The 72,089-nt window shown below is 35.3% G+C and overlaps 3 protein-coding genes and 1 pseudogene across 9 annotated transcripts in view; 2 read left to right on the top strand and 2 right to left on the bottom strand.

Annotated features, from left to right (window-relative positions):
• The first annotated feature begins 26,353 nt into the window (after window positions 1–26,353).
• On the top strand, window positions 26,354–34,148 carry LOC104114184 (uncharacterized). Of its 3 annotated transcripts, none has more exons than XM_070187443.1 (9): window positions 26,354–26,749; window positions 28,237–28,401; window positions 28,561–28,670; window positions 29,193–29,283; window positions 29,353–29,556; window positions 29,656–29,912; window positions 31,602–31,692; window positions 31,805–32,021; window positions 33,642–34,148. In XM_070187443.1, the coding sequence occupies exons 1-9, from the start codon at window positions 26,537–26,539 to the stop codon at window positions 33,845–33,847; spliced, it is 1,554 nt and encodes a 517-aa protein (XP_070043544.1). In that variant the 5' UTR covers window positions 26,354–26,536; the 3' UTR covers window positions 33,848–34,148. The 3 variants fall into 3 exon arrangements, with proteins under 3 accessions (XP_070043544.1, XP_018632492.1, XP_009622856.1); XM_009624561.4 differs by having other exon boundaries at window positions 26,356–26,749; window positions 28,237–28,386; window positions 28,573–28,670; XM_018776976.3 differs by lacking the exon at window positions 28,237–28,401 and having other exon boundaries at window positions 28,573–28,670.
• Window positions 34,149–34,474: 326 nt separating this feature from the next.
• LOC104114181 (methyl jasmonate esterase 1-like) lies at window positions 34,475–37,560 on the top strand (annotated as a pseudogene).
• Window positions 37,561–52,350: 14,790 nt separating this feature from the next.
• LOC104114179 (cleavage stimulation factor subunit 77) lies at window positions 52,351–69,300 on the bottom strand. 5 transcript variants are annotated; one of them, XM_009624557.4, is made up of 24 exons: window positions 69,181–69,300; window positions 68,930–68,958; window positions 68,732–68,839; window positions 68,573–68,635; window positions 66,942–67,051; window positions 66,360–66,460; window positions 65,396–65,457; window positions 65,127–65,267; window positions 61,812–61,940; window positions 61,479–61,525; window positions 60,897–60,960; window positions 59,484–59,604; window positions 59,318–59,376; window positions 59,169–59,237; window positions 57,444–57,584; window positions 57,090–57,154; window positions 56,652–56,748; window positions 55,898–55,957; window positions 55,359–55,511; window positions 55,129–55,195; window positions 54,944–55,045; window positions 54,352–54,507; window positions 53,314–53,502; window positions 52,351–53,018 (listed from the first exon to the last, which is right to left on the bottom strand). In XM_009624557.4, the coding sequence occupies exons 3-24, from the start codon at window positions 68,783–68,785 to the stop codon at window positions 52,840–52,842; spliced, it is 2,229 nt and encodes a 742-aa protein (XP_009622852.1). In that variant the 5' UTR covers window positions 68,786–68,839; window positions 68,930–68,958; window positions 69,181–69,300; the 3' UTR covers window positions 52,351–52,839. The 5 variants fall into 5 exon arrangements, with proteins under 5 accessions (XP_009622852.1, XP_009622854.1, XP_009622851.1 ...); XM_009624559.4 differs by having other exon boundaries at window positions 65,396–65,451; window positions 69,095–69,281; XM_009624556.4 differs by having other exon boundaries at window positions 69,095–69,280.
• A 1,340-nt stretch (window positions 69,301–70,640) lies between these two features.
• LOC104114185 (uncharacterized) overlaps window positions 70,641–72,089 on the bottom strand; it is a 15,217-nt gene continuing 13,768 nt past the window's right edge. Inside the window, exons 2-4 of the mRNA XM_070186392.1 lie at window positions 71,333–71,618; window positions 71,105–71,248; window positions 70,641–71,034 (exon numbers count right to left, since the gene is read on the bottom strand). Coding sequence (XP_070042493.1) covers window positions 70,768–71,034; window positions 71,105–71,248; window positions 71,333–71,618 — 697 coding nt within the window. The 3' untranslated portion in view covers window positions 70,641–70,767. The remainder of the gene's footprint in view (window positions 71,035–71,104; window positions 71,249–71,332; window positions 71,619–72,089) is intronic.

The raw sequence follows: 72,089 nt of genomic DNA, 5'->3' as shown, positions 1-72,089 counted from the left end.
CCTAGGTGTTTGCCTAATGGGATAAAGACGTTAATACTTGTTTTGTTGATTTGGGTGTATTATAGCTCTCAACTCTATATTACCCACTCAATACCTCTCGGTCAGAGAGTGGTTTTGCCCAATTTGACTTTCTCAAGACCAAATGGGTATCACCTTGTGCTTCAGAACACTCCTTTTTGAGTCGGATTCAATACTTTTGGACTAAAACAAAAGCTAAAAAGCGCTAATAAGCAGTCAAAATCCCCACTTATCAACTCCCCCAAACTTAAGTCTTTGCTTGTCCTCAAGCAAATAAATTAGTTCCCACCTCCAAAAGTTAAGGGTCATTTCAGCGAGTCAAAGGTGAGCCATCCACATATCGGTTGGGACCAACAATTACCCACACTACTCATGTATTATCAACAAGGTGACAAGTTAAACATTCATGCACATATAATTCTAATGTGATATTTGAGTTTCAAGAATTGACTTTACTCATCAAGGACTCTTGCTCTATCATGTAGGTCATGGTGGACTCCAAACTCTTCCTCCTCTACTTTCCAGTTGCCTAGTTCACTTAAGAAATTTAGAACTCAATCCAAAGATTTATGAAAGGTTCACTCATCTCTCTCAAGAGAATGTCGCAAGTACGGCTTCAAGTACCATAGGCTTGCCCCTCATGTAGATCGCCACTAATGTAAGCACACTCGGCTTGAAATCAAGTAGGACTTCTTTCGGGATGTAATGAAGGCTTTTGGATTAGGGTTGGATACAATATGGGTGAGTGGTTACAACTTTCCTTAAGCACTCTATTTTTCATTTCTCGGCTCACACTTTGTCAATTCTTTGGGTCACTTTCTTTTCCTTGGGGGACTAAAGAGACTTAACATCACTCTTTTTTTATCTTTATATTTTTTTTCTTTGATTTCTCCATGTTTGGGATCATTACCTCTCTCTGAATTCCTTCAACTCTTCCACTTATTTATTTTTTTTGTATTTTTCTTTTTGTTCTTTTCTTTTCTTGCCTTTCTATCTCATTATTTTTTTCTCTTTTTGTGCCTTGATACCTTTTTCAATTTCTTCGTCTCTCCCCCAAACTTACGTTTTTAGCCATTTGTTACACAAGTGTGTTAAGGAAAGCTCAGGTGCTAAGAGAGGGTCACGACAAAACGGGTAAAAGCTTATAACATGGTTATCAAATGAGAAAGGCTAGAGGCTCAAAGGGGTTGACTAGGGATAATGACATTGGTTGGTAATAGAAAACTCAAACGGGCCAATGAGGGCCTACAATCACTTTTCAAACCAAACAAACTTAGGATTTCGTCTTGAAACATATTCGGTGCAAGTTCTAGACCCTTCACACGGATACTTGGACTAGCAACAATTCATCTCACCCCTCACGCAATCGGATTGTTAAAGAGGATAGAGTCGAGGTCCCACAATGACCACATTCAAGTTTAAAAATTACTATAGTCCAATTAAACCACTCGATGATTGCCAAAGTCAACACAAGAGTCACAAAGTCACTAACTAGAGCTATTTCTTTCAGAAATATTGTTTCTAACCATAAGCACGTAGTTAAGTGTGTTGGTACCAATTGAAGTATGTTTGACTCTTCGAGCATGACTTAATTAGGTTTTTTTATTTATTACTAATACTATTATTACCTAAACACAAAAAACGGACCCATTCCCTTAAGAAGGTTGTCACGCCATCCATCGTTGGGATGAGTCACCCGGTTCACGCAATAACTACCTTTGGAAAGAACCGTGGTATTAAGAAAATCAAAGGCTTATTATCTACTAAAACATAAAAAAACGCTACTAAATCAAACTAAGAACTAACAAAGAAACAAAAATAAAGAAGCTATTAAACAAAAACTGTTGAGTACATATAATGAGAGAAAGAGAGAGAATATATACACAATAAGAAAAAAGGAAATAATATCAAGTTATTACAGACCAAATGTCTCATAATGTACCAAATATGATCAATAAACTCCACCCTCCCCCTCCCCTTCCCCCTCCCCCCGAATAAATATAAGCATTGTCCTCAATACTTTAAAAAATAAGAGTAAAAGAGGGAAAAAAGTGAAGAAAACTCCTTATGGCTCCTTAGACATCTCTGTATCCCCAGCAATGTCACCTCCCTCAGTCTCATCCAACTGAATCTCATCATCCTCAACTATGGGTGTGGATGGGTTGGTGAACATCTGACGCACTGCCTCGTCAGTGTCGGTAGCAAAGTCTGGATCCTCAAACTGGCCAGCTGGTGCCACTGGTGCTGCTGGTGCTATAGGATCCGGGCCTGAATGGTGGGTCAATCAGCATGACAAAGGGGAGATCTCCGGCTGCAGCAAGCTTGGTCACCTGTCTCCAGAGCTTGTCTACTGACTTCTTGCTGGCCTGGGACTTTCTAATCTTCTTTACTTCCTTTCCTAGCTCTTCGATCACTGACATGTGTTGTACCAAGGTAGCGATAATGGTGTTCTGTTTCTCTAGGATCTTCTTCAATATCTCCTCAACTATCGGGGGAAACTGAGGTACCTGAGCAGTAGACTGTGCTGCAACAGTACTAGATAAGTCAGACAGCTTTGCAGTTGCTGTCTGCATCCAGTTGTTGAGGCTCACCAATGTCTGGGAGACTCACAGCGCAGAAAGTGGGGTAGTAGGCATGGGCACCGGCTTCAAAACCGAAGTGGAAGCTGTGGCAGGAGCTGCAGAAAGGGTTGTGGATGATGGCGGAGGCATAGCTGCGACACTAGAGGAAGGCTCGATCGAAGTGGATGGAACAACAACTGCCTCAACAGCTACCATAGCTGGCTCATCAGACTGGCCCGTAGTGGTAGAAGGCTGAACTTTCTTCTTTGCATTGTTTGCATCAATCAGTGAATACCAAGTAAAAGGCTTCTTCGGCTTCACCTTTGTGTCATAATCCCTCGGCCCTACCCTTGCATCTGTGAGGTATTTTGTGATAGTGTTGGGATACGGATAGGATGAGTCATCTTGCCAAGCAATCACTGAGATGTTGGTTGACATCACGGCCGCCACATTGATAGGGTACCCCGCCATAATAGAAGCAACCAAGACTGCCCGAGGAATCGGAAGGTAAGTCTCATTCTGGCACGGGTCCAGTCTGCTGCAGACAAAGGTTTGCCACCCCTTCGCCTCAAAACTCAGCATGCTCCTATGGATAGGAAACCCAACGGAAATCTATGGTGGTGGTGGACCTGGTGCTACTAGAATCACCGCTAACCAAGGCCGGGTTGCATCTCCCATTTCAAACTTCTCCAAATATTCCTTGGGCTCAACATCTTCAAAACCTAAGTATGTGTTGAGTGTATGCTGATCAAATCTCACTTTGAGGTTACGCACTTTGGTGACCTTTATATCCTTTTTGATATGTGCCACATTGGCGTAGAATAGATACTCTTTGGCATCCATGACACTTTGGGTGAACCACATCCACCCCTTGTGTTCCTTGAACTGTCTCAACACTTCTGGGTTGTACCTCTCCAAATCTTTCAACTGAAACTGTCGCTCAAGAGTAAGCGACCTCACTGGCCACCATATACGAAAGCTGGTGAAGGCGGCCAAGCTGACAAAATGGTCCTCCCAGACTTTTTTCTTCTTCAACCTTTCAAGGCCGACAGTTGTAGCATCTCCCCCTCTGTCAACATCGGGGATATCTTGAACTGGTGTATCTTGTGCCTCAGGAACAGGTATAGTTGATGGCTCAGAAGCCTGACTAGAACTTTTTGATCCCTCGAAAGTGCTATGAGATGAGGACGACTTGTCCCTAAGTTGGTATCTCCCTTGCGGCCTTGACTATACAGTCGGTTGCTCTTGAACAGAGGCTGAATTTCCCTCTGATGCTTCCCTAGACGGGACATAAGAGCTCATCTCAGAGAGATCTGCACTTCTCCATCTACCGATTGTAGCTTTTTTTGTTATTGTCCTTTGTTGGCCGAGGGGTAAGGCACTCTTGCCTCGCCCCTAGAAGGTTCACTCCTCCCTTTAGAAGTGTCGCCTTTGCATCTAGATCGAACCATTATCTGTATCAAGCAAAGGTGATTGTTAGTTGAAATTCAATGTTCAGACGTACAAGGAGATATGCAAGTATACACCAAGAAACACAGTGAGGTTCACAGTTTAAACATACTTGCAGGATAAGGATTTGTGGTCCGCACAATTTTCTTTTGGCCACAGATGAGGCCTTGCAGACTACACAATTTTATTTTGCGGCCGCAAAAAGTGAAATACGGTCCGCACAATTTCATTTGCGGCCGCAATTCAGAAACCCATAATATGCCAACTCTCTGATGACATAGAAGTGGCTTATGTGTGGCCGCAACATGATTTCTGTGGTCCGCACAATTAGACATGCGGCCGCACATTTGAGTCACAAGGTGAAGACTCTATGATGACAGTAAAAGGGTTGTTCTACGACCGCAATAGGAATTTTGCGGTCCGCACATTTTACCTTACGGCCGCAGACCCCTCCTACACTAATAAAGCCCTAGAATCCATTTCTGCAGACCGCACAATTAGACCTGCGGTCGCAGAATTCAAAAACTTCGAAAAGTTCAGTTGGGTCATTCTAGGTTTTGCAATTTTTGTGCACATGTGCACAATTCGACATGGTAACATCATAGAGGCAAGAAAATGTTTTGACCCAGTCCCCAATGAGCATGTATTAGTTAACGCACTATAGATTTACCCCCACATGGATGTACAATTGAGTTCTACTGACAAATGGCCTAAAAATAATTAAACTAAAAATTAAAAAATTCTAACAACGAATTTAAGCATACCAAATGTGAATGAGTATAAGGAATGAGTGATCCAAATTGTTGGGCATGTGGACAAATGAAATCACTAAGAAATTTAATAGAGGACTATTTCTTTATGCTCAGAGAGTGAAAAAGCTTAAGAAATGCCCTAGTTCCTTTATTTATACCCTTTGGTCGGCTAAGGGGAAGAAGGCCAAGTGCGGCCGCACAATTTCAAGTGTTGTCCGCACTCTGTTACCTAGGTCTTCGGTTTTGATTATTCATCTGCGGTCCGCAAAATATTGTGAGCGGCCGTAGATTTCTTGTTGCGGCCGCAGATTTCCTTTTGCGGTCATACATCGACCTTTTTTTTCTGACAGACTAAACTTCAGAGAGTTTGCATTTTCACCCCTTCATTTGTGCGGTCCGCAAGATAGTTCTGCGACTGCAGTGCAATTTTGCTGCAACAACTACTAATGTGCGGTCCGTACAATTCAATTGCGGTCCGAAATTCTTGCAACACTTAGCCGGATTTTTGTCCACAATTCCTGTAAGTCACACTCAACCCTGTAGCACACTTCAAATCAAGTTAGCACAAAAATAACACCTAGCTACAAAAGGAAAAAAAACATGGGTTGCCTCCCAAGAAGCGCCTAATTTAACATCGCGACACAACGTAAAATACCATCAATTGAAATGAATGACCGCCACGACGTGGCTATCTCCAACTTTTCCCAAATAGTGTTTCACCTGGTGACCATTGACTCGGAATACTTCATTGTTTTTGTTCTTCAAGTCCAATGCATCAAAAGGTGTCACACCCACAATTTCAAAATGACCGCTCCATTTAGACTTTAGCTTCCCGGGAAACATTCTCATCCTTGAGTTAAACAACAATACAAGATAGCCCACCTTGAACTCTTTGTTCCGAATGTATTTGTCATGAAGATATTTTATCTTTTCTTTGTACAGGGACGAACTTGCATAAGCATGGTACCAGAACTCATCTAATTCATTCAAATGTGCAATCCTCAAGTTAGCGGCTACATCCCAATCAAGATTCAACTTCTTTGGAGCCCATATGGCCTTATGCTCTAGTTCCACAGGAAGATGACAAGCTTTTTCGAACACCAACCGGTATGGAGACATTCTGATAGGTGTTTTGTAAGCCGTCCGATAAGCCCATAGTGCATCATCAAGCTTCTTGGACCAATCCGGCCGATTAGCATTCATCGTTTTGGACAAAATACACTGTATCTGCCGGTTGGAGACTTCTGCTTGACCGCTAGCTTGTGGATGATAGGGAGTTATGACCTTATGAGTAACACCATACTTTCCAAGTAAAGTGTTGAAAGCCTCGTTGCAAAAATATGACCCCCCCCCCCCTCATCGCTTATAATAGCCCGTGGAGTACCAGACCTTGTGAAAATATTCTTCTTCAAGAACGTCACCACACTTCTCGCCTCATTGTTGGGTAGAGCAACGGCCTTAACCCATTTGGAAACATAATCAACCGCGACCAAGATGTAGGTATTTCCACAAGAACACACAAAAGGACCCATGAAGTCAATACCCCACATATCAAAAATATCAATCTTCAGAATGGTAGTGAGAGGCATTTCATTTTTCTTTGAGATTCCACCGGCCCGTTGACATTCATCATATCTTTTCACTAGCTCACTAGCATCCTTGTAAATAGTGGGCCAATAGAAACCGCAACTTAGCACTTTGCTGCCGTTCTTGCTCCACCATGATGACCACCATATGGTGAAGATTGATAAGCCCCAAGAATTTCACCTTGCTCTTTTTTCGGTACACATCTTCTAATCACCTCATCCGTACAAATCCGGAAAAGGTATGGTTCATCCCAATAATATTCTTGACAATCCCGTTTGAGCTTCTTCCTTTGGTTTGAAGAGAACTCATCCGAAATGATTTCACACACAAGGAAATTTGCTAGATCCGCGAACCATGGCACCTACTTCATTGAAATATCATAGAGTTGCTCATCGGGGAAGGAATCATTAATTTCAAGGCCATTATGCGGCCTCCCCTCCTCCTCCAAACGAGACAAGTGGTCCGCCACTTGGTTTTCACTCCCTTTTATATCTTGGATGTCAATATAAAACTCTTGCAACAAAAGCACCCATCTCATCAACCGAGTTTTGGAATCTTTCTTGCTCATAAGATAACAAAGTGCCGCATGATCCGTGTGAACAATGACCTTTGCACCCATCAAGTACAGGCGGAACTTCTCAATTCCAAACACAATGGCAAGGAGCTCTTTCTCTGTAATGCTGTAGTTAACTTGGGCACTATTCATGGTCTTACTAGCATAGTAGACCGGGTGAAAAATCTTGTTAATGTGTTGCCCCAAAACAGCCCCAACCGCTATATCACTTGCATCACACATGAGTTCAAAAGGGACACTCCAACTTGGAGCGGTGATGATGGGAGTAGTTGTCAACTTAAACTTTAACAATTCAAAAGATCTCATGCAATCATCATCGAAGTTGAACTTAGCATATTTCTCAAGAAGTTTGCACAACATGTTCACCACCTTAGAGAAATCTTTGATGAAACGCCGATAAAACCCCGAGTGACCTAAGAAACTCTGTACACCCTTCACTGAAGATGGAGGTGGAAGTTTAGAAATCACCTCAATATTTGCCTTGTCAACTTCAATTCCATTCTTTGAGATTTTGTGGCCAAGGACAATGCATTCCTCGACCATGAAATGACACTTCTCCCAATTGAGCACCAAACTTGTTTCTTCACATCTTGCCAACACTTTATCCAAATGTGCAAGACAATTATCAAAAGAATCTCCAACTACCAAGAAGTCATCCATGAACACTTCAAGGTAGTCCTCTGCCATATCCGTGAAGATAGCCATCATACACCTTTGAAAAGTCGTCGGTGCATTGCACAAACTGAATGGCATTCGCTTGAAGGCAAAAGTACTATAAGGACATGTAAAGGTTGTTTTTTCTTGATCCTCCGAAGCAATAAGAATTTGGTTGTAGCCCGAATACCCATAAAGAAAGCAATAGAAAGAACGGCTAGCCAATCTATGAAGTATTTGATCTAAGAAAGGAAGTGGAAAATGATCTTTCCTTATGACTTTGTTGAGCTTGCGATAGTCAATACACACAATCCATCCGGTCACTGTTCATATAGGAATCAACTCATTCTTGTCATTGGTGACCACCGTCATGCCCCCTTCTTTGGGTCACATTGAACCAGAGAAGTCCACGAACTATCGGAGATGGGGTAGATAACCCCGACATTCAACCACTTGATAATCTCTTTTTTGACAACTTATTGCATAGCCTCATTAAGTCTCCTTTTATGTTCAATAGATGATTTGACGCCTTCCTCCAAGTTGATCTTATGCATGCAAAATGCGGGGCTTATCCCCCGAATATCCGCCAATGTCTACCCAATAGCCTTCTTCCTCTTTTGTAGCACCGCCAATGTAGAATCTACCTGCACGGTAGTCAAACAAGAGGAAAGAATAACTCGTAAAGTAGAACAAGAGCCAAGAAATTCATACCGAAGATATGGAGGCAATGGCTTCAACTTCAAGGTAGGAGGCTCTTCAATTGAAGGCTTTGTAGGAGGAGTTGTCTTATTTTCAAGATCCAAAGATAATTTCCGGGGTGCATAATTGCACGACCCCATTCTTTGCAAAGATTTCACACATTTCATGAAGCCATCCATCTCGTCATCATCAAAGTTGAGCAAGATGGCCTCCCACATATCACCAACGTTGATCATAGCACTTGTGTAATCAACAATAACATTGGTCACCAAGTCCACAAAAGAGCACACCTCGTTGCTATTTGGTTGCCGCATGGACTTACACACATGGAAAATTACTTGTTCATCACCCACCCGGAAGGTGAGTTCTCCAGCTTCAACATCACAAAAAGCCTTCCCCGTAGCAAGGAAAGGTCTTCCAAGAATAATCGACACCTCATAATCAACTTCACAATCTAGAATGACAAAATCCGCCGGAAGAATGAATTTATCAGCACGAACCAAGACATATTCAATCACTCTCAAAGGTCTCTTCATAGTACGATCGGCCATTTGTAATCTCATAGAGGTGGGTCTTGGTTGCCCAATTTCCAAGGTCTTGAAAACCGAATAGGGCATCAAATTGATGACCACAAAGAGCTTTAGAAAACTCGGCACTTCCAATTGTACAAGGAATCGTGAAAACATTGGGATCCTCTAACATAGGAGGCATTGAATACATAATTGCACTCACTTGATGAGTGACTTTGATAGTTTCAAAATTCATTGACCGCTTCTTTGTTATGAGATCCTTCATAAACTTTGCATAACCGGACATTTGTTCCAAAGCTTCAACTAATGGCACATTCATTGAGAGACTCTTCATCATTTGAATGAACTTCTTTAATTGATTCTCGCCATTTTGCTTGGCAAGTATTTGAGGGTATGGAGGTGGAGGCTTAGGCAATGGTGCCTTAGCCTTTTGCACTACTGGCTCCGGTATGTTAATAATGTGATCCCTAGAAGGGTTTACCTCCTCTTGAGTCACTTCCACACTATCATCAATATCAATCTAAACTTCATCGGTTGATTGCACCATATTGCTCAGGACCTCTTATTCTTGTACCACTTGCTCATCATCCACAAGTTGCTTTTGACTTGAGATGGGTGCATTCCCACCTCTTCCACTTCTTGTAGTAACGGCCATGACATGCCCCGTGTTGTTTCCACCCTTTGAGTTTACTACCATTTCACTTGGTAGTGTCCCCTTAGGACGAGAATTTAGAGCTTGAGAGATTTTCCACATTTGAACTTCTAAGTTGCGGATCGATGTGTTATGTGAGGCAAGCTGGGCATCCGAATCGGCATTCTTTTCCATCATTTGTTTGAACATGTTCTCAATACATCCCATCTCATTGTTTGAAAAACTTGGACCATGGGAATGATAAGGAGGCGGGTTGCTCAGTTGTTGATACATCGGGGGCCTTTGAAAATCCGATCCCGATTGCCTTGATTATTGTTCCATCCGCCGTGATTGTTACCCCCCCCCCTAAATTTTCTGGATTATTGCCATTCCAATTTCCTTGATTGTTGTTGTTATGTCAATTCCCTTGATTGTTGTCACCACTCCAATTTCCTTGGTTGTTAGAATTCCAATTGCCTTAATTGCTTTGAGGTCGCCATTGTTGTTGGTTTGGGCCTTGGAAGTTGTTTTGTTGCCCTTGGAAGTTGTTCACATATTGCACCTCCTCTTCTTGTTCATTGTAAGAATCATCTTGATCAAAACCACTATCCTCTTGCACATAATTCTCCACTCGATATTGCACTTGTGGACCCTTGGTCCTTCTTTTGTTCACCATCATGTTCACTCCCTCCATGGTATTGACTTGCTTAGGATTTTGCACTTGTTGAAGTTGAGCCTTTTCTAATTGATTCATGGTGGTAGTCAATTCGGCAATGGCTTGTCCATAGTCATGCAACTCTTTGTGAAAGTGGATCACGTTCGGATCACCTTTTGGAACATTAGCCCGAGATTGCCACGCCGATGATGTTTCTGTCATTTCATCTAAAATCTTATACGCCTCCGTATAAGGTGTAGTCATGAAGTTTTCACCAGCAAGTTGATTCACTACACATTGGTTGGTTGTGTTAATCCCACGATAGAAAGTTTCTTGAATCACATTCTCCGTCATATCGTTATTGGGACATTCCTTAACCATTGTTCTATAACGTTCTCATATCTCGTGTAGTGGTTCATTTGACTCTTTCTTGAATGCCAAAATCTCATCCTGAAGTGTAGCCATGTGCCCCGGATAGAAGAACTTAGAAATAAACTTTTTTGCCAAATCATCCCAAGTGTCAATGGAATGGTTCGTCAAATATTTCAATCAATCTAAATCTTTCCCTCGTAAAGAGAAGGGAAAAAGCCTTAGCCTCAATGCATCCTCGGAGACATTTGTTTGTTTGCTCCCCCAACAAGTGTCCACAAACCTTTTCAAATATTTGTATGCATTTTGACTTGGAGCACCGGTGAAGAAACCTCGTTGCTCTAGCAAAGTGAGCATCACATTGGTGATTTGAAAGTTGCCCGCCCTAATACGGGGAGAGACTATTACACTAGCATATCTTTCATTGGGTAACACCCGGTGCGGAGCCGTTCGTGGTGGAGGTGGAGCGGGGACATTGTCATGAGACACTCGGCCTCTTCTATTGGCTTGAGGTTCAAGAGGAACCTTATCAACTTGGTCATTCTCGATGTCCATATCCCCCAAAGGCAAATTTTCGAGCTCATTGTTCGACATGGTTGTACCTATGATTTCTCAAACAAGTTAGTAACACGGAAGGAAAAGAAGTTATTCCAAAAACACACCCAAATATATAGCTAACACCGTTTTTAACTCCCCGGCAATGGCGCCAAAAATTGATCACGTCCAAAGCACATCTCAATAGAGATATGAAATTGTCGTATGCAATAATAAATACCCAACTAGGAGTCGGAGTCGAATCCACTGGGAGCTAGGATGGGAGTTAGGGGTATATATTTCAAATGAGCAATTGAATTATCTAGATTTCACTTTCACAACAAGGATTTGCTTTCTATTTCTACTGTTAATCTAATGATTGCAAGATAAAGAAAGTAGACTAGAGATAATTGGTTTTAAGGTTTTTTCAAATGGGTAAAAGGCCTAGGGTTGTGACCATAACCTAGGTGTTTGCCTAATGGGATAAAGACGTTAATGCTTGTTTTGTTGATTTAGGTGTATTATAGCTCTCAATTCTACATTACCCACTCAATTCCTCTCGGTAAGAGAGTGGTTTTGCCCAATTTGGCTTTCTCAAGACCAAATAGGTATCACCCAAAACAGTTGATAAGAGCTCAAGTCGGGTTATCACTATCTCTAGGTTGAACTCTTTAATTGGGTTAATCAATCTCTCAATTGACCCAATTCCTTATTAGCTAAGTTATCCTATACAAGGTCTCTCTTTCTCAATTAGAGACTAAGTCAAATAGGCATGAATTAATATTTGCAATCCTTAATTCTACAATTAAAGCATGAACTAAGCTAAATAATCAACACTCAATCATAAACAAACATTAAATTAGATACCCATAAGGTTTACACACTAGGGTTGGGTCACAACTCTAGTAAAAGTCTAGCTATCATAATGGGGTTTGAAGAAGATAAGGAAGAAAAACTAATTAAACTCATAATGGAAGCTTAAAATGATTAAATCTAATGTAAATACACCAAGTAATGTAAAACTTCCTAAAGTAGTAAAGAAAAACAGCTACAACAACTTCAGATGTTCTAAACTTGACCTAATTTTGTGAAACTCGTCTATTTATACAAGACTAAAAATCTCGGACAAAAATACCACTCGAGATGTTCTGCGGCCGCATATGTGTGTGCGTTCCGCAAATTTCTTCATCTGGTAGGAAGTGGAGTTCTGCGGCTGTACATTTCTGAACTGCGGTCGCGAGACAATCTTCTGCGGCCGCACATTTCTGGGTTGCGGCCGCAAGGCAACTCATTTGCGGCCGCACAATTCTTGTGCGGTACGCAATTCACAGAGGCTTCTAGACTTGGTCTTTTTGCATACTCTCTGATCTTCGACTCTTAGCCCAGTTTTGTGGCCGCACAATTCATGTGCGGTCCGCACTTTGCGCAAAGTTCTGCTAAACTTTCCCCTTTGGTTTGTGGTTGCAGATGGAATTCTGCGGTCCGCAATTTCTTCTACGGCCGCATAATTCCTTCTGCGGATTGCACATTTGTGCTTCTGCACCCTTTATTGCCTTGTGGTTCATAACACTCTTTTTTTAGTTGGATTTTATCTCGGGAGACCAAACTTCCAGCATACCTGCAGTTTTGCAAAATTTTATTAGTTTCGGAAACACAATTCAATATTTTTGGACTAAAACAAAAGTTAAAAGGCGTTAATAAGCAATCAAAATCCCCACTTATCAATTATCAAAATTAAGCTATTGGTAAGATGCAATTCTTTTGCTCCTATTTATACTGATCTCTTCGCTAGTCTCTTGCCAAATAAGTGGAAGGGAATATTATTGTAGGAAGAAAAAAAGGTGAGAAAAGGTCCAATAAAAAGAAATTTGACCTTAAATTTTGAGCTTTTCATATTTTAAAATTATTTTCTAAAGATAATGCTTTAGAAATTGATGAAGGCTCGAAAAAGATTGTCCGCTGACGGCAGACTAGTCATTTAGAAGTCTAATATTTTTGAGTTTTGTAAATGAAAATTGCATTTCTAATCTCTTTCACACAAATCAAATCCCTGTCAAAGAAGGCTACATGTTTTGGTTCACACAAATCTTAGGGCACGTGGAATACGCGTGAATCATGTCTTAATAAGTATAAATTTCTTTTAAATAATATTGGGTTATTATAAAATAAAAGTATATATTTCTAAAGATAGTCATGACTATTGGTTGTATATAACTAACACAATAATTGAAGAAATTACCTCAGAAGTCCTCAATCATCAATAATTCAACTTCACATTTGTTCCAGATTTGTAATTTTATAATTTTAATTTCACGATAAGAACCTCAAAAATCTAAATAATCTTGAAGGATGCAACTTACAATATATAAATAGGTAACTAATAATCTACGAACTTTAAATAAATACAAAATCAAAGTACAATAATAATAGTAAAAAAGATATTTAAAAAATAAAGCAAGCTAGTAAGAGAATCTACTATTGAAATCTAGCTAATGAACCCACTCATATTTAGCTAAATGTATCATGGATTAAAAATTAAAGATCTCATAAATTATCTTGTTATTTTTGTGTCTATTATTGATTTCTGTTCAACAATCCGCATAATTATAATAGTGCATTTAATATTTTTAAAAGTTAAAAGTATAATATTGAATAATTTTATTGATAAAGTAGTCTTGTATATTTTTAAAAAGTGAACTATCTATGTTATTGTTCAAGAACCCGTACCTCTTCTTTCTTAAATCTTTTATTTTTCCTTTATCTATTTTTTATCATTTATATATAGTTTAAGTGTAAGACATATACAAAGTGAAATCTAATAAAGCTATAATATTATAACTTTCTACATAGTTCAAATGAGAAACACATTAATAAGTAAATTTTAATTAATTTTAAACTCCTAAATATTTAAAAATTAATTAAATGACTATTAAATGAATTTAATTTTTATGATAAAGATCAAGTTTGAATAAAAGGAAAAAAGTTAGTTTTAAATTCTAGTCTTTCATTCTAGGTAAATATTGTTTCATTAATAGTATTTTATTGGATGGTAACATGTACTCACGTTTTCTTATTTAATCAATATGGAATAATGGCTAAAGCTAAAAATTAGGAGTTCTTATTTAGTTTAATAAGAAAATATTTAATAATCAAAATTTTAAGAGTTTTAGGTGTCCTAAATATTAGGAAAGTAACTTAAATTATAATTGTGTCCAATGTAAAATATATTTTTAGAGGGTAAAAAAGGCAAATGACATTTCGCTAAAGGCCTTTGTACTTTTAATATAGTATAAATTAATAAACACAAGCTGATCATCGCAGAGATTACACGACGTTGTATCTTTCCCCAAACAAGAATTCACTTAAATAGCCGTCTATCCAAGCGCTTAGATTTAAAATAGCCGGCATATATATATATATATATATATATATATATATATATATATATATATATATATATATATATATATATATATATACTAGTCTCTATGTTCGTGCGTTGCACGAGAAATATATACTGGTAGTAATGAACTTTTAATTGCATATTATTGAATATATACACAGGACAAAATTAGTTCCTTAAAATAATTTTTTTTTAAAATATATCATACAAACCAAGTCATGAATAATGTTTTGACAAATATAGGAGGACAAATTAAAACTAAACTTTCTGGAGTCACAAAGTTATGTGATTAAAGTTGTAAAATAACATAAAGAATGCACTATTATTTACTTTTTTTATGTGAAGTTATGATTTACTTTAGTTAAGCCTTAAGGTATATGAAGTCTAATATATATCTCAAGATAAAGATATATTGATAATGGAGAACGATCCACACGAGAAATCAGACGTTTGACTGCGAACATGAACATATAAATCTAATAGATTTATCTAGTAAAAGGCAAGGTTACATATAATAATTTTAACATAAAGGTTCTTTAAAGTCGCAGACATGCAAATTCCTATTGATCTGTGCCCTTATAGTATTCTCAAATCACAAATCAATAATTTCAGTAACATTGCATTCGAACTCTTGTTGCTTCTATGAAAAAACTTATCCGAGAGGAAGTTAAGAGTTTCATCTGTCTTATTGAATTTTTTGTTACATCTAAATTCTTAATCAAAGAACATATATAGCACGCAAACGCACCAAAAATACAGTTGATCATTGATTGTACAGACTACAGATCACTATGTATCCCAAATTAAAAGAATAAGAAAACAAATATCTATATTGATTCACAAACAATAGATCTATTTTTTCTTTATGTTTAAAACTAATTTCAACAAACATCTTAACTATTACTCTTCAGCAGACAAATAAACCATCAGAACTTTTGCGGAATCAACTTAGTTCATTAAAGAAAAACATGCAGGATCCAATTGTAAGGCATAAAGAAAAAAGTTTGTGTACATATGAATCTGCATAGTGTGAAGGTTGAAGAAATTAATAACTCTCTTGTGCTATACAATGTTCTGGATACAAAAATATTTTTTTTTCACTGCCTTCTTACCGTGTATTGTAGTTGTGTTAATACACCTTATTCTCTTTAATCAGAAGTTACATAGAGTTAGAACTACTATCCTGTTTAACTTCTAACTCATAGTATTTATTTCCTAAACATTCTCAAACTCGGTAACTGTACAATCTCGTATTAACAACTTTGGAGGATCCGCATATTTGCAGTTTAAATCAAAAAAGAATTCCACCATTAGGTAATTTACAATTTAATCCTTAAATTATACAAATATTTAAGGGTATAAAAGTCGATCAATATTTCAGGGATATTTTAGTCGTTCAACATTGTCACGACCCAAATATCTCACCACAAGCGTCGTGATGGCACTTAGTCTCTAAGACTAAGTAAGCCGATTATAATCATAATTCAAGTCATTTTTTTTATAAAGATATAATTTAATACACGTGTCGAAACCAAAAGTGAAAATAATTTTAAAAACCTCCCAAGACGTACTGAGCCACGAACTCTAATTGAATACATGAAATGATCGCAAGTATCGAATACTCAATATTGTTTGAATAATAAATAACAGTACAATAAAATGGAAAGACTCCAAGGAACTGCGACGACCAAGCAGCTCTACCTTGAATCCTTGCGATCCCACTCTAACTCTGTCCGAGTCCGATATCTCCAATACCTGGCTCTGCACAAAAATGTGCAGAAGTGTAGAATGAGTACACCACGGTCGGTACCCAGTAAGTATCAAGACTAACCTCAGTGGAGTAGAGACGAGGTACAGTCAAGACACTCACTAATCTAATAACATGTGCAATATGATATACAAAATAATAGAAAACAAATAGCAGTGATAGCAACACAAATCAACTAGTGATTTAAACAGCAAGGCAATAGGAATACCGTAAAATATTACTCAAATGAATAATAAACACAGGTACAACCAATTAATCAAGTTCTTTCAATATACATCTTTTATCTATAAATTTTTCAATAAAAGTCTCTAGAATATAATCATTTTCAATAAATATATTTCGAATATACTTCCTTCAAATAAATATCCTTCCATTATAATTCTTTCAAATAAATATCTTTCGAATATAATTCTTTCAAGTAAATATCTTTCAAATATAATTCTTTCAAGTAAATATCTTTCAAATATACTTCTTTCAAGTAATTATCTTTCTAATATAATTCTTTCAAATAAATATCCTTCTAATATAATTCTTTCAAGTAAATATCCTTCAAATATAATTCTTTCAAGTAAATATCCTTCAAATATAATTCTTTCAAATAAAAGTCACCTTGTGACACCTCATTTAACTTTCCTGGCGTGAGAAATATATTCAACGTATCACATCAAATGGCACGGCAATACCTTCGTGCACTTGTCTCATTCTCACCCAATACATATATCAAATCAATTGGCACGGTAACACCCTTCGTGCATTTATATCTTTCTCACCGTGCATACATATAACAGTACCAACTAGGTGGGAGAAATGCCAATAACAATAAAAGAAATAAAGTGGAGGCACACAGGAAGCAACAACGACTACAAGTCACATAGAAAACAAAGGTGCACAATAATATCTCAAGATAATGAATGTATACACAACAAAATGATATCACAATATAATGTATGTCTCTCATCCTCGCCTGCACGGCCCTTCGTGCCATGAATATATGATAATATAAAAATAATTGCACGGCATCACCCTTCGTGTTTTTACTCTCATCCTCACCTGATAATATAAATGAAATAGCACGGCATCACCCTTCGTGCTTTACACTCTCAAATGGCACGGCATCACCCTTCGTGCTTTACACTCTCAAATGGCATGTCATCACCCTTTGTGCTTTACACTATCCCTCGCATGATAATATAGTTCAAATGGCACGGCATCACCCTTCGTGCATTACACTCTTCCTTACCAAGCACATATATATCATTAACAAGCAAGTTAGGAAGCATAAATAACATCAAGGAGAGTGTTTAAACCACAACACAATACAATAATTCATATCACAATTTGCCACTAACCAAAATCAAATTCCAAATATGTAGCAGAATCAATAAATTCTTCAACAAATAGCCCAAGGCTCCACAAAACGTATATAAAACCTCAAAACAATCAACAGAGGTGAAAAATACTCAGTATAGGGCAATACCTTCATCAATCCAAATTCTTGATAATTATATTAACTCCTCAATTTAAACTTATTTAATAAATATTTGTAGATAAGGATTCCATCATGAATTTAATTCCAAGAAAAATATCAAATCAACAAACACACGTAATTCACATAAAATCCAAATGAAAATAACACCAAGTTATTATATAAAATACAAACTTGACAAATAAGGAATGAGGCGTGATAATTCAAGGATTTACTAATGCCAACAATTATCTAATTTAATACATAAGAATGCCTAAAACTTTAAACCAATAAAATTTGCACATATAAGCCCTAGTACGTACTCGTCACCTTGCGTACACGGCTTTCAAATCACACAATTTCCATATAAGACTCAATGCCTAAGGGGTAATTCCCCCACTCGAGGTTAGGCAAGATACTTACCTTATTGAAGTTATGCCGATATTCCAAAATCGCCTTCTTGCTTGAATTGACCTCCGGACAGCTCAAATCTATTCAAATTAATTGTACCACTTCATTAAAATTCATCGAAAATAATTTCGGATAATAAAATACCAACTTAAAATTTTATTCTAAAAAGTCACCGCAGGGCTCGCCCCTCGGAACCCGACAAAATTTTTACGAAATCCGAACACCTATTCCGATACGAGTTCAACCATACCAAAATTATCAAATTCCGATGACGGATCGCCCTTCAAATCTTAAATTAAAGTCTAGAGGATTTCTACTATTTTCAACCCAATTCACTAATTTAGTGATAAAAACAATACTAGATTCATGTAATTTAACCAAAATCAAGTTAGGAATTCTTACCCCCAATGTTTTCCTTGAAAAACTCTCGAAATGTCGCCTCACCCGAGCTTCCTTGGTCCAAAAATGGAAGAATGAGATGAATTTGGACTTTATTCTGCTGCCCAGGGATTTGTTCTTCGCGTTCGCGACCCTTCCCTCGCGTTCGCGATGAACAAATTCTCCTAACAACCATTTTTAAACTCTTCTCAGACATCCTCTAGTATAATGGTCATAACCTTTTATACAAAACTCCAAATGACAAATGGTTTAACTTTCTGGATACTAGACTCAAAGGACTATAACTTTTATTTGTTGCTCATTTCCTCATTCCTTATAGATTGCGAGATATAAGCTTCCAAAGTCAGCCCTGTGCAACAAAGATTTCCAAACTCTTTCCAGATAGCCTGTAGTGTATCCATCATAACTTTTAATATACAACTCCAAATAATAAATGGTTTATCTTTCTGATAACTAGACACAAAGAGCTACAACTTTCATTTTTGTATTATCTCCAAATTTCTTATAGATTGCGAGATATAGGCCTCCAAAGTCAGACTATTGCAACAAAGATTTCCTTCTTCACGAACGCGAGAGTCTCTTCGCGAACGCGAAGAACAAAATCCCAGAAGTCAAATCCTTCTTCGCGAACGCGAAGAACAATACCAGATATCAGGAAATCAACATCCAAAGTAGCCTAAAATGTTCCAAAATATACCCAAAACACACCCGAAACACACTCGAGGTCCTCGGGACCTCAACCAAACATACCAAAGCGTCCCATAACATCATACGAACTTACTCGAACCTTCAAATCACCTTCAACAACACCAAAAACACAAATTACACACGGATTCAAGCCTAATGAACTTAGAACTTTCCGAATTCCACAAATGACGTCGAAACCTCCCAAACCACATCCGAATGACCTCAAATTTTGCACACAAGTCAGAAATGGCACTACGAAGCTATTCCAATTTCCAGAATCAGATTTCGACCCCGATATCAAAAAGTCAACCCCCCTGTCAAACTTTTCAAAAATTTATCTTTCGGCATTTCAAGACTAATTCCACTACAGACCTTTAAATAATTTTTCGGACACGCTCCTAAGTCCATAATCGCCATACGGAGCTATTGACATCATCAAAATTCTATTCCGGAGCAGTTTGCTCAAAAGTCAACTCTCCGGTCCATTCTTTACATTTAAGCTTCTAAATAAGGATTGTTCTTTTAATTTAATTTCGAATCTTCAGTAATTCAACTCGACCACACCCGCGGGTCATAATACATATTGCAAAATTGCTCGAGACCTTAAGCCACTGAACGAGACGTTAATTCTTAAAACGACAAGTCGGGTCGTTACAAACATTTAGCATAAATTATTCGTGCTTTTATAATAATATAGATATATAAATAGCCCTAAAACACCAAAAAATGAGAAATTAGAAATGGCGAAGCAATGACTATTGTTCATTAGGTCGTTTCTGATGGGCCCACAAAATTTTAGGAAATTCGGAACACGGCGCACGAATTCATGAAGATGGCGTGGACATTAGCTCATGAAAAAATAAATCATCCTAAATTTCTGTTTTATGGCCCTAAAATGCCAAAAAATAAGGAACAATCATGGCAAAACGATCACCATTATTCATTAGATCGTTTCTGATGGGCACACAAAATTTTAAGCGATTCAGAGCTCATTGCCCACATTCATAAAGATGGTGCACACAAAAAATTAGAAATCGTCTTGAATTCCTTGCTCCGCCTCGGCCTGCATTACATCCCTCCACCTGGATACGTCCTACTCTGTTGTCGTCCCTACCTATAGATATTGTTTCAATGACTTATAGCATGTTTGGCCAAACTTCTAAAGTCACCTTATTTGAAAAGTGTTTTTCAAAAAAATACTTTTGGTGCGAAGCAATTTGTGTTTGACTAATTAATTTGGAAAGTATTTTTGAGCTGCAATTACTGATTGGCCAAACTTTTAAAAAGTACGTTTAAGTGTATTTTTTCAAAAGTAATTAAAAAAATACTTTTTGGGAAAATCTGCTTTTTTCTGCTTCTACTTCTGCTCAAAATTATTTTTTTCATTCTAAAAGTTTGGCCAAACACCTTAACTTTGAAAAGAAACACTTTTGGCAAAAACAAAAAAAAAGTTTGGTCAAAGAGGCTATTAGTGTCGGTTTTATATAACTCAAGAAAATTACATTTCTGTTATAAAAATATTATATTATGGATGTTCATTTAATACTCCGTTGTAAATAAGCTTTCTGAAGAAGCTTATCTATATGAGACTCCGCCGGAAATATGTTTATCTATTTAGTACTCTATTGGAAATAAGCCTCCTAAAGAAGCTTATCCTTTTGGTACTCCGTTATGGATAAATATTACCCATGGTAGAAGATTATCTATATCTGGCACAACAACTTAGAGTAGCAGCTTACAAGCAGCTTATACAACAGCTTCCTTTCTTCTATAAATAGAAGAGAATTCAGTTCATTATGTACATAAGTTTGAAGTTTGAGTAATATATCAGTTTCTCTCTATACTTGTCTTTACTTTACAGTCTTTATTTTATAACACGTTATCAGCACGAGACTCTGCCATCTCGTGAAAGTATCAGAGGTACGAACTTTTTTTTTCTAAATAATGTCAAATCTTTCTAAACTTGAGTTTGTAGCCCTAGATATATCGGGCAAAAACTACATGTCTTGGGTACTTGATGTCGAAAATCATCTAGATGCGATGGGTCTGGCAGACACCATCAAAGATAAAAATCAGGCATCAAACCAAGATCGTGCCAAAGCAATGATATTCCTACGCCATCACCTTGATGAGGGCCTGAAAATGGAATATCTTGTTGTTTAAGATCCCGTCATATTGTGGAATAATTTGAAAGATAGATATGACCACCTGAAGATGGTCGTTCTTCCACAGGCACGTTATGATTGGACTCATCTAAGGCTACAAGATTTTAAATCTATCAGTGAGTATAATTCTGCTTTGTTTAGAATTATTTCCCAATTGAAACTATGTGGTGACAATATTACTAATCATGATATATTGGAGAAAACTTTCACCACTTTTCATGCCGTGAATATGCTCCTGCAGCAGCAATATCGAGAGATGGGATTCAAAAAGTATTCTGAACTTATCTCACATCTTCTTGTAGCCGAGCAACATAATGGGCTATTAATGAAAAATCATGAAAGTCGACCTACCAGTTCTTGTCCGTTCTCTGAAGTGAATGAGATGAACTTCCATCAAGCTAAGCGTGGAAGAGGACGTGTCCCCAGTCGTGGTCATGGCCGTGGTTGGGGAGGAAACTCTAATCGTGGTAATAACAATGCACCAAAGAACCCTCCTCACCACCAGCAGTGGAAAAGGAAGGAACAAAATCATGAAGCGGTGCAAGCAGCAAAGCCAGAAATTGCATGCTATAGATGTGGAGGAAAAGGGCACTGGTCACGTACATGTCGTACGCCAAAGCACCTGGTTGAGCTGTATCAAGCCTCCCTGAAGAAGACAGAAAAATGTTGAAGCAAATTTTATTTCTGAAGATAATTTAGACTTCATGCATTTGGATGTAGCTGATTATTTTGCACTCCCAAAAGGAGAAACAAGTCATGTAATCGGTAGTGAATCTGTAGAAATATAAATATTTTAATTTTTGTTGTTTATAGTAGATAGTATAGTTATGTAATTGTTGTACATAAATAAAAGTTATGCTTTGAAAATGATATTTACTATCATATTTATTTTGTTTATGTCATTTTGAAGAATATGGATAATCCTCAAATTATGTTTGGATCAAAGACCAATCATGAAGATATTTGTGTAATTGATAGTGGAACAACCCATGCCATATTCAAAGATCAGAAATACTTTTCTTATTTGCATAAGGAAAAAGTAAATGTTTCAACAATTTCTGGTAATATAAGTTTGATTGAAGGCTCCTGAAGAGCTACTAACAAAACTTATTATCGACAATGCATTGTTCTCCTCCAAGTCCCGAAAAAACTTATTGAGTTTTATAGATATCCGCCGAAATGAGTACCATGTTGAGACAATAGATGAAATGAATGTGGAATATCTTTGTATTACAAAGAATATTTCTGGCCAGAAATACATTGTAGAAAAGTTACCAACTTTTATCTTCTGGCTTATACTATTCAACGATTAGTACAGTTGAAGCACACTCTATTGTAAACCAGAAGTTTACTGATTCAAATACTTTTGTGCTTTGGCATGGCCGTTTGGGCCATCCTGGATCAATAATGATGAGACGAATTACTGAAAATTCGAGTGGGCATCCATTAAAGAACATGAAGATTCTTACAAATGATGAATTTTCTTGTGATGCTTGTTATCAAGGCAAAATGATCACTAGACCATCACCAATGAAGGTTGGCATTGAGTCCCCTACCTTTTTAGAACGTATACATGGGGATATATGTGGACCTATTCACCCACCAAGTGGGCTGTTTAGATATTTTATGGTCCTAATAGATGCATCTTCAAGATTGTCTCATATGTGCCTACTATCATCTCGCAACCTGGCATTTGCAAAGTTATTAGCCCAAATAATTCGATTAAGGGCACAATTTCCAGATTATCCTATAAAAGCTATTCGCCTTGATAATGCTAGAGAATTCTCATCTCAAGCTTTTGATAATTAATGTCTATCAGTTGGAATAAAAGTTAAACATCTTGTAGCTTATGTTCATACTCAAAATGGCCTTGCAGAATCATTTATTAAACGGTTGCAATTGATAGCAAGACCACTACTTATGAAAACAAAATTGCCCACTACCGTTTGGGGTCATGCTATCTTGCACGCAACATCATTTATCTATCTCAGACCAACACATTATAATAAATATTCTCCGTCACAATTAGTTTTTGGTCATGAACCAAATATTACCCATCTACGAATTTTTGGATGTACTGTACATGTGCCAGTAGCACCACCACAACGCAGTAAGATGGGCCCCCAAAGAAGGTTAGGAATATATATTGGATTTGAATTACCCTCTATTATTCGCTATATTGAACCATTGACAGGAAATTTATTTACTGCTCGATTTACAGATTGTCGATTTGATGAAACAAATTTCCCACAATTAGGGGGAGAGAAAAAGGAAATCAATAGAGAAATTGTGTGAAAAATTTTATCATTATCTTACTTTGATCCACGTACCCCTATATGTAATCAGGAGGTCCAGAAGATCATCCATTTACAGAATATAGCAAATCAAATGCCAGACGCATTTACTGATTTGAAAAGGATAACTAAGTCGCATATCCCTGCAGAGAATATGCCTATCCGAATTGATGTCCCAGTAGGACCATCTACTAGCATGAGAGCAGGTGAACCTAAAGCACGCCTGAAGCATGGTAGACCTTTGGGTTCTAAGGATCGAAATCCTAGAACAAAAAAATCGACAAATGATCAAAACGATATTATGAAGGGATCTCCTGAAGAGACCCAAAATCTGATTAGTTCTAAGATTCCTGAAGAAATCAATGAACCCGAGACTCAAGTGAGTGAGGAACTTTTAATAAATTCTACTGGTGATGGGATTAATTTAAATCGATCTGAAATAGTGGTGGATAATATTTTTGCATATAATGTTGCACTTAACATTATGCAAGATAGTGAGAATCTTGAACCCCGATCTGTCGAAGAATGTCGACAAAGATCTAATTGGCCAAAATGGCAAGAGTCAATTCATTCGGAATTGAAGTCACTTGCTAAAAGAGGGGTCTTTGGACCAGTAGTCCAAACACCTGCTGGTATAAAGCCAGTTGGTCATAAATAGGTTTTTGTGTGAAAAAGGAATGATAAAAATGAAGTTGAAGGATACAAGGCTCGCCTTGTTGCACAAGGATTCTCACAACGACCTGAAGTCGATTATGAAGAAACATATTCACCAGTTATGGATGCCATAACATTTCGATATCTCATCAGTTTAGCCTTACGTGAAAGGCTTGAAATACATCTAATGGATGTGGTTACAACTTATCTGTACGGGTCACTTGATAATGAAATTTACATGAAAATCCCTGAAGGATTTAAAATGCCTGAAGCATATTCAAAATCTCGGGAAATGTACTCAATCAGATTACAAAGATCTTTGTACGGTTTAAAGCAATCTGGGCGCATGTGGTATAATCGCCTCAGTGAATATTTGCTGAAAGAGGGTTACATAAATGATGTTATTTGTTCCATGTATTTTTATAAAGAAAATGGCTTCAGAATTTGTTATACTTGTTGTTTATGTTGATGACATAAATCTTGTTGAAACTTCAGAAGAGCTCCAAAAGGCAATTGAATATCTTAAGAAAGAATTTGAGATGAAAGATCTTGGAAAGACAAAACTTTGTCTTGGTCTGCAAATTGAACATTTAGCAGACATGATCTTTATCCATCAATCTGCCTATACAAAAAGGGTCTTAAAACGCTTTTACATGGACAAAGCGCACCCATTGAGTACACCAATGGTTGTTCGATCACTTGAAGTGAATAAAGATTTGTTCCGACCTCCAGAAGAGAATGAGGAACTTCTTGGTCCCGAAGTACCCTATCTCAGTACAATTGGTGCACTAATATATTTTACTAATGCTACAAGGCCTTGCATATCTGTTAATTTACTAGCAAGATATAGTTCTTCTCCTACACGGAGATATTGGAACGTGATTAAGCATATATTGCGATATTTAAAGGGAACTCTTGATATGAGTTTGTTTTATGCTAACAAAGATAGTGCAGATCTTGTTTGTTATGCAGATGCAGGTTATTTATCTGATCCCCATAAAGCTAGATCTCAAACCAGGTACGTTTTTATATGTGGAGGTACTATCATATCATGGCGCTCCACAAAGCAATCTATTGTTGCTACTTCTTCAAATCATGCTGAAATAATAACTATTCATGAAGCAAGTAGGGAATGCATATGGTTGAGATCAATAATTTATTTTATTCGAGAAAAATATGGTTTGGAATGTGAGAAAAGACCCACAATTTTATACGAAGACAATGCTGCATGCATAGCCCAATTGAAGGGAGGATTTATAAAAGGAGATAGAACGAAGCACATTTCACCAAAATTATTCTACACACACGATCTTTAGAAAAATGGTGACATTGATGTGCAACAAATCCGTTCAAGTGACAATCCGGCAGATTTATTCACTAAATCTTTACCAACTTCAACTTTTGAGAAGATGATATACAAGATTGGAATGTGGAGACTTAAATATTTAAAACAAGGTTTTCATCAGGGGGAGTAAAATACGCGATGTACTCTTTTTTTCTTACTAAGGTTTTTTCCCACATGGTTTTCCTTATAAGGTTTTTAATGAGGCAGCTAGCAATGCGTATTACTAAATATGTGTACTCTTTTTCCTTCACTAAGATTTTTTTCCACGGGGTTTTTTCCTAGTAAGGTTTTAATGAGGCCCATTATCTTTTAATGAATATCCAATGGGGAGTGTTATAAATATATTATATTATGGACGTTCATTTAATAATCCATTGTAAATAAGCTTCCTGAAGAAGCTTATCCATATGAGACTCCGCCGGAAATATGTTTATCTATTTAGTACTCTATTGGAAATAAGCCTCCTAAAGAAACTTATCCTTTCGGCACTCCGTTATGGATAAATATTACCCATGGTAGAAGATTATCTATATCTGGCACAACAACTTAGAGTAGCAGCTTACAAGCAGGTTACACAGCAGCTTGCAGCAGCAGCTTCCTTTCTTCTATAATATGTACATAAGTTTGAAATTTGAATAATATATCAGTTTCTCTGTATACTTGTCCTTACTTTACGATCTTTATTTTATAACAATTTCTAATCTTTTTCCCAAAAATCCGTCAAAGAAGGTCAATACTTTGTCGTCTCATCATCGCACAGGGAAACACGATGTCGTCTGTTCCCCGAAATCTACAAAACTGAAAGCTCAACGTCTAACCACCGAACGTAGGAGCAATACGGCGTCGTGTTGTTACTATCAACCCTTCAAAGTTTCTGTTCCTTCATATCTAAGGGAGAACTAAAACAGTTCAAAATCTCTCTTAACGGAAAAATGGGGGACAAAACGACGAATCATGAAATAGTGGAAACGCCAGAAGAAGAAGCACCAATTTTGGCTGCTGATTCAACACCAGAGCCACCTGCTCTGCCGGGAGACGGCGGCGGTGGAGGAGGATGGGGCGGTGGCTGGGGATTTTCTGCGTTTTCTTATCTTACGGACCTTCAGAATGCTGCTACTGTTGCTGCTGAAGAGATCTCCCGCAATGTACTTCTCTTTTTTCTTTGCGTAAATAAATGTAGCTCATTATCTATTTTGTAGTATCATTTTTCTAAAGAAAAATGCAGCGTCGAATCAAATGTAATAGTAAGTTCATTTCATACATTTGCCTTTTTAAAGACAAATTCTTAGTATTGGAGTGGATGTAAATGATTCGTGTAGCTGACCTCGACTAGTTTGTGACTGAGGCGGAGTTGATTATGATTGATTGATTCATTGATGATTGGAAGCTGATGATATCACTCAACACCTGTGAATAAACTATGCATGGCAGTAATTTTTAATTTTTGGCAAAGCAAGTATTTAACTGATCTACTATCTGACTTAAGGATTTTATGTGTCTCTCCTTTTGAAATTGGCGTGGTTAATACTCCGTTTGTAGCGCATAGTACTCTTCTTTGCTTGTTAACGACATCCATCAGCGTGATTTTGTCCTCTGTAGGAATGAAAAGGCTTGAATAGAGTTGAATGGATATAGACGATTCATGTAGCAGACCCCAACTAATATGGAATTGACACAGTCGATAATTGATTGATTGATAAGTTATGCAATTTATGGACGTTTCTTGTTGCTGTTTGCTTAATAGTATGTTACTTGCGTTTTGTCATCTTATACCACACATTGAACTAACAATTTCTTCTTTTTTTTAATCATAGTTACAATTTTAAATAGCTACTATGACATCCTTCAGCTACGTCTGTCAGTAATGTAACTGTTGATATTAGGAATAGTTTGGTAAGCCATGTAGAAACTTGAGGAGAATAGTTATAATTGAATATTAATGGACCTCGGGTAACTTATTAGGTTATGTTAGCCCGTTCATCCTCCATCAATGGCACAGCTGCCTCTCAATGGCTGAAGTCTTCTTTTAGGCAAGATGCTCATTGTTTCAGATCTCGATTGGCAATGAAACAGTAATATCGGGAGGAAACTCGTTCAAGGGCGAGGCGGTTTTCCATGAAGGCAAAGATCCCTGTAAACTGATTAACTCTATACTAAGTGTTTTTGTTATATGATCAAAGCCACTGTCGAATGCACCGTAAATAAATATTAGAGATGCCTAATATTCAGATTTTGTTTGGTTGTCACATGTTAGCCAGTTCTAGGGTTTGAAAGAGGCTCATCTAAATGCTGCTGCTTGATCACAGTATTGTGGCGTAACTTCACTTTTAAGGTCCTTCCTAGGACTCGATTGCATCCATTGGAAATGCCATTTAAATTGAGTTAATTTTCCCTTTCTCACCTTCTGTTTTCTGTAGGAACTAGAGTTTTTCAATAAAATCCATCTCAAAAAAAGAGTTTTTCAATAAAATGAGTGATGCCTTTCAACTTAAGTAATGATCTTAAAATTCAGGCCCCATCAACATTTTCCTGTTATTATCCTTCTAGATTTTTTCCCCACAAGCTGGGGTTACTAGTTCTTTCGGCATTATGGAAGGAAAACACTCTTAAAGAGATGACCTTAAATTCCCAGGTGGCTCTATTAGTAGACACTGAATCCTCAGACAAGGACGATTCTGAAGAATCTACTGGTGAAGTGGAAAGTGGAGACGAGAGTGACAAGAGACGCAAGGCTGCTCTAGAAAAATTAGAGAAAGCTAGTGAAGATTCATTACTTGGCCAGGCAAGTAAGATGTTAGTTCAATTGATACACATTGAGATGTATTTTTTTTTCCAGGGTTTTATAAGCATGTGAGGCCCTTACATCCCATTTTCTGCCAGTTATAGAGAATTATCTTAATTGTAGAGGTAAATTTGCTTTATTTGTTTGGTATGGTCATGCTTTTAACCATGCTAGAGTAATTTGCAGGGTTTGAAAGTTATTGACCATTCAGTCGAGAATTTTGCTTCAGGAGCGTGGCAAGCATTAGGAAACGCAATCAAAGGAGGTTCAGATTTAGTCCACAAGTATGTCTACTGATATCTGAATTGTCAAATAATTGTGTCAGTCTTCAGTCTGCACTTCAGAAAGATCTACAAAGCTAGATTGGAGCAGCTTTTTAAAACTTGTTTAAAGAACTTATTCCTTACATCATGGGCTGTTTAAGAAGCAACGCTGTACAGTTGATTTTATGGAGGTTTCAGATGATTGGGGATTAAACTTTATTGACTTAAATGTTCTGATGTGCTATTGAATAACCGTAGCATGGTGTAAAATCATAAATTATGACACATGACTTAATGATTTGCCCCCATGCACACACATTCAAATATATACAGATATATTTATACGGAGACACACATTCACACCTATTTATGGACTTAGAAAAGCAGTTACAAATTCCATCAAGGAAAGCTGAAATTGAAGAACCTTTCCTGTAAGCAGGAGAACTGGTTACCCTGCAGCCGTGATCAGTTTTGGTTCATTACCTGGGTGTTCCATCATGTGGCACAGCTGAATTTGCTAAGCTAATGATCTTATAATTTCAGGCTTGAGAGTTCAGCTGTAAATATTGCAGAATCAATTCAGCATGGTGGTTTACCTGCCACAACCGGCTCTGTTGCACCATCCATACTAGAGGTTGGATCAAGATTTGATTCTTTTTTCCATGTCCTCACCTCTGTTATTTATATTTGAACTATTCTGCAGACTGGAAAAACTTTTACTGCTAAAGGAATGGAAGTGATTGAGCTGCTGGGGAAAGAAACTATGGATCTTCTGATATCAGAAACTGGTATTAATGTTGATAAGAGCTCCAAAGAAGCTAAAGGGAAAATAGATGAAGATCAGTATTTTGAGGAAGTAACATTTGATCGATGCTTCTATATTTATGGTGGTCCCGAGCAGTTGGAGGTCTCTTCCTACTAATACTAGTGGTTTTCTTTATGTTCGGAGGTCCCTTTTTATTTTTTATTTGAAAAGCCTATGTCTGATCATATGATTTGTTCACAGGAGCTGGAGGCGTTGTCCAACCATTACGTGATGCTGTTCAACCGGAAAAAAGCAAAACTTCCATCTGATCAAAGGTCTTCTTACGATGGAAAGCTTAAAGAGGTTCAGCAGATTTTTGACTTGAGTTCTGAAGTTGATGGAAGTGATATGGAGTCAGATAAAGGGAAGAAAGTTGATACTGGAACCTGGGACAGCACGGATGAGGTGAAGAATTTGCATGATTCCAGTGTGAGCAAGGCTGCAGAATTGGCAGCAGGGTAACATCGAGCTCTGATATGCTCCATCTGCTTTTCTTTTCTCTTCTATTTTCTTTGTTTGTGCCGGGGTGTCAGTGGTTTTAAGGGGCTACAAAGAGTCCCTCGATTGCTCAACAAGGAGCCAAGCGCTAAGGCTGCTGCACACTACAAAATTAACCCCAACAACAACAACAACAAAAAATCCAGTGTGATCCCACAAGTAGGGTCTGGGGAGGGTAGTGCATTCGCAGCCTTACCCCTACCTTGTGAAAGTAGAGAGACTGTTTCTGATGGACCCTATGCACGCTACAAAATTAACCCCCAAATAAAAAGTGACCTAAGTTCCCTATTACAACAGCAAAACCGGCTGCAGTTTAGAGAACAGGTCACAGATGCAGTGTACTAATGAATTTTTACATGCTTCGTTCATCATATATAATTGTTAAATTGCAACAGCGAGCCAAAAGACTTGAGCATCTATAGCTTTAAAATATGTACAGGTGTAGTTGAGAGTTGAGGGCTAGCTCACTTGGTGAGCTCCTTGCCTTCTACAGTTGAAGTGGAGGGTTCAAACCCCATCAGTAGCATAGCATCCCCTTTCCCCCCTTTTTAAAAAAAAATGTACTGGTGTAGTTTTGCCCTCTAAATAACTCTGCTTTCCTAATTTACAAATCACCCGTTGAGACAGCAACTAGAACTGTTTTCCCTATTTGCCTTACCTTTTTCCGGCACCAGCAGCCCATCCAGCTCCAAAACAAGCCTTCACTGTCCTTGGCTTCATCTATTTCATTCCAAACAAGCTCAGAATCCATAATTGCCCAACCACTCCTTGATTGCTCAAATTATTGATCAGTGCACCTCTTTTTAAGGGGGTCATAATCTTGTGACTGCACCTCTTATTTATGTGTTGATCAACTATGCGAGGCCATTAATGTGTTGATTGAGTATTCCAGCCTGTGGCCCTTTTACGCAAGGGCTTAGGATGATATTTTGACAAAAAATGAAGAAAGAATAACACTCACTTTTGGAGATTGGCAATTTTTGTTCTATTGGAATTGTTTTTGTGGTCTGACAAGGTTGGTACTACAATTAGCCCATTTGGAGATTACTTCTTCCACCAGAATAAGAATGTAGATATTAAGCACTTCTCAAGTTTTCTTATGTTCTTAGGAAGATCCAAATTTAGAGTTGTACCCTTACATTCTACATGGAACCTGTAATTTTGGCTTGCTCCTCAGGTATTTAAAGGGCATATTATAAAGTTTCCAATTAACTAGGAGCTCATTTAAATAAAAAATTTTGAACATTGTTAATGTAGTGAAAACCTTTTGAGTGGAGAGACATATAAGTCAGAGATCTTTTGAAAAATGTGTTTGACTTACATTCATGTAATGATGATTTATGTATGATCTTTTTAATTATACTGCTTGTATTTGGGGTTCTCCAACATTAATAAAACTATTTGCCTTATTTAAAAGAAAATAAAATTAGTTATGCCTCTCAGGTGTCCATGAAGGATGATACTAGTGCATTTTTGTAGTTTTGATGAAATGAATGAAAGGAGGAGTAATCTGATTGCGAAATTGGACAGCTTTTTGAATCCGAACACTGAGTTTTTGCATAATAATTAATGCTTGGTTACCTGAAAGTGTGCAACTAGTTGTAATAACTTGGTTAGTGGTGTTGATGTCTTGTTTAAATTCATTGCAGATTTGCAAATGTTTTGGCTGGACTAGCTCCCAATGACATGATTCAAAGGACAACTGGGAGACTGGATACCCTTCATTCAGAGGGTGTTCATGTATGTATATACACATTCAGTCTGTCTGCAATTTTATTATGAATGGATGAACAGTATCACCTTTTGAGCATGAATCTACTTGACTTGTAATTGATTGTCTTTTCCAAAACAGAGGCTTTCAGAACTGTGCTGTTTTGCTGTGACTCAACTTCTGATACTTGAGAAATCAATCATTTCCAATGCAAATAAAGTTGCGGACCAAGATGTCAAGGAGGAAACTGGGAAAATTGATTGGCCTGAGGATTCTATTGAAAGAGCAAATGTTATCCGAGCAAAGGCACACTCAATGACCAGATGTGTTAAAGCAGTTTCTTCCAGTTTTGTTACAGGTAAATTTGCGTCAAGTATGTCGTTCTACAATTTGCAAAATAAATTGGCAGTGTAGTAATAGACGGTTTACAGATTTGGTGTTCTCTCGAAAACAGATCAATTCATTTATTTCAATTGTACTAGTTCTCGAACACGTGCGTTGCACGTGTATTCCATGTTAATTAGTATAAATTAACAAAAAGCTAATAAGTTTTGGAATCTGCATTACTAACAATTATTATGTATATTGGATCTCTCAACCTTTTGAGGGAGAAAGGAATTCCATCCATAGAATAGAAATGAATTGCTTAGTATTTTTTTCTTTTTCTTTTTGATGTAAAGAATGCCTTGTAAATAATAGTGGCTCCATACTTGACATCATAGAATCCATGTAAGTTTTTGTTATCATAGAATCTCTGTAAGTTTTTGTTTTAGGGGGATTCTTATCTTTTATTTTTTCTTGGAGTATGTGTGTTCTCACTTCTAACTGCACAATCTTTGTGATGTTCTATTTATAAAATTGTAAGCATCATAGAAAAAGTAGATATTACTATAAACATTTACCATTAATGTATCACGTTATATAATTTTTTATACAGACAACAATTCAATTTTTATTTTTACACTAATCTTCTTCTCTTTGCAAAGTGTCCCACTTATTAGTTACTATTACAAATCACCACCACTCAAAGTAGCAGTATAACACAAAAGGCAACCAATCATTTTACAACATAAATATAATAACAAAATCTAATAAGGGTGCCAAAGATTGCAGCAATCTAACTTCCAGCTTTTGGACCACTACAAAATATACCAAAATGGAACATGAATCAGACACAATAAATAAAGAGAAGAAAATCAAGAAGAATTCAAAAATTAAACATGTGATATGTTGCAGAATGAAGTCCGGCAACACCAATGGATTTTTTGAGGAAAAGAAAAATTTTGACAGAACCAAGAGAAACGAATATACTGATTAGACAATTTGATGTGCATTTTTATAGAGTGAAATAAAGAATTTATGCAAAAATATTACACTACTATTACCCTAGAAGATGAAAGAAACAAAACTGAAATATGAAAACTATATAACTTCCCATCAATAATAATCACAATAAATAAATAGAGTAGTTAATATATCATTTAAGATGGCAAGAACCAATGTTCCCACGTAATTCTATATTTATTGTATTTTCATGTTCATATGCATTGTATATGAAAAGATGTTTAGTAGATTAATAAATTTATTAAAATATACATTTACATTTATGTACAAAAGTGTTATAGAAATAACGTTTGTCTGAAGGCTATGATGGTCATTCATCTTTTGATGGGTATTTTGGTAATTCAAGTTTCTACTTTGGGGCTTCATACTTATAATATAGTATGATGATGTCTGGTTATGCTAAACTCCAAAATACTAGTCTGAATATTGTTTGAAATAATGAGGTTATCATGTTTGGGGAAAGCATGTAGTCTGTCTTAATTATAACATGTTTTTTTTGCCTGTGCTATGAAGAAAGGTTTCAAAAAAAACAAATAGGCATCTCATTTTTGTGTTGTAATGGAAAATGTTTGCCTATCAAGCTCTTTGTTGTAAATAAGTCGGATGATGCATGATGAACTTTATGCTTTCGCAGGCATATCAGATGTGGCTGAAGCATATGTAGCTGCAACCAAAGGTGCTTCTTCTGGTTCACAAGTTTCTCAGAAATCTATCCAGGAGAAAGCCAATGTGTATTCGGAGAATCTTCGTTCAGATCATAGCACAGCCGTGGGCAAGATTCAGGATGGGTTTCAATACTTAACCTATGTGGTCATCTCAATCTCAATGCCTGCTGCTTGAATTTCTTGATGCAAATTTTCAGTTTGTTTTTAGTTTCTTTTTTTCTTTTCCCACGGTGTAAATAACTTGTGTTATGTTAGTTTATTCAACACCTTTATCCTCACACGCCCTTCAAATTGTGAGGAAAAGTTGGCTAAATCGTTGTTATGGTGAACATATATGATGTGACCATCTACTCTTAGCGCAGTCCACCTTCCCTACTGTTTTTTTTTTCTCCTGAAGGGAAGAAATATGTCTATTGTTAATTGAATATTTTACATGTTAGTATTCGGCATATGAATATGCTACTTATACCTTTCAAGTTATTCTCATTTTTATTCATCCAGTCGATATCCTTTTCCCATTGATTGTTGTAGACGTAACTTGGAATAATATAGCTCCTAAATAAGTCCACTTTCTTCCATTTACTAGTAATAATTAGCAAAAGGAGTATATATAGGGAACTCAGGCGGGAAAACAGGCCTAAACTTACCATAATAAAACAGTAGGTACTACAAGGCTTCATCCAAATGTTGAACTCAGGCCTAAATTTACCATAATAAAACAGTAGATACAAGGTACTGATCTGTTTTCTTAATTAATGTATAAAGTAGCCCTTATCTTTGACTTAGTGCAATATCAAAGAAACAAACATCCGATTAAACAATCTTGTAGTCAAGGTGATTAAGTAAATGGATGATGTAGCTGGGTGTGGAGGTCGATAATAAGGTTAGTAGGTAGTCGGGCGTTTTTCTTTTTCTTTCCCATATCGGTAGATTAGTGTTAGTCTAGTATTTTTCTTATTCTTAGGGGTTGTTTGGTACAATGGTGGGATATCCCATGGGATTAGTTATCCCACCTTCTATATAGGATAACTAGTCCCACCATTTTAGTATAAAAGTTATTCTAGGCTTAGCTAATACCCTAAATCAAACATGGGATAAAGTTAATCCCAAACTTTTTTGCAGGATTATTATTCTATCTCATGTACCAAACGACTCCTTAGATTGCTATTACTACCCGCTATTTTCTTATTATTATCTTTCGCTAAAGTTTTCTTAGTATCTTGTTGTCACTGCTTGTTGCATTGGAAACAATCTCTCTACCTTCCCATGGACCTCACTTGTGAGATTTCACCTGCCTTTTTTTCTTTTTTTGGTTGTTGTAGTTGCTTTGCTTGTCAAATCTTCTTAATCTTGAAAGTGAACATAAGTTCATTATTATGTCCATACTGGTCAAAACAACAAGAGAATGATGGAGAAGATGAAAGTTTTGATCCTATGCTTTGTTATGCTCTTCTTTATCCAATTTGGCTATGCAAAGAGTTTCGAGACGCAATCGCCTAAACTTAGCAAGCATTTTGTGCTAGTTCATGGTTCATGTCATGGAGCTTGGACTTGGTACAAGTTAATAGCCTTAATAAGATCTTCTGGACACAATGTAACAGCTATTGACTTAGCTGCTTCTGGGATTAACCCTCAGCAGCCACTTGATATTCCATCTATTTCTCAGTACTTTAATCCACTGATAAATTTCATGGCTTCTCTTCCTCCAAATAATAAGGTAGTCCTTGTTGGTCATAGTCTTGGTGGATTGGCTATTTCGTGAGCCATGGAAACGTTTCCAAAGAAGATTTCTGCTGCTGTTTTTGTCACTGCTTTAATGCCTGGTCCAACTCTCAACATTTTTACACTCATGAAAGAGGTATGCCCTTTTGTTTTTTAGGAATAACAGTCACAGAACATATTTTACTTGATACTGTTTAGAATTCTAGCTTTTTTTCTTGATGTCCCCATTTTGTTTAGTAGTCTTTTGGACAATATTTAGTTGAAATTCAAAAAATAGCTAGTGTTTGGAAGTTGTAGCTGTGTTTTGGATGTGAGTTTCTGTTAAAATAAGTCTTGGGCCTAACTCATACCCAAAATAGTAGCACGAAGGGAGGAGGATTGCCCAAGCCTTATAAGGAGACCAAGGATCTCATCGCGGCCAGAATTCATTCCATTCATCACCCTTCCCCCTCACGCCAAGATCCAAACATTCTTTATCCGAGTTCCACTGTCCGGTCTGGAGCGTGCACAATCATGGACGGGAGGGGGTATTTTTCACCCCTCTTCTGGGAGCCCACATCGACCACAGGTCTGGCTCTGATACCATGTTAAAATAAGTCTTGGACATAAATCACACCCCAAAAGTTAGCTCGAATGGAGGAGGACTGCCCAAGCCTTATCAGGAGACCAGTGATCTCATCCTGATCCGATATGGGATTCATTCCATTCATCAGTTTTCTTTGGAAAGAAAGCTAAAATTTTATCGAGTGGAAAACAACTATTTCACTGTGAGTATGAGAACATATTCCCCATATTCGGGAAAAGGGGCGGAACGACCTCTCGATCTACTTACTGCAGCCCAGGAAGAAAAACGTCGTCTAGGCGTTCCCTGTTGCTCCGATCTCCCCTACGCCTAGGACGTTGTCTGGGCCAAGAGCCATAGTTAGTTGCTGTTTCCATTTGGTTGTTTCTTCCTCGTTGTTGATACCGGCAAGACCCAGCCAGATGAGTAATCTTCAAACAAGCAATATTTTACTAGTATTTCAAATACTGAAGTTCAGTACTCGCAAATACTGGTAGCCAAACTTTAACTTGCAAACAATGACATCAGTATAGGTGAGTTTTTACATCCCATATGTATATTCCAGTCTCTAGCTTCTTGAGTCTTGACAAAGTGCATGTATTTACAAGTTTTATACATCGATTTTGGAAAACATTTTATGTTAAGTATCAGTATTTTGGAGCAGTTCTGATATTATCCACAAATGTGATTTCATAAACAAGAAAAGGCACTAAATTAGAAACTATATAGTTTCCTGAGCTTAGCACTGATTCTATTTATTATGGTTTCTCTCTGGATTAATATCTTTTATTTGCTGTTAAAAGTTACTTAGGAAACAGAATCCACAGCTTGATAATCGTTACACATATGATAATGGAACTAATAATCCTCCAACCACATTCAACTTTGGCCAAAAACACCTAGCAACCTATGTCTATCAGCTGAGCCCTGTCGAGGTAAGAAAACTCAAGCTTTACTCAAAACAATAATTGACTAGAAATTGGACTTAAGTACTTAACCAACCATCTAATTTGTCTCAGGATTTGGCACTGGCAACAACATTAGTGAGACCACTATATTTGTACACTGATGAAGACATGTCAAAGGAACTAATCTTATCACAAGAGAATTATGGATCGGTTAATCGAGCCTTTATTATATCTAATGAAGATAAGGTAGTAACAAGGGAAATTCAAGAAAGGATGATTGAAATGAATCCAACAGATGAAGTGAAAGAGATTGAAGGATCAGATCATATGGTTATGATGTCAAAACCTGTTGAGCTTTTTGTTCATCTTCTGCACATTGCTGAGAAATACTACTAAGTATAGAACATAGCTATTACATCTAATGTAAAACTAACAATCATTCAATAATCTACTTTCCTTCATAGAAAGTATTAAATGTATTGCCTAAGTCAACTAAACATCGCATAATCAATGGTGTTTATGTATTTGTCTAAGCTCACATTTCTCACATTGTGAAGAAAAATAAATAACCATAGTCAAATAACACAATAATCAATGCCTTTAAACGATTAGGTCCTCCAATCTATGTGTAATCTTTTTTACATATGGACTTTCAACTTTTAATTTATCGTACCAAAGCTATAACACTAATTTTATAACGGAAAAACAGTTTAATTGTTTTTATGTCAGAAAAAATAAAAAACGGCAAAAAATGTGAATTTCTACTTAGAAATGCAAGTAGGTTGTCACTTCAACCTTTAGTGTAATAAAAATAGAAACATAAATGAATGAGGTTGAATATATAATCCCGTTTCTGGTGCATTATACTGGTTTTTAACATTTAAAAGATAAAAAAAAAATATGATTGATTACTTAATTAAAACGGGAATTGTTCAACGAAAAGTACAAACACGTAGATCACGCGTTGAAGTGTTTGCCAAACAAAATAAATTATACTATAAAAAAGATGAAAATAGATTAACATGACAACACAAAGACGATATATTAATACATTAATAGTAAGCATGTAAAATATATTGCTTAACGCGGACTTTTTTGGTTCCAAACATTTGTCCTGAGAAAATTCCTCTTTACCTGGAAAGTTCATTAATCATTAAACACTAATAAATGGCAACAATCAGATTAAAGTTTAACATTAGGTTGGAATTATTCTTGTAAGCAATCTCAACTAATGGAATATTCCACTATACGCGGGGTCTAGGGAAGAGTCGGACCATAAGTGTATATTGTACGCAACCTTATCGTGTATTTCTGCAAGAGGTTGTTTTCACGGTTCGAATTCGTGACCTCCTGATCACATGACAACAATTTTACCAGTTACGCCAAGGCTCTCCTTCGATCACAGGCAATTTAAGTTATTTAATTAAGCATTTTAAGATAGGAAATAATACACAGCTGATCATTTTTTAAAACATATTTAAGAAAATAATACTATTCTTTGTTTATTCCATAAATGTCAAATTTTTTATACTAATGGCAGATAGAGATTGTGCACATAATTAATGAGCAGCCAAAATGCACAAATTATGGGATATTTATTTTTTTCACACTCTCTCTGTATTTTAAATTAGGGATTCAGTTATATTCTCATATTTTTCATTACATTTCTCTCTCTTCTTTAACGTTACACCCAATTTGTTCACTTAATCATTGTGAAACTAATACTACATATTCAATTATTCATTATATATATTTAATATAACTTTTTAGAGGAATTTTGTGTATACTATTGTATTAATATAGGGGAAAAGGTAATATACATGGTATAACTCTTCAATTATATTTTTATTGAAGTATAATATTATATATTCCTGGTATAATTCATTTTTAGAGGTATACTAATGTATTAATATACATAGTATAATTCAATATATGTTATAATAGTATTAAGGTATTATATTACATATATATGATATAATATTTTTTTAGAAACGCCATGTATATAAATATTAATGTAAGAATATACCTTCTGTGACTTTTTTAAGAATATATCATTTAATGAGAAATATTGTGTATACTAAGGTAATAATATATAATAAGAAAGTACTCCTTGGTATAATCCTGATATAAATTTACATGGTTTATAATGTATATATATCTCAAATATACACTACATTTTTCTTGAAACATATGTATTTTATTTTTTCGAATATAAAAATGTATACTTTCGCTAGATAATGTTATGTAAAAAGGTACATGTACTTTTTCTAGTAAAAAGATCCATGTATGGAATATAGAAAATCGGTTATGGAATAAATTAGTTTCCAACAAAAAAAAAAGGAAAACATATTACCATTTAAATATGTTAGGGATTGATTTCAAGAGTAAATATAGGAAAAAATGTCAAAAAGTACTAGAAATATTTTCATTAAGGATATAAATGCATTGGGTGCATAATTATAAGTAGATGATTTAAATGTGTCTACTAGAAATATAATTATTTAGTTGTCGTATATAAAATAACTATTACTACTGTGGTTGTGGAAACTTTGCTTAAATTATCCCTTTATGTTTTTTGCCCGCCAATGTTGATGCGTGTATAGCTACTACATGCAATAAAAAAAAATGCCACTTGTCTCGTGTCCTTGCAATGGCCACATTGGTCAATTAATTTCTTATTTTAATAGCCATGCAATAAATGGATAAGGTTGCTAACAATACTTTAGCAAAGTGTCACATTCACAAGTTTGAAACCATTCAAACCCTTCTTTCTCACTTATCTTTAATTTACGTTATTATTTGAGAGAGAAAAACAAAGACCTTTTTTTCTTTTTGTGTCCCTTGGTGTTTTCTAAAGGCCAAATTAGTTTCTTTCTTTTCTATAGCCATTGGAGGAGTACTTTCTTAAAACTATATATATAAATAGACAATTGTGAATGTGTTTATTCTTACAAAGAGAAATTAATACGCGGAAACTAGAAAAAGAAACTGAGAGATTTATCATTATTATTGCTTGTACTAGTATTGTTCGTTGTTTGCTGCTATTATCAATATGGTGATTCAAAGGTTGGAAATATGTATAGAGATGGTGAAAATGGCGATAGAGTTTGTGGCTGTGGTTGTAGATGCAGTTGGTACTGTTATTTCTAAAGACAATTCTAATTCCTCATCTTCATCGTCAACACAGTCTATTCTTCCAACTCCCTACGTTGGATTTTAAGATGTAAAGAGCTTTAATTCTTGGGATAAAAATTATCGTCCAACGGATCCTAGAAGAAGGTGACTAGCGCAAACAAATGACTTCTTTTCAATAGAAAAGAATATCCGAACCAATTCAGTTGGCTAATCAATCTCAAAGATCTTATTGATCGGCTAACCTTTTAGTTTCTTTTTCTTTTTCTTTTCTTTTTGTTAGATTAAGCATCATGAAACCGTGAGAATTCATATAAACGGCCGGTCCAACACATTTAGAATTGAGACGTAGTTATTATTGTTATTTTCTTTTCTTTTTTAAGAACTTCATTTCTTTAGATGCATCTGTTGGTATATAGGAGCTTAAGTTTTGGTAGGTTTCTGAGATTCTCATACAGATTTCTTGTTAAAGTTTGTAGTTTGTAGCATAGTAAATTAAATGTAACTCAACTCATAATGTTTATTGTCTTCTTATAAGTGTTCTTCACTTTGTTGTTATAATTCTCCTAATTGTTTAGTTAAATTTTCTATATGCAAGTCCGCAGAAGAATTGGACCATATATAAAGAATTAAAGATCCAGATAAGTTACTTTTAAAAAAACTTAATGAATAATGTGTCGAATTAGATACTTTATTGGTTTATAATTAAAAGTGAGCAGCAAGCTAATCAAAGATACAGAGAACAATGCTATGTTGCTTTAAAAAAATGATGAATTCATTAAGCAACCTCATACACAAAGAATAAATGCAGACAAAAAAATTATTTTTTTTGGTTGATCCTGAAAATATTTTATGGTCTAAACGTAACCGAGAATTTAGAATTCGAAGTTATCTTTAATATTGTGTATTGTGACGTTTTCAAAAACGAATTGGAAAATAGAGAAGGGAAAAAGCATGACTTATGTAATGGGATTAGTTGAATTTGAGATTAGAGAAGGAAAGATCTTCTTCAATTGTAAATATGAAATCCTTACTCCTTACATAATTAAGACATTCCAAATTAACTTTCTGGATCTAGTTTGGATTTGTGTTTACTTTTCAACAAAAAAATAGTTTTAATTTTTTATTCTCTTATTTTTCGATGTATCCCTAAATTGCGCATAGGGAGAGGGAAAGAAAGAAAATGAGCTAATTTCATTTGTAAACAAAACTACAACAATCTATTTTTGCCATTTTCTCCTCGAAGGTGATATTTTTCGTTTTCCCAGCTAATTTTTATATAAAAAGAAACATAAATTGAAATATACTACCTATTGACATAGACACATTAAAATTATTCACACATAATTTGAGGATATTACAGTCATAAGATTGCCAAATACTCATGCAGAGTGATGCAGATGTTAAACACAAACCAAAGTTTTAAATAATATTCAACTGGAAAATTATTGGAACAAAATGGTCCACTTAATTAGGCTCTATAATTTGAATTATATCAGTGAAGTAATTTTTTTTAGAAATGCAGTATTTTACTTTTATGTATATGTCTATGTGTGTGTGTGGGTTATTTACATTTTCCCATCAGATGCTGGTGAGATTCTTGAACAAGTTCATCCCATTAATTTTAGGTAATTTAGAAATCCTATGTTTTTTCTTCTTAATGTTAATTTTTTTATTTATTTAAAACCAGCAATTGTCGATAACTATTATTTTCAAATTACCACTCCAATACAATGTAAATAAGAAAAACTCACACGTGAGAGGTGAAATAACTTATAGTCCATATATCATCAACTATATTATGAGGACTCTTATAGATCATACATAAATAAGGGAATTGTTCATCAAATGTGATCGAAAATATTTTTAATGTTTTTATCTTAAAAGATATTTTTCTGGCGACCAACACCAAAATTGACCAAGAAATAAACTGCCAAATAAAATTTACATGTCAAATGCATGCATAAAGAATATAATAGTAATATAAAATAATAAAAAAGGAGGAGGTACAATGATACACTACTAAATTAATATTTAATACTCCATAGTCATGCAAAATATAGAGCCTAACGCGGACCTTTTTAGTTCCAAACATTTGCCTTTTGAAAATTAAAAACTTTGTTTTGTTTGTACGTAGTTTCAATTTTGACGATTTTAGATTTTTTTTTCTTCCCTTATTATGTGCTTCCAACTGGGTATTTAGAGTTTTATACCTTTGAACGAAATATTTATATAATATGTGACCAACGTTCCTACAACACGTGACTGATTACTTGTGGTGTGCAAGGGCGTATTTAGGGGGCGGAAGAAGTGGCCTAAAAAGTTCACTATATATATATATATATAAGGCAAAATTCGATTTGTATATCTATATTTTATATTTTGAATTTTCTGCCCAAAAGTATAATTTAGTGGTAGTGGGGATTTAAAATTTCTTTAACGTTACTGGTTCAGTTTCTATTAACCACAATCGCTTTTAATTTTTTTTTTTTTTTGCTTTTTCTTTAACCTCATCCTACCTCCGTACGTTATTATTGGTCAGAACCCCCAACAAACAAAACAAAGACTATTTATTTGCGTCCCTAGGGGTCTTCCAAAGGCCAAATTTAGCTGAAGCTTCTTTGTTTTTACATCCATTGAGAGGAGTTTCTTGTAGCTATATATATAGACAAGTTTGTTGATTACACATCCATAAATAAAATATAAATACGCGGAGACTTGAAAAGAGAAGCTGAGAGATTTTATCATTAGTAATTACTTAGTACCGCTGTTATTATTATTATGGCGATTCAAAGGTTAGAGATATGTATAGAGATGGTGAAAATGGCAATAGAGTTTGTGACTGTATTTGTGGATGCAGTTGTTACTGTCGTTTGTAAAGACAATTCTTCTTCGTTTTCTTCGTCAACACAAGAGTCCAATATTCTTCCAATACCGTACGTTGGTCTTCTTCCTTAAAATTTATCTAAAGATCGAGTTGCAAATAAATGATGTTTCCCTGTTCCGCCTAGTTTTTTAAGGTAGGAGTAAGGTTTCTTTCTTTGGCTTCACCTGTAAAATTACGCCGAATTTGTTGTTATTGTCCATGGCCCCCACTTTGAACTCTGAAATGTATACTAAGTTGTAATAAAGACTACATTTCTTGGCGATAAAGTTTTTTATTCTTTCTTTACTTTTCTCCATTTCGTCTTTTTTTTTTTTGATGCACTAGTTTGTATGGTATATATCTTATGTTTTGATAGCCTTGACATATATCATAGATGGGCTAAGATATCTTATTAAAGTTTCTACTTAATTTGTAGCATGGTAGGTGAAATTCAACTCATATTGCTAGCTTAATATCTGCTTCTATCTTGTTTTCTTTTTTGTTGTTATTGTTTTTATTCTAACTATTTGGTTAAGTTTTCTATATCCGGGGTTAATTAAGAATACAACTTGGACGATAATGATCTAGATGAGTTATGATACAAAAATGTAAGGTAACTTGAAAGTAGAGAAGGGAAAAAGCATGATCAATATAATGGGATTAATTTAATTTGAGATTAGATATTGTAAGGGATGATTTTGTTCAGTTTTAAATATCAAATCCTGAATTATTCTTACATAAGACAAATTCCCAACCTTTTGTATCTAATTAATTTGGATGCGTTTACCTTTCGGAAAAGGGTAATTTTATAAAAAAAAATTCTCTTTTCTATTTTTGGTGTATCCCTAAAATTATAGCCCGTGGGGAAGAAAGATATGAGCTACATTCATTTGTCACCAAAACTACCACTTTCTTTTTGTACCATTTTCACCCATAAAGTTGACAGTTTTCGTTTTCTCCCAACTAAGTAGTATTATTAATTTCAATTTATGTGGCATAATTGAATTGACATGAAATTTAAGAAAGAAATAAAATTTTTGAACTTATGGTATAAAATATATTATAATATTTGTGTGATTATAAAACTTCTGAAACGTGTGGTCTCAACCATGCCATAAATTTGTTTGTCATGAAAGAAGCACATTATGGATAAAATGGTAAGAATAAAGTTAATTATTTTCTAAATTTAGAAGTGTTTATTCTTTTCGTTACAAATTAAAAAGAATAATGTCAGATATAAATTAGAACTGAGGGAGTATTATTTTTATTGAAATAGTAGTAGCATTTAATGTATATCCATCTCTTGACTAATTAAGATATCCTAAAATATGCATACCCCATTTGAGGATATTCTATTCATATGATTACCAAATAGACTATTTGATTTGTTCATGCAAATCTTGATGACAAATCAAGATTTATAATATATCCAACAGGAGAATGATTGGAACAAAATGGTCCACTTAGACTCTATACTTTGTATTATAATTAGTAATTTAGTAGTCAATTAATTGTACTCCTTGTATTATATGAATATATGGTGATACGATAAGCATCCACCTTCTTAAATTAAATCTCTCTTTGTTTAATTTGATCCTAATTAGCAAAAACTTGAACTCGTGATCTGCGTGTTTATGACTTCTTGCAGCACTCCAACCAATTACATATTACCGTTAGATGCTGGTAAGATTCTTGAACAACTTTACCCTCATTCATTTTAATTAGTAGTACTAATTAAACCATCATAATTTTTTCTCTTAATATTAACACCAGCATAATGGCCAAAATTGGCCTAAATTTCGACCTTATTCATTTTACTGTTCTATTTGTATATGTTGCTGCAAAATAAAAAGAAAAGCTAATTCTTGATCAAAGTCCCGTGGGACAATTGATCATAACAAGTTTACCAAATACAACCAACGTATCAAATGAAGGAACTAAGGATTAATATAAAAAGGGAGAGCACAAGGATACACTACTAAATTAATTATACATAGTCATGCAAAATAGCCTAACGCGGACGTCTTTAGTTCATACACATTTGCCTGTTGAAAATTTAAAATTTCTTTTTATTTGTTGTTTTCAGTTTCCATATCAGTAGTAGTATTATCATTTTTGTATTTTTCTTATTTTTAGATTTTTATTATTATTCGTTGTTCTTCTTGCTTCAGTTTTCTTGTTGCTTTGTTATTTAGTTGTTGTTAATGTTCTTTGTCTTTAGTATTTTCAACACTACTGTTTTGATCTTATTCAAACCTATTGAGACTTATTTTTGTGTCTTTTAAAAACAATATCTCTACCGCTTCAAAGTAGGGGTAAATTGTGCGTACAAGTTATCCTTCCTCGATCTTATAACGTGGGAATATATTTGGTTTGTTATTGTTGTTGTATTATTTGTTTCTTTCAGTTTACAAAATTCTAGATTTTCTCTTCCCTTTTACGTGCTTCCGACGGGGAGTTAGAAGGAATTTCAACACCTCCCCCCCCCCCCAACACCAAACAACACACACATGGACACATAAAAAACAACAATATTTTCCTGTGCACCCCTTGGGGTCTTCCAAAGGCCAGATTTAGCAAGATGAAGCTTCTTTCCTTAACTAATGGAGAAGTTAAGTTTCTTGTAATAACTATACATATATACTGGGTTAATTTCACTAAAGGTCATTTATCTATTTAACCTAACTTATTATTTATTTCACAAAAGTTATTTATCTATTTTTTATCACTTAAAAGTCACTCAACTTTACCTTTGTAACTTAAAAGTCATTCAAGTTCAAAACATATAAAATAATTAATAAAAAATATGACATGGCATTACATTTAATTAAAAAACCTAACAATAATGTCACATAAGCTTAAATAGATCATATCTAAGTTAAACCCATTTCTTTCTCAGCCCGATTTCGGTCGGTTTTTGAATATTAGTTTTAATTTATTTTATATGAAAAATCGACCGATATCGGTCGGTTTCTTAAAAAATAAATTTCGCGGGATTCTAAAATAGTTTCCTGCATTTTTGAGCCAAAATCGGTCGGTTTTGTAAAAAAAAAATTAAAATTAAAATATTTTGGAAAACCGACCAACCTGCCCGGTCGGTTTTGGCCGAATTTTTAGCAGTGAACTTCTACTATGCAATTTTATTGTGGGTGTTTCTTGCCAATATTTTGACTTTAATAGAATAGTAATTTGTGAAAAATAGGTTCTTATTAGCTTGTTGTTCTTATCTGTCAGTGGTACATTTATATGTTATGCGAGATTGAAGTCGGTCGGTTTTCCAAAATATTATATTTTTTAATTTTTTTTATGAAACCGACCGACTTCGGTCATTTTTTTTTGCGCAAAAATGCAGAAAACTATTTTAGAATCCCGCAAAATTTATTTTTTAAGAAACCGACCGAAATCGGTCGATTTTTCATATAAATAAATTAAAACTAATATTCAAAAAAAGGCCGAAATCGGGCTGAGGAAGAAATAGATCTAACTTAGATATGGTCTATTTAAGCTTATGTGGCATTATTGTTAAATTTTTTAATTAAATATAATGCCATGTCATATTTTTATTGGATATTTTATAGGTTTTGAACTAGAATGACTTTTAAGTTACAAATGTAAAATTGAGTGACTTTTAAGTGATGAAAAATAGATAAGTGACTTTTGTAAAATAAATGATAAGTTGGATGACCATGAGTGAAATTAACCCTGTATATACAACTAGACGTGAGTTTGTTTATTACTCCTACTGCCAAAAGAAATACGCGGAGACTACAAATTTAAAGCTGAGAGATTTATACACCATTTATCAATATAGTTATTAATTACTAGCTAACATTGTTCTTTTTATCATAATGGTGATTCAGAGGTTGGAAAGATACATAGAGAAATGAAATCAGCTAATTATTTCATTTGTCCCGGAGGGAAAAATTGTGATGACCCAAAATGTCATCTTTAAATTTAATAAGTAATTTTGTGTTCTAAGACCTCGAAAAGTACCATTTATCATTCCTCAACTTGCATGCGCAGTCCGTAAAATTTTCCGGAAAGTTTTCATGTGAAAAATGAATTAAAATATGAAATAAAGCTTTAAAACTCAACTGAGTTGACTTTGGTCAATATTTTTAGCAAACAGACCCGGATCAGTATTTTGACAGTTCTGGTAGCTCCGTATCGTGATTTGGGACTTGAGCGTATGCCCGAAATTTAATTTGGAGGTCCCTAACTCAAGTTATGACCATTTAACGGAACTATCAATTTAAAGGCTAAAGATTCTAAGTTTGACCACGGGGTTGACTTTTTAATATCGGAGCCGGAATACGATTCTGAAAATTTGAACGGCTCCGTTATGTCATTTATGATTTGTGTGCCAAATTTGAAGTCATTCCGGATTCATTTAATATGTTTTGGCACGAGATTTGCAAATTGAAAAGTTTAAAACTCAAAGTCCGAATCAAGGTGTGAATTGCAATTTTGATGTTATTTGATGTGATTTGAGACCCCGAGTAAATCCGTATTATGTTACGGGACTTGTTGGGATATTTGGATAAGGTCCCGAGGGGCTCGGGTGAATTTCGGACGAAATTCGGATTGTTTAGAGCATGTTGAAAGCAACAGGTTATTGGCAGAACCTAGTGTAATCGCACCTGCTCAATGGTGATCGCAGGTGCGCAACCGCATCTGCGAGAAGCTGGTCGCTTTTGCGACGTCGCAGGTGTGATAGAAATGTCCGCAGATGCGAAACCTCGCCTGGCAGCCCTACTTCGTAAATGCGAGATTTTTCTCGCAAATGCATGACCGCAGGTGCGAAAATAAAGCCCGCAGATGCGAAAATACTGGGCAGAATACATAAAATCGGGTCTTAGTCATTTTTACTCATTTTTGAGTTTCAAGTCTCGGATTTGGGCGATTTCAAGGGGGATTTTCACGACTTTGAATTGGATAAGTGTTCTTTAACCAAAAGCGATTATATTTCACAAATCCATGTCTATATTCATCATTTATTTCGGATTTAAATGGAAGAAATTGGACTTTTTATAAAATCTTTCAAAAACGAAAATATAAGATTTGAAGGTCCATTTGATATCGGAATTGGACAATTTTTGTATGGTTGAACTCGTATCGGAACGGGTGTTCGGATTTCGTAAGTTTTTTTGGGATTTAAGATGTGGGTCCCACTGTTGAATATTTAAATAAATTTTAAATTTTTATCCGAAAAATTTATAAATTCATATGGAATTAATTCCTATGATTAGTATTGAATATATCGAATTATTTGTGAATAGATTTGAAGTTTCGGAGTCAAATTTAAAAGGAAAAGTTGTGGTTGAATAATTGATTGGAATTTTCAAAGCGAGGTAAGTGTCGTGAAACCTTGACTTGAGGGAATAGAACCCTTAAATTATTTGTTATGCGAATTGCATGTGAACGACGTATAAGCGAGGTGACGAGTGTCTATACGTCGTCAAATTAATTGTTTGTCTGCTTACTTGAAAATTCATAAATTATTTTAAATTATAAATTAATTATTATAATAATTATTTCTCTCCTATTCTTTGTCAAATATTAATTCTTGAATTCCTGCATTAATTGTTACATGCTATTTGAATTATGTGTTTTAATTGTTATTTGACATTTAGCATATTAAATATTAAACTACCTAATTTCTCTATGATTTTCATAATAAATTATTATTTGTCATTGTTTGGTTCATAAATAAATTATAATTATTGTGTGCCTTGATGCTTAATAATTTCTCATTGGACGTGATATTTATTGGAGTAAGTTTTATTACATTTATGAGTCGTTTAAAAGTCAATATTGGGGGATCGGATTGCACGCCGCAATAGACATGAAAGTATATATATATATATATATATATATATATATAATTGGGGGATCGAATTACATGCTGCAATAGACTTATTTAAAAGTCAATATTGGGGGATCGGATTGCACGCCGCAACAGACTTATTTAAAAGTCTATATATATACTTGATTGAAATAAATATATGACAGACTTGATTAAAAGGAATATATTGGGAGAGCGGGTTGCACGTTGCAACAGAATTGAATGTGAATATATTGTGAGAGTGGGTTGCACGCTGCAACAGAATTGAGTGAAATAATAATGGATTATGACTGCTGAGTTGGTTTCAATTATTATAAATGAGTTACTTGATTTATTTCTATTATTTATTGTTGTTATTAATATTGCGTACAGGTTAATGTAAGTGAACCGCCTTAGCCTCGTCACTACTTTGTCGAGGTTAGGCTCAGCACTTATCAGTACATGGGGTCGGTTGTACTGATACTACACTCTGCACTTCTTGTGCAGATTTCGGAGTTGGTCCCAGCGGTGTACCATAGACTTGCTCGGATTTCAGTTATTCGGAGGAGACTTGAGGTATAACTGCATGGCGTCCGCAGTTCTGAAGTCCTCATCTATTTTACTTTAGCTGTGTTTTTATTTTCAGACAGCTTTATTTTATTCAGACCTTTATTTGTATTATTCTAGAAGCTCGTGCACTTGTGACACCAATTGTGGGATGGTATTTAGACACCGTTATTTTTATGGATTATTTCACTATATTTCAAACTTTGCTTCCGCTTTTGTTTCCTTGATTATTAATAATATAAAAATTATTTTAAAAATAGATAATATTATTCTAACGTTGATTTGCCTAGCAAGTGAAATGTTAGGCGACATTACGATTCGAAGATGGAAATTTCGGATCGTGACAAAAATAATCTAGCTAGTACTCGATTTTACTGTTTTTGTATGAAAAGAAACATTTAATTTAATATATACACCTTTTGAGCAAGATTATATTTGTGTTTCAACAGGAACACGATAGGAACAAAGTGGTCCACGTTAGGCTCTATAGTTTGTATTATATTACGTAGTAATTTAGTAGTGCTTTAGTTTACTCAATATATATTATATGTGAATATATGGTGATTTGATTAGCATCCTCTTTTTAGTTAAGTCTTTCTTTATTTAATTTAATTGTACATGTATTTGGCAAAAACTTGAACACGTGATATCTTCTTGCAGCATTCCAACCAATCAAAATGTGGGGTATTTAAATATTTCCTCATTAGCTGGCGGGATTCTTGAACAAACACACAATATTTATTTTAATTAGATTAATTAATTAAACCATCATATGTTCTTTTTTCTTTATGTTAAAATCAGCATAATGCATGGCCGAGCTTGGACTAATTTTTCAATCATCTTCACTTTATGGTTCTGTTTATATAAGTTGCCACACAATAAAAGGAAGAATTCTTTCAAGCCTCCAAGGGAGTGTATAGTTAGTACAAGATAACAAAAGAAATGGAACTTACACTTTAACACAACCCCAAAAACTAATTTTTGTGTTGAGGATTATTGCGTAAGATCATATAAGGAGACCAAATATCTTAAATTACACCGGTGTAGGAAAACTCAACACCCCTTTCGCCCCTCACCCCTCCCCACACGTTCAGCAAACTGAAACGTGGACAACATAATATATACCAACAACAACAATCCAATATGATCCCACAAGTGAGTCTGGAGAGAGTAGTGTGTACGTTTACCTTATCACTACCATGTGAGGTATAGAGACTGTTTTCGGTAGACTCTCAGCACAAGAAGGTGGACAACATAATATGAGGGCCCAATACAGATCAATAAAGAAGTGAACCTTAGATCTAACTCAACCAAAAGTTAACTCATGAGGTAAGGATTGTCCAAGACCAAGGACCTCAAATCTCACTAATATAGGACAACTCAACATAAATATCTGATAAATTAATCGAGAAGCGTGTAAGTGAATTCAAACATTATCTTTATTGGAAAAAATAAAAGGGAAGAATTCTTCATTATCAATTTTGGAATGGTAATCAATAGTAGAAACTACTTAGCTCCGGGAAAAGAAAAAAAAAAAAGAAGAAGAAAAATCGCCTTTCTCTTCTTTTTTGTTTTTGAATTAAAGATTCAATTACTTCCAATAATATTGCTCTAAAATGCAGGACGATTTCTCAGGTATGCAGTAATGTCATTCATAATTCCAACGACCTACCCTTTTTTTCTCTAGTACTCTAAACCCAGCCCCCTAGCTCCCAAAAAACAAAAGCAAAACAAAAACGATCTTTTTCACGTCCTTTGGGATCTTCCAAAGGCCAGATTTAGCTAAAGCTTCTTTGTTTTCCTTAACCATTGGAGGAGTACTTCTTGTAATTATATATAAGGAGAAAAGTCTGTTTATAATACTAAGAAAAATTAATACGCGGAGATTATATAAAATAGCTTGTAGGAAAGTCGGTCCAAAATTGTAGGAAATTAAAAGATTACTTAAGTAAACATCAGCTAGATTCGTGTTTCCCTTCTTTAACGGAATAGGTAATCTCCAATCCACAAATTTGAGGTCACAAAAAAGAAAAGAAAAATTCTACGATTTTCAACAGGAAAATGATTGGAACAAAATGGTACACGTTAGGCTCTATAGTTTGCATTATGTTACTAATTTATTTGTGTAATTATTTTACTCCATTTAATGGTATACGTTAGGTTCTATAATTTGCATTTTAATTAGAGGCAGGCCGATTTAAGATATAAATTTGATGCATTCATTCTTTATATGCTCCATCAGCCTCTAATAGTAATATGATTAGTACATATACTCTTTTTTTTAATTAAACCTTTCTTTAATTTTTACTTAACTTGATTGTATTTGGCAAAAACTTGAACATGTGATCTACGTGTTTATGACTTCTTGCTGCCGTCCAACCAATCAAAAGGTGGAATTGATTTGACCACTACTTCTTATCAAAAAATAAATAATACTATGTTATCAAGAATTGTTCATTATTAGTTCGGGATGTTAATCAATACTAGAAGTCGCATTTTTTTGTAATTAATACTCAATATTTGAAAATGCAAGAAAATTCTTGTCAAAGGAAAAGTTTTTTAACTCTTTAAATAAAATAGGTCATAAAATTAAACAAGAGTAAACCCAGTCATTTTCTCTTTCAATGCTTCGTATGAATAATCATTGCAATCTATTCTTCTCTTCTTTTTGCTCCTTGAATTAATTAAAGTTTATGTTAATTCAATTACCTCTGCTCTTAAGAGGAGGATCATTTCTTAAACATGCAGTGATTTTCGCTTGTATCTCTTTCCTTAGATAGGATACAGTTTTTAAAAGAAAGATTTTTAAAATTTATTATTTAGAATAAGCTACAAATATTATTGTGACTATAAATTATCTCATTAATAATAAATGAAAAGTTTAAATTTAAATTATCTTTTAATAGAGAAAGATATCACTCCTTTTTAAACAAATTATTAAATAGAAAAATGCCTCACATAAATGGAACATAGGGGAGTACCTTTTAATTAGTATAATTTTTATTTAGATATTAAATCTTTCTAAATTTTTTTTAAAGACATTGAGACATTATGTGGAAATCATTACAACAGGAATATCAAATGCTTCTCACTAGTCTTCACGCACAAAGTCCAACTTCAATAAAAGGTCTTTAAATACAAGTGAACAAATTCATAATTCCAGAAAGCAACAACATAAACAAAAATAAATATTTCCATCACACTATGAAATAAGATTATCATTTCTAGCTAGACTGTAGATAAAGTAACCACCAGAACAATGTCCTGTTATGTCTCTCAGTCAGTTACTTTACATAATATATCGCTTTTATGAAAGCCGGTATCTCACTTTTGAAAGAAATATCGACATGTTGTATACACCTAGCTCCATTGTTGGGCTAGAGGCCGACACCTTCTCGGAAACCTTCCACCACTGACTGATGTGGATGCAGTCGCAGAGACGAAGAGCGTTCTTTGCTGCATGTATAGCTTTCTTGAACAGGGAACAGTTCTTTATACTGACATGTAATGATATATATTACTCCATCTTTGCAAATAAAGTGCACTATAGAATGACCAGAAACAAACGGCAGGGTTTTGTAATTTATCAACCAGTGCTGCCCGAGAGGTCTCCAGAAAGAGCACTGCCATACGACGCCGATCCAGTGTATGAACTAGTAACTCGAGACGAACTAGCAACACGGGTTTTCTGTAATTGGCGAATCTTGAAAACATCTCTAGGAAGGGGCTGGCTTTGTACAGTCGACGATTCATCATCCTCTTGCCCTGCAACAAATTAACCAAGTCTTTGTATGTTATAAACAACACATTATATTTAGCATCAAGATGCGAAGGCATATATGGGCATGGCCACATATTGCAAACTTCAAAAACAACAGTAGGGAATAAGTAGTTTGTGGATTACATGAAGCGAATAATAGGAATTAAACAGGCCTGCATGTGAAGAGCGAAAAGTGAAAACAAACAATGATTTGGTGAAACAGTGGGGCAGTGATGAGACACATTCCCGGGCATAGCATGAACAAAAACATAAGCATCTCATAGGAAAATGTTTACTTACTGTCCATGTCTTTCCTCTTTCCAGGCTGTCTGTCTCTCGACCTGAATTTGCTTGAATCAGAGATGTCACTCGTACATGGAGCAGGGCCTGATTGCAACGGCAGAGAGGCGGTTCCTGATTTTCCGGTTGCTAAAGGAATGTTGCTTTGCAAACATACGGATATCACAAAATCAGCATCAGGAGTAGGACCTAGCAGTTCCAGGGAAAACTCAAGTTATTAAGGAGCAACACATACTTTCCAATAGAGGAAGCAATTAGCAGCCTTATCCTCCAGGAGAGGTAATTGCTGTTTGTGGAAGTTCGATATTTAGACAGCATTTTAGGATAATTTGCAATATGGGAAATTCTGTAAAAAGCACTTTTAACAGCATGTACTCAAGTTACCGATTCTCTTGTCTTTTTTGAGGCATCTAAGAAAAGTATAGGTACAATTAGTCAATTAGATTATGTTTAAGAAAAAAAGTTAGTTCTTTTTTCACCTTTTACTGTCCTTCAATAGTTTTAGATATAATCTCCTTATTAGACAACTATAACACCAAGGTGACCTTGTGCAACTAATTTAGCTCCAGTCCGATCATTTTCATATACTATGTTGCTATTTCATTTGACTGCTGATTTTCATTTAAAGTTGAGATTAAAACACTCAAAACATTCACATAAAAAAAAAATCTTCTCTCTAGATCTATGCCCACCTGCAGCAGACTCAATTGATGACCTATTGGATCCCCCACACACAAAAGCAGACATCATATAAAGGAAGTAGAATGGAAGAAAGGAATTGAACTAAAATCACACATGGCAATTCCGACATTTAAATAAAAAGGAAGCTCCAGAGTCTTTCCATGAAAGATGCCGCGCCTTCTTCAATTGGTAGACCACTATTGGCATGCAAGTGTAAGGTAGTAATTTAATAAAAAAGAAAGCTAACAAAAGAGTAAAAGCGATTTTAATAACCTTTATAAAGCACTTGATTAAGATTTCAAAGGTTAAGTGACTGTTAGATTTGATTGAAAGGAAGAGGAAAACATGGAACTATACCTTCAACAGCTGGCAAATTTGTCATGAACGCTGCAAATGCAGGGGGCAACGATTTCAGAATATCATTAAGAGCATTTGGTGGTCCACCACTGCTAAATGGAGTACCAGAATAAGGCAAGGTGCCTGAAGCGGATGGAACTGCAAGAGCAGCAGGACCTAGAAAACCAGAATCATCCAACAAACATAAAGAGATGCAAACTTATAGTTTATAATAAAATTTCAAATGGTTCTCGATGAAAATTGAGAAAAGGTTATTCACTATACCCTATCTGGATATAGTTTAGGCAACTGTGACCTGAAGGTGTGATTGAAATCTCAATCATGTGCAACTCTTTTAAAAATTCAAAGTCTTCGAAAAGGTTAGAAATTATCCTTTTAGCAGAAAAAGAGAATCTGTTGATGACATCAAGAAGCATAATTTATTGAATAAGAAGTCAAAACATATTGCACCATTTATTCCTAAGTTTGTTAATCACACCTTAAACTTCAGAGTCAAACAATTGTTTCACAGGACTTGAAAAAACAGTATATTTGTTTGGGAGCTTGTTAAGCAAAGAACCGCCGAATAGAATAAGAAGCTCCAAAAGTATACCTGACATTTGCCTTGGGTCATAAATTGTCATTTTTGAAGTATCTGGATACACAACCTTGGCAAGGGGATTTGTGTTGGACGAAACACCAGAAGAAATCTTATCTAAGATCAAGAGACCAGGAGTTAGATAGTCACAATTCAAAACATGAGTTTAATTCTGTATTAAATCAACCAAACAATGATACCTGCAGAACCTGCCTCAATACCAAGAGTAGGTTTGTCAGTTTTTTTGTTGATGTTCCTCGCGAGCCACTGAAAGGAGGGTAAAATTGCAAATAGGCAAAAAGTGCAAGTTAAGATAACGTTTGAAAAATGATAATAGTGCCCTTGTAACAATAACTGAATATCAGACTCTTCTGCTTGCTAGATCAAAAACTGTGTGACACACACACACACAAAAACATATGCTGACAACCTCTTGGCGTGCTAAATGATCCAAGTCATTTGAAGAGCAAGGCCACAGATCCATGAAACTGTAGCGTGATACAACATCTTGTAACGAACTCTCTAACTCTGATGTTCCATCATCACCTGTTCTGAAAAGAGCTTCTTTCCTTCTCTGCTCAACCTGCCAATACAAGCAATAGGGTGAACGCAGATGTAATAACTGTATGTAATGATATGCCTTCCAAAGAGGGATATTCTGAATATAACTTCCCTGCCGGTGTTTAGCTGAACAGATTGACTGAAACTGATCCTAAGTTCATTTCATTAGCATATTTCTTTAATGGTCAAAGAAAGTAATCAAGTAGTTAGAGTTCTTATGTTGGTGGATACCAATACTTGTTAAATGCAAAAAGGAATACGATCTAGAGGATTTGCCACCTGGACATACCAATAGTTCAAACCAAACTAGTTTAATTTGTATTTGCACTAGAAAATAATCCACAAAGTTCAAAAGAAAAACCAAGAGAATGTATTGCATCAAATTTTCTGTATGTTACATAAATTTACCTTCAACATGCTGGCAAGATCTCCATACGTTTGCTCAAATTGAGTGAATTTTTTCCAAACCTACATAAAGAATAGGTATATTATTTCAGTACGATGTCATTTAAGCAAGAGCGGTCACAAGAATGTTAGATTTTGAAAACAGAGAAGAGTGGTCGTGTACAAGATATTTAAATTAGAATTTCCAGCTTTCCCACTTTAGGAGTCCTGACACCACATGATCAAAAAGACTCCAACAAGCCTAAGAACCAGAGCTAACAGTCTCACATCAGCATAATGACACCTAGCTTATATTATTGGAGTTCTTGACTGGATATATTACACCAATAGAGGGAAGAAAATTAGTCCGGAATACAAAAATGCTGAGAAGCACTTAGCGATCTGCGTCTTAATTTTGGAGCAGTACAACCTCTACACTAACATTTGAACACTGCTACATCAGTACATGCTATCAGGCAGATAAGACAAGGAAATCCCAGTGAAATATATGAGCTATGTACAGTAAAAACACAAAGGATACTTAGAATGTGACCTTCCACATCTTTTGAATCATTAGCAGAAAGAAATCACCAAACATACGAGAGATGAACTCAGGCTCATCCACTTAAAAGTAAGTAAAACCAACGAATCACATCAATGAGCACACATAAAGGGAAGAATTGTACAATTTCTAAACCGGCATTACTCGTCCAAAGACACTCTGAAAACAAGCAAAAACTGCAATATCGGACAATTAAGAAAATAATAGAAAAAAAACCTCAACAGATTCCTCTGGGGGGAGTGAGCTCAATGCACGTTCAAATAATGCTCTGATGTTTCTATCGTCATTCAAACGATAAAGGAAATCTGCATACCTGCAAAATTTAATTAGCTCATGGTTATTTGCGCTCAGAGCAGAACAGAAAGCAAACCTTGCTACTTGTTCCCAGGCAGAATGTCACCAATACCTGTGTTGCATGTTTTAAAACTACTCCCTCCGGTTTTTTGAAGGTCGTTTAATGTTTTGGCACACCATTAAGAAAAACGTTTGATAGCATTTTTTTAAATAAGGGCTATCACTAATTTAACCTTTACCTCTTCTCAAAATGATGGCAAAACTTTTACGACAGAAATCCTAATTTCCTGATTTCACGGGAACATCATGCAATCACTCCTCCACAATAGCATTTATTATTTAGAAGAAAAGGAGACTCACTCAAGGATGTATCCAGGCTCATGCATAAAGCGTTTCAACCCTGCTTCAAAAACATTGTGCGCCATCTGCATGAATGCACAAAAATAAATGCATATCATCTAAATGCATATACAAAAATAAATGCATATCATAGACCAATTAAATTTGAAATGAAAGAGTTAGGATTGCGTAATTTGGTTTAAAATATCAAAAATTCAACATGTACGATCCAACAGATAATGAAATTATAATACACGAATTTGTGGGCGATAGCTTTAGAATTCCAGACATATTCTCTAGATACAGAATTCCCTATCAAGTTCCATGCACCTATCCCATGCTTGGAACATTTGAAATTAAGATAGTCCTAATCACCTTTGCATCCTTGTCAAGACAAAAAGCCATCATCGCGTGAGCTACATAGACATGGTAAGTGCAATTTGGAGATTTCCGTGCATCAAGAAAGTATTTGCGAGCTGCTTCAACTCCTTCACTTCTTCTTAAAAACCTTATAAACTGCAGCATCAAGGAATAGAACAATTAAATGAACTTCAATGCTAGTCCATAAGCGAGTTGCAAATTGATACACTGTCTACTGACATGTTAGCTACTAATTGGGATGTAAGTTAATCAATTCAAGTAATAACTATGTTGTGTAAGGATTTATTAACAACTTTTTCTTAAATATGACCTAATTTCTTCAACGTAATTTTAAAATAGTCCAAAAAGAATTTCTTGCACTTAACTTTTGAACTTATTTCCAAACAAAATAATTTCTTCTGAAATATTATAAAATTTACTCGTAGAAAAATTGCTCATAATCTAAAAAAACTACTATCTTAGTCGAACATTTGAGTGATCAAACAGAAAATCGTCCTATCTAATTATCATAGAAGCTACAACGCGAATTGCTTTGTTACTCCCACGTCCCATGAACATAATCCACATATAAGGTAAACATATTATTGATCCATCACAAAGATGTTGTCACGTCCAGGGTCAACTGCCAAGGTATTGTTCCCTTAGGCCCAAACTCTCTGGGCCACCTCAAGGATTCTAAGCATCACGATTTGTCCCCTTGGGCTTTAACCCAAAAAGCGCTTCAATTGTATCTAGACTCGCACTCATATGGTTCCTAACTTTCCCCTCCCATTCCGATGTGGAACTTTCCATGGCAAGTTTGCTGCGAACCCCCTTTGAAGTTCAACCGCTAGTGATCGTCAGGCTGTTACACTCACCCTCATATGGCCCCTAACTTCCCCTCCTCGTTCCTATGTGGGATTTGCCTAAGGCAAGTTACAGCGCGAACCCCCTTTCGAGCTCAACCACCAGCCGTGGGCTATTACAGTTGTACTCTCCAAGTGCAACTCTCTTGTACTATTGTTTTAGCTAAACCATGCATTCCATGTTTTGAGCTCCATCTTGCCTTCTGTTTCTTCAAAGGAGCAAGGGAGAAGATGCTTTGGTTTACCCAGCCTGAAATAGCTCTGAAGAGAAATATTGTCCTTCTATTCAGTTTAGTTCAACCAAGATGGAATGACTTTTAATGTTCCTTATTTCTCAGTTTATTAAGCTTGATAAGTTCAGTAGCTCATCTAAGAGTATATACTGATTGATACATAGGAGAATTCTACTTTGCAAAATGATTGTTCGTTGAGAATTTATACGTGTTCTAGTCTTTTAACTTTTTCTACTAGAAGTAAATGGCTAGCACGAAGACTAACAACTAGAAGAGCTTCTTTTTTTTTTTTTTTTGGGGGGGGGGGGGGGGTAAACTAACAATTATAAGAGCTATAAAGACCAGGATTACGATCATAGATGATAACGATAGCAGAGTGCCAGAGACCAGCGAATTATCCAGATGCAGAATAGTATGGTGCCTGCTGAGCATTTAAACATTACGTACAAATCATTACTTCCCACGTTTTTGGTGTTAAAAGCATAAGAAAAGAACTCAACTTCAAGGACTTACTTTCTCAATCATGTTTATAATGAATATGATTGCATTCATCTTTATGAGAACCAAAGATAGTAAATTTTCATCTCAAAGAGAAAGAAGTAAATATGCATATGATTCTCATATGAGATTCGTGGTCTTACTTGGATATGTGACAGTGCTGAGGCATTGGATCCATCCCCCAGAAGATTTTCATATACTTTTTTAGCAGCCTGCACCAGAACGTGCAGCATAGGAAAATTGAAATACGAAAAACTGTATATTGAGGGAAAGTAAATGGATGCATATTTACCTGAATGGCTCCACGTGATTCCTCAAGTTCAGCATAAGCATATCTGAGCATTTCGGAGTCTAAGCATAAGAGGCAAAGAATTATCTAAAATCAGAGGAAAATAACATCAAAAAGAAAAGACAAGTATCATCTTGTCATCAAGCATGAAAAGAAAAAAGAAAAATACCTGGAAGAGCTTTAAGAGCTCGCTGGAAAACCTTGATAGCAGAGTCTATTGAACCAGCTTTTGCATGCCATGTGGCATATTCATACCATATGTCAGGATAATGATACAAATGCATGAGGCACTGTCATAGAACATCCAGATCAGTAAATCTGGTTTGAACATAGAAATCAAACATAGGCTAATAGCAACCAAATACCCAAAACCACCTCAATAAGAAAAAACAACAAGAATATCATATGTTTCAATCAACTATACCTCAATGTTATATTTATTGGGGTTGACTGTATGAAAATCTTATGTATCCATTACGCTCTATTCAGAGGTCCATTTCATTCCAATACAAAATAATTTGACTTTTACAGCAAATTTAGGAGTTATCTAAAACTTGCAGTTCTCTGATTCGCTTATCACTGCACTGAATACAAGTCTTTAATCCGGTTAAAGGACTCCAAAAAAAACAAGTTTTTAATGAGGCTAATCACCATTCTAGAAAGAACTAAATAAAACTAATGTGATGGCATAGTTATGAAGTACAAAGTAGTCCTTAAACAAACTAAAGCAGCTCCAATGAAACTGTGCATGAATGCAGAACCAACAATTTATTAAGACTCCGCCGATATCAAGGTAATCCTTTGTCTCAGAGCTAATGATAGTTATGATTCTTTATCTTGCTTCAGCAGATCAAGGCGATTTCAAACTTGTAATTTTGCAAATAAAGTAAACGTACTCAGAGCTTTTCTACTCAATGGTGGTGATAGACCCTAGGGAACATTCGGGAGCCGATTATCTAATTCATGGATGCAAGTAAAGATACATAAGAAAACTTTTAGATTAATCCAAAGAAGAAACTCTGAACTTTTAGAAGTTTATTTAAAAAAGCACTCTAACAATTAATGTTTAGATGATTTATTTTGATAGGTAACAAATGTTTACAAGGTTGTGCAACTACCACTCCAAATCTTTACAGATCCATTTGTCAGGTGCTTATGTCACTACTAAAGATATGTGTGTACGACCGCATAGTAGCCACAAGTTTTTACAGATCTTCTTGTCAGGTGCTTATGTCATTTTAAATATATGTGTGCACGACCACATAGACACCGTGTATCAAAAAAGTTAAGAAGAAATTCACAGCTAGCCAGCTAGGAACCCTCAGGTTGCAAGTATTGAGCTTCCCGTCCAATAGGAAGAGATTTGCTGAATGAAAGTGAGGTACAGTTGCTAAGCAAAAGGTCTCTCAATTTTTTATTAAAAGCACATATCAAAAAGGCAAGTACTTTAAGATACTATATAAGTCATAGAAGAATAGAACACACACACATAAAACTCTACATTGCCATTGGCCAGATAAAAGGAAAGAATGAAAATCTAAGTAAAGAGACAACGATATTTTAACGTTTATGTCTCCTATACCTGCTCATATGTGAACACAATTCTTTTATTAGCAGAAGCACTGTCTATCCTCTGAGGGTTTGCTCTGACATGAAGACCAGAATAATTAGATGAGACTATCTTCGATTTTACTTTCAAAAGAAAAGAATCCATGATAAGAACTGACTTTTAAAAAGGAAAAGGAGAGTAACAAGGCAGCAACATGTGTGAAAAGTATAAACTCTTGCTTTTATAACAAAATATTAGAAGTATCTATACAGTTGGAAATCAGGTAGGTCTTCACGCCAAACAAGTACATTAGTTCCAGAATAGAAAGAAGTATAATAGGTGAATTCAGCAGTTGCTAATGTGAACATTCGGGAATAAGGAACTACACAAAATTTATATGGGCCTCTGTTATAACTCCAAGTTACATGGTTAAAGCATTAGCAAGTGAAGTATCAATAAGCAAAAGAAATTACAGACTTATGTCTTATGTTAGGGACTAAAAAAACAATCAGAGAGGAAATAACTAATTTCGACTAAACTAAATGTCTTTTAACTAGCCATGAGACCAAAATCACAATCTAGCTGACCGACTGATGTTACAGGACCGTCCCTTACTTCTCAAATGCTAGAAGTCTTTTCCATGCCATCCATTGCATTTCCTCCTGCAGACACATGAAAAATGATTGCTGTAAGAAAACATGCAGAAGTATAAGTGCAACTTGAGAGACACAGAACTATCCTGTAAAACTTTTATGTCATCACTTTTAGATTACATGAGAGTCTCCACAAGAAACTAGTTGAGGTGAGTATAACACATTTCCATTAAACATCTATCTCACACACATGAAGATGTTGAACATGCCCACAAAATGGGGTGGTGAAATGTGCTATCTAATTGGCCTGATTCAACTGTAATTTAAAAGTTATCAAAGATACTTAAGGAATTGCCTTGGAAGTGCCGGAAGGTGGAATCGCTAGCATATTCCAATCAATTTCATCAATGTACTTCTTCCTTTCTCTGTATACAGCCCTCGCACTGTTATATTTTGGTTGGTATTCAGACACCAGCCCTTTTGCCTGCAATATAATCAACAGAGAATATCTCAAATACCAGTTACTACTATCAGCATACATGCCAAACATTTGTACCAGAAAGATTGCCACATTTTGAAAGAAATTAAAGAAGGTTAAAGTAATGTCATCTGAAAGTTAATATGAGCGAGTAGATGACTTCTAAAGATAACCAAGTGGAATATGCTAAACAAAAGGTAGATCTATCCTCCTACGAAGAGTTCAGGAACAAGATAAAGTGCAGAAACTTAAAGCAGTTTTCTAAATAACTTACTAGATTAACCAAATTAAGTTCCATCATAATGGGGCGGGAAGAACGAGTTGAGGGAAGTTTTTCCTAACTATATATAGTGTATCTTGCCAGAGAGAGATGACGATCCAACAAATTTGTAGGTCTCGTGAAGAGGTAGTTCGTTGGGATTTGATATTCAGGAGGAACCTACAAGATTGGGAGATGGAAGAATTTCACAGTTTGGTTGAGATTTTGTATGGGTTGGACAGACCAAACAATACACCGGATGTATGGAGATGGCGGGAGAGTAGATTCACTGTTAAATCGTACTATAAGAGGTTATTAGTGAGAGGAACGAAATTTCCCTCATTGCTCTATTTGAATCCCCAAAGCTTCGAGAAAGGTGTGTTTCTTTGTGTGGTTGGCGACAAGGGGAGTGATTTTGACAACGGAAAATCTGAGAAAGAGGAGGATCACCTATGTTAGTTGGTGCTTCATGTGCAAAATACTCGGGTGAAGATGTAGATCATCTTTTACCGCAATTGTCAAGTGGCTAATTGTTTGTGGAGGTTGGTCATTAATTTGTTTAGGGTGCAACGGGTGATGTCAGGCACAGTGAAAGAGGCGGTGCATAGTTGGACTCACATGAGGGGAAAGAGAAGTCCAAGGGTATGGAGTGTTGCCCCCCTAGCTATCATATGGGTTATTTGGAAAGAGCGAAATAGGAGGACATTTGAAGGGGTGGAACAAGATTTTGTAAACTTCCAAAGGAGCTTTTTGTCTCTAGTTTCTTTTTGGTGTACTCATGAAGTCCCTATTTGTATAGAGGATTGGACCTCCTTTGTTGAGAACCATATTATAGTATAGGTTCTCTTCTTTTGATATATGGATTATATACGGGATTTCCCCAATTGTTAATAAAATTATTTATCTTATCAAAAAAGAAAAGTTTCATCATGATGGACTTTTATTATTTTGATAAATCAATATATTTTGATCCTATTCCCATGGTAGTTGGGTTGATTGCAGCTTGATTTACTAAAAATGTTACATATGAAGCTCTTTCTCTATTTTCTCTTCTTGTCTAAGAAACAAATCACCTTCAGATGGCTTTATGAGAAAGTCTACATGGTCATTTCCTAAGATCATCTGCTATTCTTCTAGCTAAATTAGAAAATAATGTTGGAGAATGCATGACAAAGCAAGAGAAAGTACAATCCATGTGAGAATCAAGGCCTCTAGCATATCAAGTCAAGCATCAACCTCTTTAGCCTTTGAGAACCTCAAACTATGTTGTGTCATTTTTGCTTTTTTTATCACGGTGGTGCCTGGACAAACTTATGACTATTTCGCCGCGTATTAGTGGCCTCCATCAGCATAGGTATCAGGTAACTCCGTCCACCAAGGCTTAGGCAAATGGGAAAAAATCACCTAGTATTTTTGGTCTCTGCTGACTGTTGTTAGGATTAGAACTTGAGAGCTCACAATTCCCCTCCCACTTCATTCACCTCAAAACATGTTATGTTAAGTATTTGCTTGGCTACTGTATTAATTACTTCCGGTATTTTCCCCTCTTTTTTTGTTTTTATAGGTCAAAATAAAGTTGATTAGACTTTTTTTGAAATGGTAAGGTATTATAGATATCAAAAAATCAGCACTAAGAGAGTGTTGTGGTTACATCCCAGAAAATAACAAAAAAAAAAAAACTCTGTGTCTATACAAAAGAGACTATGAATTCTAGTAGGGTTTCACTATCATCTATCCAATCCTATTTACACCAAAAAGATATCAACAAAATGCAGTCTGATTTGATTTTCAAGAATAAAGTTGATTAGACTTATAAGTTAAGTCCACTAATCACTTAGACAAGTATTTAAGTAAAAACCTAATATTTCAAGTCAATAAATATAAGAATTAAAAAAAAATTGAGTATACAGAACAACAAATCCTGTAATAATAACGCTTTAGGATCTTATGCTAACATACATATAGAGTAGGTAAATCGCCTAGAAAGACAAATTAAGCTGCTATAGGAATAAGAGCACTAAACTTTCAATCAAATGATTGGGAGTTCAAGTCAACCAGGACAGAAGTGGGAAAATATTGTTGCCCCTGGCGAGACGGGTTTGGGGGGTTTGGGTTTTACTAAAATAAAGAAAAAGGTACATAGCCTAGTAAGCTGATCATAAAGTGCGCTGAGAGAAAATTCTAATCAGCCCATGAGTTTGAAGATAAGTCTATCTTATTTTGACAAATAGAAAATCAATCAGCAACACTTACGGAATATATTCCAACTGGGTTCTTGTTATTTTCTTTTATCAGAAGCAAAGGATTTCAGTGCTATTAACTGACAAGCATTAAGATAGTGCTAGGCATTATGAAACAGCTATTTCAATGATTACAACGTCTCATTGTTCTGTAAGCACTAATGTACTCTTAACATTTTTTTGACATCATATACATCAGACAAGTTACACCAAAATGCTAGATTACATAAATATCTATGCTTTAGGACATGTATTGATGATGCCCTCCTTGAAACATCTCTGGGTCCTCTCCTTCCAAATAGTCGGAAAAACAACATGCTTGTATGGTCTCCAGGTCTGCTTTCTTGTTCTTCTTTCTTTTAGGTTTTTTCTTTTTCTTTCCCTTTTTTTTTTTTTTGGTATCAACCAATAACACACCTAAAATAGCATATACAAAAAAGTAATACTCATTCACAAAAGTCCAATAAATTTTTCACTAGAGTTTACACACAATTTTCACAAACACATACATGTACTTTTGTAACTGAAAATACGAGGATGTTCCTTTTTTTATCAAGTGAATATTAGTGTCTTTTCCTTCTGAAAGTAATGATAACAGTTTTCCTTTGAAAGTGGGACCCATTACATTGCTGGCCAACAATATAAAATCAACTAACAGTAGTCTGAGAACATGTGTAGAGAGGAGAGGCCTACCAAGGCTCGACTAATTGAATTTTCAAAATTCTCATAGTCCCTCCAAAGCTGTTCCACGTGATGGGTTGGGGTAACAATAGCTCTTTGGTATGCTTTCCTCACAGAGGTCATTCGTTGTGATTCTTCTTGCGTGGTTTGAGCCTACATCATCATCTAATACAGCATTAACCTTAAGGCTACATAACTAACAAAACATATTTATGCTTGTGTGTCTGTACATAATACATATATGTGCAAGGTATTGTTTATTGAGAAAGCGTGTCCCATACAGGCGAAGACCTTAAAAATGCAATGTATTCCATCCACACTGGACCAGATGCAATGTCTGCTCCTGTTAAAACATGGGTTAGGAAAATGAAGTACTTTGCAAAAACAACAGAAATATCACAATGCCATAATGCATGTGTTAGCAAGTAAAACATCATGCTATAGGAAATATGAAGTGCACGAGTAGCAAATAACTAAAAATAGAAATTACGAGTTCCAAACCCAAATCACACCTTTATTTTTGTAACGACTATCTCAAAATGCAACATCTCATACTTTAATTTCCAATGCAATGTTGAGTTAATAAACAAACATCAATTTAATCAACATGATGTCGTCTAAAGATGCTGTTATAAACTCGAAAATTGTGTTGTCATTAAGTCCAAGATATTTGAAGCTGTAGAGGGAAGGCTAATTGAGGTACAGTGTAATGACAGTAGCTTTGCTTCTCCTTCCAATTGCTACAATATCAAACTGCCATGATTTTCCTCTTGCTGATGAGAAGCAATTAAGGTCAAAAGTTCGATCTTGCTAATACCATCCTTCATTTTTTGTCAAGTCAAATGCTTAATCTAAAGGGCTTTTATTTTTTTATGGATCTGTTTGGAGACTATCGAAATGGAAAGAGAAAGAAAAAATGAAGAGGAAATATAGGGGAAAGCGAAAGAAAGTTTCTAACCATGGTTGGTAGGAGAAAAAAAGACCGAAAAGAGTCTACTCCATTTTATTGACATTTCTTATCTTTGTAAACTAAACAATGGTTTCATTCAAATTGATGAAATATATCAAGGTCAGTCCAATTCTAAAAGCAAATTTCATACTACCAGTCTAACTATTGGCAAGGAATAAGAGGAGGGTAAAGGGAAAGCATGTACACAGTATATAGCATAATAGATTGGATAAGGATGCAAAATTAGCATCAGTTTGGTCTCTTCATTCTTCGAATATTTCTTAAAGATAACGTACCAACATAGTTAAGCATGAAATCAAAAGCCTTTCTTGTCTCTTCTTGACCCTCATTCCCCCTCTTGTCATTGACTTTCCGGATAAAGCAGATGTAACAGCGCCTGAATAATCACCAAGAAAACTCTTGAGCTGATGCATGACAAAGAAAATTCAACAAAAGAATAATGATCTTGTCATGGTAAATAAATAACAGGATCTTCAGCTTAAAATGTGAAGCATCAGACAGCCAAACCACATAAATATGCATACATTTCGACACTGTAGTCCATGCTTTTCTTTGCAAGGAGAAAAGGTAAAACCACCAGTCACTATAGGTTGGAATAACTTTTAGAACTTCAGCAATAAAAGACCAGAACTGCTTTTAAACCTCCAAAGCAGTTTCCCACGCCATCAATATCGTTCATGTTACTTTAGTCCTTACTAATTGACATGAAAGTGCAAAGGGTTGAACAGCCACGGAAACTCCCAGGTTTCCAACCCCATTCCACACCAAAATGTGAGAGCAAGAAAAGATTCACTAACGAGAAGAAACATGGAAAAGAGAAACTCCAAGAAAATAAAATATCATCGGAATAAACATACCAAAGAGGAATCTGTAGACAGTTCAAGAGGCAGCGACTAAATATTTGCTTTGTTGCATCATCATTATTTACCGTCATGTGTGCCTCGACATATTGCTTCCAGTATTTTGCCTAGATAAAAGTAAAGATAACATCAGCAACGGATGGCGTCTTCAAGCACCAAAAAAATTCTTCCTAATCATACATTTGGCATTGTATATCTTCTTTTCCTAGCACTTAGGAGGAAATCAACTTCACGTGAATATGCAAATCTGAGAACTTAAAGCTTGGCATTTCTTTTTTGTTGGATCAGGTAAAGTAAAGTTTTATTTCATCAGAAGGCATCAGCCAGTGCAAACAGCCGTGCAGTTACAAAAAAGCAAAAACTCAGTTCATTGACAAGCACATGTAATGATACTGAGAAAGTCAATTAGTCTAGATTCTTCATTAAAGCATGAGCAAATTAGATATATTATGTTTGACGCTTATTGGAAATAGATATATTAGTCTGAGACGGAGATAGAATGAAGTCCCTTTGAGGACATCAGATAAATTGGAACGATACATAGAAGATTAGTGTTGCCCTTCGGCAAGGACATGCACAAAAATGGTCAACAAAATTTCCTTCTCGGGCAGAGATAGAGAACGAGAAGAACCGCTACACAAAGGAAACATTTGGACCTCGTCCAAGTTTTCGAGCATTCTAACACCATTGCACTACCTAAATAAAGTTTGGCACATCCAGCTCCTAGAGTAGTACACTCTTTTCACTCCCAAATCAAAATAGGTGAGTGACTTAACTCACATGCTTTATGTTGAACAGAATATTCTAAATTACCATAATGTTTCCTATTCCTAATGTATGTGATCTGTACCGGTGTAGTTCTTAATGTTCATTTGGTATCCCCCTCTTGAGCATTCCTTATCCAATGGTCATTGACCTAGCAGGCTGAGAGGGTAAATTTAGCCAATTAAGAAGAACCTAACAGACATTCTACATATCTTGTTATGGTTCTAAGTTAATCCAAATATACATATCTTGTTATGGCTCTAAGTTAATCCAAATACTGTCAATGAATTTTGTCAAAGAATTGTCCACATTTCACCAATGGTTGAGGTTGGATGCACAAAGATGGAATAAATCCAGCCTTCAATATGCTACAGCAAGATAAATGAAACATTCATGTAGAATGAAGAAAAGATTTCACTTGAAAACATGTAAGCTTTGGTCTAGTAGTAAGAACCCAGTGCATGATGTGTGGGTTAGGCGTGCGTCATGGGTTCAAACAAGTGAAGTGGCTGTTTTTCCAGCTGACGAGTCTCAGTAAATGCTAGCAAATGAATGAGCACGGCCACGACGAACAAGCAAAGCGGGGTTATTTAACTTTGTTTTTTCTTTTCCTTTCAATCAGTAATTGCGTCGAGATCAAATATTGATTAGCTTCTGTTTTCTACATTAGCAGACTAACTAGCAACTGCACTCCACCCCACACCAAGATAAATTAATATTCTTTTCCTGATAAAGTAAAAGGATTACTAATAATGTTGAAAATAATATAAACAGAATTAAGAGATGGTGAGGATACTGGCAACAAAAGCTTTCTTGTTCAACTATAAATCGAGCAAGCGGGCAGTACTTAATATAGGACTCACCGCAGTGGGAAACGTGGACAGAAGTTGCTCATATATCGGCACTGCTTCTGAAATTGGCAAGCGCTATATACAAAGAATACACCAAAGTGTAATGTAATAAGAATGCATACAATAAATCCCTCCCCTAAACCTAATTAATTATGTTAATTAAACAGTTACCAGTGCCTCGTTAGCAAGAATTTCTGCAGCTTCAACATTATACTTTTCCGTCATAGATTTTTACCTACTGTTTCATCCTCCAATAAAAATCTAACCTTTGGTAAGAATCTGCAAATAAAACAAATTTTCATATCTAAACAACACCGTTCATCTTGGCATTACAATAAAAATTCAGCCTTTGGTAAATTTGATAATTACCCAGTTCAATCTTGACATAACCCTAGAATCTGCAAATAAAACAAAAAATAACATATAAATAACATTAATTCATAGAGGTATAACGATGCTTCAAGGTCTACTAAAGAATAGAAATTCAAGAGAGTAATTATCTAGTAAAAAAAGAAGCAGAAATTGATTCTTAACAGCAATGTCGATGTGACAAAAACTCGTCGAGCCTACGCCGGAGTTTAGCCGTTCGCAGGTTTCAGTTAGGGAATTTGGCAGCATACCAATATTAGCAACGCTGCAACGATAGGTTTCGAGTTTAGTTGCTGCTCTCCTCTGTTTTCCTTTTGTTTGCCGAATTAGTATAAGCTCCGATGAGGACAAATTTAGTAAATCAACCTCCTTTTAGTAATTTTTTTCATTAAATATATAAAAGGCGGAATGGCTTCGTGCCACTTAAATTTGTTGGGCATTTAGGACCGCTTGGCCACCAGTTTTGCCAAAATAAATTTGAAATTTATTTAGCAAACATATGTTAATTTTGCTCATATTTTGGCAAAATCCCAAATCCAAAATTCAAACTCCCAAAATCACCTAAATTGCTGATTTTGGGCCAAAACATGACCGTTACATTTTTAAATTTTTTTAAATATTACCCCAAACTTTAATAATTTATAAAATAGCTCACATTTATTACGACCAACTAAATATTTGATGAATATGCTCCCTTATCAGCTTAATCCTTTGTGCATCTTACTTTTGCCTCTGATTTGTAGGCTAAATATCTTTCTGAACTCATATCAGTTAACTTTTTCTTTTTAATTAGGAGCCGTAATTCTCTAATGGGATTTCGCTGTAATTAATAATTTATATAGTTCATTATAAAAATAATAATTTTGTACCAAACTTATTTAAGTTCAAGGCTATGATTTGTGATAATGGTACTATTGGGTATTTGTGATAGTTTTTAGAACTTGTGGGTATAAGTCATGTTTCATATTTTTTCATGAACTTTAAACTTTACTATTTGAACACTCTAACTCATTTTTCCCTTAACTAATAAACACATTTGACCATTGAACATGCCTATGTAGCGTCAGTTGGTCCTAATCAGCCAGCTGCGTGAGGAACACGACGCATATGAGCGTGAAAGCCCTTTTCCCAATGCCCAACGGTCCAAAATAGTTTGTATTTAAGTGGGTTCTTATTTATTCATTGTAAAATATATTATTCCTCCATTATATAGAATCTGAAGCTCCATTCCTCCATTTTCTAAAATATGAAGCTCAGTTTATATTTTTTTTTCTTTTTTCAGACCGTGAAAATGATGGAAAGTGTAAAGTTTTGGGTGCTCAAATTATGGTCGAAATAATTTTTGCAACTTCTTTAGGTGATTTGACCCACCTCTTTCATATCACTACAAACAAGTGATTTCAGGGTTGTTATCAAGAATTAGAGAGAGAGAGAGAGAGAGAGAGAGATTGCAGTGTAGGAAGAGGGTGAAGATCATTGTAACTTCAGTTGTTGTATTAACACTAATCATTGAATTTCCTTCTTAGTTTAGTTAGTTATTAACATATATTGTATGTTTCTTCATAACCCTACGTACAATGAAAATGACAAAATATATGATGATTTTTTGTAGAATGAAAAGCAATTTTTGACATAAACAAGTAGACATATATAAACAATCAAGTTCGATCAGCAATTTTGTTTGACAAAATTAGCTACTGAAAGTTGTCTAGTAGCAGAAACAGTTTAAACATTATGCCAAAATAAAAGCCATATTTAAACATCCATAGATAACCTACAAATTAAGTTCTGCAACTAACAGACTTAAGTTATCACAAAAACAAACATTCAGCAAATCATTATGGTTGAGAGTGGTTGATGTTTTGCTGAGATTGGCTCAAGTTGTGACATGGAGACTGGCTTGGTTGAGATGAGGAATAGACTTGAGATTGGCTAAGGCTTGCTTGAGTTTGTCTTCTCCTCAACTGTTGTTGAAGTTGCCTTTGTGTTATTGTATTTCTTCCTTGCCACCTTAATCCAGGTGCACTATATCCAAGATCAATATTTGTTTGTCGAGCATTCACTATTTTTGTAGGAGAATAAATTACCCTATCTCTTGATCCACACTGCATATAAAGTCAAATTAGCATCCAAACTACTAATCTCTAAATAAAAATCCAAATCCAATTCACTTACCCTTTCTATCAGTGTCCCTGGATCACTAAACAAGATACCAAATCCAACAATTCTTAGTCTTCCTCGAAGTCCAGTAGCTCTTGGCTTTCCTCTAACACTAGATAGAATATCCTCAGAAGTCCTTGATCTCATACTCCTAGTATCCTGATATAAGATAAAGTACTATCTAATAATGTTAAAAATGATGGTTGAGTTACAACTTAACTAAAGTAAAAAATAAATACTTACAGATGCACTTGCAACAACTGATGGTTGAGTATTTCTGGTACCAGCAGTTCCAGATCCACTTGCAACAGTTGATGGTTGAGTTGTTCCTTGATCAGCTTGAGATGGTTGAGTATTTCTGGTACTAGCAGTTCTAGATCCACTTGCAGCAGCTGATGGTTGAGTTTTTCCTTGAGCAGCCTGAGTATTTCTGGTACCAACAATTCCAGATCCACTTGCAGCATTTGATGGTTGAGTTGTTCCTGGAGTAGCATTAGCATTTCTGGTAACATTAGTTCCAGAACTTGTCCTTTATGAAGTTTTCCAAAAAAAAAATGAGTTAATGAAACAAACAAAATACAAGTCACAAACACAAAACATATGAATGCATTATCTGATAATTTACCACGATAGGACACCCCTTCTTGTTATGCCCTATTGTCTTATAATGAGAGCATGTCATTGGTGTCCCTTTCCTTGATCTCTTACCAAATTTTATTTTAGGTTGATCTTGAGCTTTTCTTCTATTTTTCTTAAGTCTACCAGACATCTTAGTAATTACAGGAGGCTCAACAGTGGGATTCTGAGTTGATGGTGTCACGACCTGAAATTCCTACCTTCGGACCGTGATAGCGCCTAACATTTCACTTACTAGGCAAGCCAACGTTAGAATAATATTATCCATTTTTAAAATAATTTTAAATTTATTAATAACAAGGAAGTAAATGCAGAAGTAATTTTTAAATAATTCATAAAAACAACGGTGTCTAAATACCATCCC

The sequence above is a fragment of the Nicotiana tomentosiformis genome, chromosome 10 (genome assembly GCF_000390325.3).
Source record: "Nicotiana tomentosiformis chromosome 10, ASM39032v3, whole genome shotgun sequence".
Taxonomy (NCBI): domain Eukaryota; kingdom Viridiplantae; phylum Streptophyta; class Magnoliopsida; order Solanales; family Solanaceae; genus Nicotiana; species Nicotiana tomentosiformis.
Note: the sequence above shows the minus strand (reverse complement) of the source record. Positions and strands in the feature narration are given on the sequence as shown.

Bases quoted from the DNA above. Each gene is read 5' to 3' on its own strand.
- LOC104114184 (XM_070187443.1), top strand. From the start codon at position 26,537: ATGGGGGACAAAACGACGAATCATGAAATAGTGGAAACGCCAGAAGAA. The intron at 29,557-29,655 runs GTCTCTTCCTAC...ATTTGTTCACAG, and splicing joins GTGGTCCCGAGCAGTTGGAG to GAGCTGGAGGCGTTGTCCAA. The intron at 29,913-31,601 runs GTAACATCGAGC...AATTCATTGCAG, and splicing joins GCTGCAGAATTGGCAGCAGG to ATTTGCAAATGTTTTGGCTG.
- LOC104114179 (XM_009624557.4), bottom strand. From the start codon at position 68,785: ATGACGGAAAAGTATAATGTTGAAGCTGCAGAAATTCTTGCTAACGAG. The intron at 57,155-57,443 runs GTGATTAGGACT...GCATTCATGCAG, and splicing joins GTCTTGACAAGGATGCAAAG to ATGGCGCACAATGTTTTTGA. The intron at 55,958-56,651 runs GTTTTTTTTCTA...TTCTTTATGTAG, and splicing joins CCCCAGAGGAATCTGTTGAG to GTTTGGAAAAAATTCACTCA.